Source organism: Papio anubis, chromosome X, assembly GCF_008728515.1.
Source record: "Papio anubis isolate 15944 chromosome X, Panubis1.0, whole genome shotgun sequence".
Taxonomy (NCBI): domain Eukaryota; kingdom Metazoa; phylum Chordata; class Mammalia; order Primates; family Cercopithecidae; genus Papio; species Papio anubis.
The window spans coordinates 92,447,512-92,519,600 of NC_044996.1; positions in this window are offsets into that span (position 1 = coordinate 92,447,512).

The following is a 72,089-nucleotide window of genomic DNA, read 5'->3' on the forward strand; positions in this document are numbered from 1 at the left end:
CCAGGTACTGTGATTGCTCACCTGATTTTTTGTTCTTGTGATGGTGCTTTTCTATATGTAGATAATTGTTAAAATTTGGTGTTCCAGTTGGGGTCGGGGGAAGAAATGGTCTTCCTCTGCCCTCCTAATTCAAAAAGTGTTTTTGAGAAGATAAACAAAATTGATAAACTGCCAGCTAGACTAACAAAAAAAAAGACCTAAATAAACAAAATCAGAAACAAAAAGGAGACATTACAATGGATACTACAGAAATATGAAACATCCATAGAGTCTATTATGAACAACTATATGCTAACAAACTGAAAATGCTAGAAGAAATGGATAGATATCCGGACACAAATGACCTACCAAGATTGAGTCAAGAAGAAACAACCTGAACATACCAATAATGAGCAATGAGATTACATCAGTAATAAAAAGTCTTCTAAGAAAGAAAATCCTAGGTCTGAATAGCTTCACTGCCACATTCTGCCAAACATATAAAGAAGTAATACCAGTTCTTCTCAAATGATTCTTAAAGTGTTAAACAGAATTTATTCTATGAGACTAGCATTACTCTAATTCAAAAATCAGGCATAAACACAACAAAAAAAGAAAGCTATGGGCCAATATCCATGATGAACATATAAGCAAAAATGCTCAATAATATACAAGCAAACCAAATCCAATAACACATTAAAAAGAGAATACACCATAATCAAATGGGATTTATTCCAGAGATGCAAGGATAGTTCAACATATGCAAATCAATAAATGTGATACATAACATCAATAGAATGATGGAAAAAAATATGGTCATCTTAATAGATGCAGAAAAGCATTTAATAAAATTCAACATCCCTTAATGATAAAAATTCTGAACTAATTATGCATAGAAGGAACATACCTTCATTTATGCTAAGTGAAATAAACCAGCCATGGAATGATAAATATTACATGATCGTCCTTATATGTGGAACCAAAAAATCCAACTTACAGAAGTAGAGAGTAGAATGGTGGTTATCAGGGAGTGGATGAGTGAAGGTGGAGAATGGGGAGATGTTGATCAAAGAGTATAAGGTCTCAGTTAGAAGTAATAAGTTTTCAATATCTATTGCAAAGCATAATGACTATAGTTAATATATTGTATATTCCAAAATTGCTTTAAAAATAGATTTTAAATGTTTTCACTACAAAAATGATAAATGTGCTAGGTGATAGATATGTTAATTAGCTTGATATAATCATTTCACAATGTCCATGTCCTAGTGTTCTATGGAAGTTAGAACTTGTGAGCAATGAAATTGGATATTTAGCTGATGCCATTTCTTTTCTTTTCTTTTTTTTTTTTGTTGAGACAGAATCTTGCACTGTTGCCCAGGTTGGAGTGCAGTGGCGTGATCTCGGCTCATTGCAACCTCTGCCTCCCAGGTTCAGGAGATTCTCCTGCCTCAGCCTCCCAAGTAGCTGGGATTACAGGCGTCCGCCACCATGCCTGGCTAATTGTATTTTTAGTAGAGACGGGGTTTCACTGTGTTGGCCAGGCTGGTCTCAAACGCCTGACCTCGTGATCCACCCGCTTCAGCCTCCCAAAGTGCTGGGATTACAGGTGTGAGCCACCACACCCAGCCCATTTCTTTTTTTTTTTTTTGAAATTGACAAATAAAAATGGAAATATTTATGGAGTACATCCTGATGTTTCAAAATATGTATACATTGTGAAATGGCTACACCTAGCTAATGAATAAATGCATTGCCTCACATACTTACCATTTTTGTGTGTGGTGAGGACACTTAAAATCTACGCCTTTAGTGATTTCCAAGTATAAATACATTGCTGTTAACCATAGTCATTATGTTGTACCATAGATCTTTTGAACCTATTCTTCCTGTTTAAATGAAAATTTTTATTCTTTGAGCAATATCTCCCAATGCCCAATCACCATTCCATTCTCTCTTCCATGACTAGCTGAAGTTAATTCTAAGCAGAGTGTTGAAGGAGCAACCTGTTCCTTTCGCCTGGTTATAGTCAAATGAGAGAAAAGAGAAATGATTTAAGAATGGAATTGTTAATCAAAATGGAAGCAGAACTTAAAAATTAGGAAACTTTTCAGCCTATCCATATTGAAAAGAAATGAGAAAGCCTGATTGGAGATAATAAGGGTATGGCCAGAGGCCGGGCGCGGTGGCTCAAGCCTGTAATCCCAGCACTTTGGGAGGCCGAGGCGGGTGGATCACAAGGTCAGGAGATCGAGACTATCCCTGGCTAACATGGTGAAACCCCGTCTCTACTAAAAATACAAAAAACTAGCCGGGCGCGGTAGCGGGCGCCTATAGTCCCAGCTACTTGGGAGGCTGAGGCGGGAGAATGGCGTGAACCCGGGGGGCGGAGCTTGCAGTGAGCCGAGATCGCGCCACTGCACTCCAGCCTGGGAGACACAGTGAGACTCCGTCTCAAAAAAAAAAAAAAAAAAAAAAAAAAAGGGTATGGCCAGATTACTGTTGCTTTTTTTTTTTTTGAGATGGAGTCTTGCTCTTGTCGCCCAGGCCGAGTGCAGCAGTGCTATTTTAGCTCACTGCAACCTCCACCTCCCAGGTTCAAGTGATTCTGCTGGCTCAGCCTCCCTAGAAGCTGGGATTACAGCACGCGCCAACACACCAGAGTAATTTTTGTATTTTTAGTAGAGACAGGGTTTCACCATGTTGGCCAGAGTGGTCTCGAATGTCTGGCCTCAAGTGATCCACCCACCTCAGCCTCTCAAAGTGCTGGGTTTACAGGCATAAGCCACTTACTTCACCAGGCCCGAGTTTACTGTTTGATAAGGAAATTAGTATGGCTGGCCACATCACAATGGAAACCAGGTGTTATCAATACAATGGAGTAATGACCCTAAAGGCATTTCAGGGCTCCTGGAGGCGGCCTCTCCCATCACAAGCCCAGACTGCAAGGGCCTGGGGAGCAGATCTTTTTACTGTCTCCATAGTTTTACCTTTTCCAGAATGTCATGTATTGAAACCTTTTGGGATTATTCTTTCCCGTTTGTTTATTTTGGTCTCTGTCTTTGATGTTGCAGTCTTTTCTCAAATGCTTGCCGATCAGTGGTTGTTAACTGATATTTAAGAATGCAGCAATAAAAATCTCTCTGTGCATGGGGACAGGGCTAGGCAACTGGTGTCTGTTTTTTTTTTTTTTTTTTGTAAGTGTAATTAGGGATCTGACTATTATACTGCAGACTCTCTGAATGCCAAATGCCATGGTCTTTTCTCTAACGTTGTTCAGTTTCATTAGAGAAGAACTCTACATTTTTTGCCTAATAGTTAGACACCTGGCCGCTGTAAACTGTACACAAAGGGATGAGTTGACAGTTTTATATATAGCCTTTCAATTAAAATCCCTGTTTTCAGCCCCACATCTCACTCCCACCCTTCATCATACCTGGCATTGTCAAGACCAAGACACTCCAGGCTCCTGCAGAGAAAGAGCAACTCCTTCCTCTGAAGCATCACCTCCATGCATACTCCAGGCTGTGGCTTCCTCCACCATGCTCCATCAGTCACCATTCCTCCATTTACTTCCTATCTTCCAGAAATCAGATGAAATCTCTCTTCTGCTGATGAACCTGCTCCCATTGTCTTCATCATTGTGTTTTTTTACCTTTTTAAAATTTTATTTATGGCTGGGTGCAGTGGCTTATGCCCGTAATCCCAGCACTTTGGGAGGCCGAGGTGGGCAGATCACCTGAGGTCAGGAGTTCAAGACCAGCCTGGCCAACATGGTGAAACCCCGTCTCTACTAAAAATACAAAAATTAGCTGGGCATGGAGGCTCACACCTGTAATCCCAGCTGCTCGGGAGGCTGGGGCAGCAGAATCACTTGAACTGGGAAGCGGAGGTTACAGCAAGCTGAGATCGCGCCACTGCACTCCAGTCTGGGAGACAGAGCAAGACTCTGTCTCAAAAATTTAAAAAATAAGTAAATAAAAATAAATAAAATTTATTTATGATCATTTTTAGCAGGGTCTCAGGAGGAAGTGGAGATAAACACATGGTAAATCTGTCTTCTTGACCTGGAGATCTACTAGTCTTTAACTGTTTTATTGTTTTTTTTTCTGGTAATTATCTTCATATCTCTAAATATATACAGATTTTTCTATTTATTAACTTATTTATCAATTTTAGTCATCATCTACTGACTTCCTGTTATTTACACCACCCAAATGCCCTCCTCTCATTTCCCCAATATAGCCATGTCACTAATTACATATTCTCTATTCCTTACCTTTGTGCCTTTAACTAAGACTTATATTCTCCTTTCTGTATCTTAACTTTTCCCATCTGTACTTTTACTTTTATATTAACAAGGTTAATACTTTTTTTTTTTTTTTTTTTTTGAGCCTGAGTTTTGCTCTTGTTACCCAGGCTGGAGTGCAATGGTGCGATCTCGGCTCACTGCAACCTTCCTCTCCTGGGTTCAAGCGATTTTCCTGCCTCAGCCTCCCAAGTAGCTGGGATTATAGGCGCCCGCCAGCACCGTCAGCTAATTGTTTTGTATTTTTAGTAGAGACAGGGTTTCACCACGTTGGCCAGGCTGGTCTCAAACTTCTGACCTCAGGTGATCCACTCGCCTCAGCCTCCCAAAGTGCTGGGATTACAGGCGTGAGCCACCGCACCCGCCCGAAGGTTAATAATTTATATCCTGGGCCGGGCGCGGTGGCTCAAGCCTATAATCCCAGCACTTTGGGAGGCCGAGGCGGGTGGATCACGAGGTCAGGAGATCGAGACTATCCTGGCTAACATGAGGAGTGAACCCATCTAAAAAACAACAGTGGTGAAGCCTAAATCTCAGCAGGAGGCTAATGGCGTCGAACCCAGGAGGCCAGGCACCAGGTAGGCAGAATCCTGCTCCCACAGCCTCCAGCCCTGGGGTTTCAAGGATAGTCTAAAAAAAAAAAAAAAAAAACAAAAACAAAAAACAAAAGATTTATATCCTGCCGGTAGCGGTGGCTCCGCGCCTGTAATCCCAGCACTTTGGGAGGCCAAGGCAGGTGGATCTAAGGTCAGGAGATGGGCCATCCTAGCTGGCATGGTAAGCCCTTCTCTAATAAAAATACAAACAAAAATTAGCCGGGTGTGGTGGTGGGCGCCTGTAGTCCCAGCTACTCTGGAGGCTGAGGCAGGAGAATGGCGTGAACCCGGGAGGCGGAGCTCGAAGTGAGCCGAGATCGCGCCACTGTACTCCAGCCTGGGGGACAGAACAAGACTCCGTCTCAAAAAAAAAAAAAAAAATTATATCCTGTTTGTAACCATAATTTATGTCATCCTGAGACAGGAATAATATAGGATGGTTACAGGAGAATAGAAAATTCCAGGCAGCAGTTTCATGTGAATAGCAAAAATGAAACTGTTAAAATAGCTGCATAATCTGGGACTGATAAGTATTTACCCTATTGTGATGATATAAATATTGTTCCAGAAAGATCCAATTAGCATAGTATGATTATATATTTTTTTTCCTTTTTTTTTTTTTTTTTTTTTTTGACAAGGTCTTGCTCTGTCCCCCAGGCTGGCATGCAGTCGCACGATCACAGCTCACTGCAACCTTGATCCCTGGGGCTCAGGTGAGATCTTCCTGTCTCAGCCTCCCGAGTAGCTGGGACTACCGGGGTGTGTCACCATGCCCAGCTAATTTGTTTTTTGTATTTTTTGTAGAGACAGGGTTTCTCCATATTGCCCAGGTTGGTCTCAAACTTCTGGGCTCAAGTTATCTACCTGCCTCGGCTTACCAAAATCCTGGGATTACAGGTGTGGGCCACCATGCCTGGCCTATATTTCTTTTCTTGTACAGTTTTTTTTCCCCTGGAGTTTCTAATTATCTTTCTTTTCTTCGTTGCGTTGTCTGACTTTATCACCTAAAGTTATTCCAAATTCTCAAGGAAAGTATAAAATAATTTGAATCCCCCTTTTTCCCAGATGCCTTCTTCCTGGAGTCCTCCGTCTTCCTGTTCCAATTTGGACTGATTGCTCTGTAGGCCTGCGGTGCAGCTGCCATCCTGGGACATCTCTTCATTATTCTTCTAGGTCGGACTCTGATATACTTTGGATATTTATCTTCACCCAAATGTCATGTCGAATGCTGGAGGTGGGGCCTGGTGGGAGATGTTTCAGTCGTGGAGGCCGATCTCTCATGGTTCAGTACTATCTTTGCAATAGTGAGTGAGTTACTGGGAAATCTGGTCGATGAAAAGTATGTGGCACCCCAACCCCCCATTCTCTTTTGCTCCTGCTTTCACCATGTGACACGCCTGCTTCCCCTTTGCCTTCTGCCATAATTGTAAGCTACCTTAGGCCTCCCTAGAAGCCAACCAGATGCCAGCACCATGCTTTCTATAAAACCTGCAGAACCATGACCAACTAAACCTCTTTTCTGTATGAATTACCTAGTCTCAGGTAGTTCTTGGTAGCAATGCAAGAATGGCCTAATACAAACCCAATCTTTCTTGGACCCCATATCTTCCTCTTTCTTAGTTTACTCCCTTGTAGTGGACATTGTAGTTGTTCTGCAGCATCCGTTCCACTCCTCTCCCGCTGTGTAACAACTATGGGATGTGAGTGGGATTCACCCCACCACCAGCTCTAGGTGTAGGCCTTTATTGGTATAAACTGATCTGAGTAATTTCACCCTCCTAGCCACAGTGATGACTGGTTCAGGGATGACCCAATCACAATGAGGCTTAGGACTTTTATTCAGCTTTTGAGGGAGGAGATGACCTATCTTCCCTTGGATAAGAACAAAGAAGCATGTAGCCTGGTTGCTGCTGTTAGCCATCTTGTGAACATGTGGAAGGCCTACCTGAGGATGGAGCTGAAAAATGGAGGAGGCGGAGCCAAGAGAATCACAGAAATGGAACCATATTCCGGATCATGCCATGCCTGAAGTCTCCCTGCCCGTGGACTCTTCAGTTAAGTGAGCCAATGAATTGCATTTCCTATTCAAGACGGCTTGAGTTGGGTTTTCTATTGCTTGCCCCTGAAAGCATTCTAATTTATGTTTTCGGTTTTTTCACTCTGGAAAGGGGATGGGTGCATGTTTGGTTTATATGAGGTATATTTACACTGCATTCAATGGAAACATTTTTTCAAAGTGTAAGTATGGGAGGAAGAGTATGTGTGGATGTTAGACAACCAAAGGAATGAATTCTAGTGCTCCCGAACATCCTTTCATCCTGTTTTGGGGGATTTCCCTCTAGAGTCTTGGTGAGAGGCAGGATCCCACTTCTTACTATGGAAAATGATGGTGGTCAGATACTTACTTTCCCTGACCACGAGGCAACAAGGACTGACTAATCTTTTCATGGCTTTGAATCTGGAGCCAGCAACACAAATAAACCAGAAATATTACAAAATTAACATAAGGATGATAGATTAGGAGAATATGTTTGTGATATGCAAACCTGACAAAAGAACAATAAATAGAAAAAGAAGATAGTAAATGCAATAGGAAAATGGGCATAGGATATGAAGAATAAGTTACAGAAGGGGAAACTTGAGTTTACACAAGGGGAGATTTGAATATATTAAGAGATTTTTATCCCTACTGGTAATTTGAGAAACGAAAATTAAAATAATGGTGAGAAGTCACTACAGCAATGGTAACATGTAGAAAGTCAGATGTTATCAAGGGCTGATGAGGATGTGAGGAAAAGGGCAACCGTGAGTTGGAATGTAAACTGGTACGGGAATTCCAGAGAGAGTTTGGCAGCACCCATGAAATTAAGTATGTGAATACCCTACAACCCAGCAGTCCTGCTTCTGGGCATATATGCCAGAGAAATTCTCACACAAGTCCTAAGGAAATATAGTTGAGGTTGTTCATTGCAGCACTGTTTGTGGTAGTGAGGAATTGGAAGCAATCCAGGTGTTCATCACCATGGGATGGGGTAAGTAAACTGTCGTATATTCATAGAATGGAAAATTACGAAACAATTAAAAGTAATAAGCTAGATTTACATAGAGCCACATGGATAGGTCTCCAAAACCCAGTACTGAGTGAAAAAAGTGAGAAACACTGTGATACTTGTAGCATAATTCTCTTTATGAAAATGTAAAACAACAGTGTATTTTCATGGATATACACATAAATAAACATATGAAAGGTGGGTTGAAAGTTTACATATATTAATTATACTAAGAGGCTAAGTGTAATTAAGTTGGGCAGGAGAATGAGAGTGAGGATAGGGACTGATGGGGAAGAAGAAGAATAAAACAAATAAGGTAAAAGAGCAGCCTTCAGTGAACTGGTGATAATGTGCTGTGAATTGCAGATTATGATTAACTCAACTCTGAAGTCCACAACAAATAAACCAAAACAACAGATGTCAGGACAATTAGAGCTCCTTTGCAGTGCCATGTGCTGGTAGGATAAGATTCACTGGTAGGAGTAGTGGGGGTACCAGTACCAGCAGCAGCCTTCTAACCAGGCTGTTTCTGTGGTGGGCGCTTAGCTGTGGTTCCTCCTGCCTATCTTCCTAGCTCCTACTCTGTGTTTTCAGCCTGATTCTCCAGACTTCTGTGAGCTAACTGATAACTTCATAATAAATCCCTTTCCTGCATAACTTAACTAGAGTCCGCTTCTGTTACTTGAATCCAAGAACCGTGACTGATGCATCATGCATTTTGTTGGAGAACATCCTTAAGTAACTTCTCTTCTTTTTCCTGTACATACCTACTTATGATAAAGTAACTTCTTAACCCATTTATGCCTGAGGTTGCATTTTTAAAATTTCTGCCATCAGACTTTGGCAATGAGCTTCAGCAGTACAATATAAATAATTCTCACACGCTTAGTGTTCCAAAAACGGAACACTAGGCATAAAAAAAGGTAAATTCGGGGTTCTTTGCATGTCTGGAAATGTAGTTGTTATTTGACCTTCATAAGGACAGTTTAGCTTTAGAATTCTATGTTTAAAATATTCTTTCATCTGAATTTTGAAGATAACGCTTTTAGTGTGCGTTGTCATCACTGTTGATTAGAACTCAGATGTTAATGTTATTGTTATTGTCATTCCTTTCTTGGCAACTTGTTTTCCCCACTTCTGAAAGCTTAACATTTTTCTTGACACCTAATGTTTTGAAATGTCACAATGACCTACTCAGAACTGGGATGTTTTTTCCATTATCTGTTTTGCTGAGCACTTCGTGGGTGGACTCTTTTTATCTGAAATTCGTGTCTCTACTCTGTGAAATCACTGTTTTATTTGTTTGATAATTTCCTTCCTTTTATTTACCCTGTTCTCTTTTCTAGAACTCCTATTAATGTATAATTATATACATTTAGTGTATATAATGTTTAATTATATACATTTATGTATAATTAAATTGTATAATTGTGTTTTTCCTCTTTTTTTCTCATATTTTCCATGTCTTTGTGGAGGTTTTTAAAAAATTTATTGAGATAATTGTAGATTCACATTCATAGCCAGTTGCAAGAAATAATACACTTTACCCAGTTTTCTCAATAACATTTTGCAAAACCTTAATATGATATCACTACTAGAATAGTTTTTAAATTAATAGGCTTTACTTTTTGAACAGTTTTATGTTTACAGAAAAATTAAGTGGGAGGAACGAAAGGGGCGAGTGAATACAGCACCTTCAACTGAAATGCCCAGGTTCTCCCATTGGGACTGATTAGGGAAATAACTGGACCCACGGAGAATGAAGAAAAGCAGAGTGGGGCGACAGCCCAACCGGGAGCAACACCCCCACACCCAGTCAAGGAAAGCGGTGAGTGATTGTGCGACCCTGGAAACCATGCTTCTCCCATGGATCTTTGCAACCTGTGGTTCAGAAGATCCCCTTGTGAGCCCACGCTTCCAGGGCCTTGGGTCTGACACACACAGCTGAGTCTGGGCAGAGCAGCCGCTCAGGCACGCACAGACCTAGGAGCTTTACATACTCTGGCCCAGGATCTCCAACAAACATGTCTGCAACTCAGACATGAGGCAGGAGACAAGGCCGGAGGTCCCCCACATACCCCTAGGAAGGGGGCGGAATCCAGGGAGCTGAGTGGCATCTCTCTATCTTTTTTTTTTTTTTTTTTTTTTGAGACAGAGTCTCACTCTGTTGTCCAGGCTGGAGAGCAGTGGCGGCATCTCCGCTCACTGAAACCTCTGCCTCCCGGATTCGAGCGATTCTCCGGCCTCAGCCTTCTGAATAGCTGGGATTACAGGCTCCTGCCACCACACCGGCCTCATTTTTGTATTACTAGTAGGGACAGGGTTTCGCCATGTTGGCCAGGATGGTCTCGAATTCCTGACCTCAAGTGATCCACCCACCTCCGCCTCCCAAAGTGCTGGGATTACAGGCGTGAGCCACCGCGCCCAGCCTGAGTGGCGTCTTTCTGGAGGCCCCACTTCCACTGCACCTCACAAGGTAAGACTCACTGGCTTGGAATTCCAGCCAGCTACTGGCAACAGGGTGGAGCCTACCTGAGACCAGACTGAACCTTCTTGAGGATAGGCAGGCGTCATCTCTGTTGTTTGGTCGACTCAGCTGTTCCAGCCTGTGGGCTTTGGAAAGTCCAAACGGCCCAGACAAGGAAGAGTCCCCAGAACAGAGCACCACAGCAGCGTTGCCAGATCGTGGCCAGACTGCTTCTTTATGTGGCGCCGGATCCATTCTTCTTCACTGGGTGGGACCTCCCAGCCAGGCCCTCCAACCCTCCACCGCTTTGTATTAGGGACAGAACCCTGATCTCTCCCTGGGACAGAGTGCCTGAGGAGGGAAGGCCACCACCTGTCGGCGTTTGGACCAGGCCAGCCATTTTGTTCAGCCTGCAGGCTGGAGAGTCAAATGGTCCAGGGAGGGTATCCCCAGCCAGCGCGGCACAGCAACCTTGCCAAATTGTGGCCAGACTTCCTCTTTAAGCAGGGGCCCCATCCCATTTCCTCCTCACTGAGTGGGACCTCCCAGCCAGGCCCTCCAGCCACATCCACCCGCACATATTAGGGACAGAACCCTGATCTCTCCCTGGGACAGAGTGCCTGAGGGAGGGGAAGGCCGCCACCTGTGTTGGTTGAATGACAGCCATTCCAGCCTGCAGGCTTTGGAGAGTCCAAATGGTCCAGAGGAGGAAGGGTATCCCCAGCAGCGCGGCACAGCAACCTTGCCAAATTGTGGCCAGACTTCCTCTTTAAGCAGGGCCCCATCCATTCCTCCTCACTGAGTGGGACCTCCCAGCCAGGCACTCCAGCCACACCCGTCCTCACGTGTTAGGCACAGAGCTCTGATTTCTCCCTGGGAGGGAGTGCCTGGGGGAGGGGAGGGCTGCCACCTGGGTTGGTTGGAGGAGGACTTAGCCCTTCCAGCCTGCGCGCTTTGGAGAGTCTAAGGTGACACGGGCAGAGGCAGTTCCCCACCACAACACAGCTGTTTTGTCAAGGTGTGGCCAGGCTGCTTCTTTAAGTGGGACCCTGATCCACTCCTCCTCGCAGGGCAGGTCCTCCCAGCCGGGTCCTCCTAGATGGGGCATCTGGCCACCCCCACTCACGTTCTACAGGGCCAACAGAGCTCTAATTTCTCCGTGGGATGGAGTGCCTGAGGGGCAGGGCAGGCCACCACCTTGGCCGTCTGGGCTTCTCAGCTGGTCCAGTTTGTGGGCCTTCAAGAGCTCAAACCATTTGGGGACTGAAGGGATCCCCAACACAGCACAGGTGCCTTACCAAAAAGCAGCCAGACTGCTTGTTTAAGCAAGCCCCTGATCCTGTTCCTCCTGACTAGATGAGACCTCCCAACTGGGGTCTCCTGCCACCTCCTACAGGTGTGTTCGGGCTGGCAATAGGCCAGTACACTCCTGGGACAGAGCTTCCAGAGGAAGGGACAGGGTGCCATCTTTCCTGTTTCACCAGTGATACCTTCAGGTACAGGAAAAACCAAGGCAACTAGGGTCTGGAGTGGAGCCCCAGCAAACCACAGCAGCCCTGTGGAAGAGTGGGAAGACTCTAAAAAGAAAAACAAACAGAAAACAACAACAACAAACACAAAAATCCAACCCAAAGGTCAGCAACCTCAAAGACTGAAGGTAGATAAACCCACAAAGATGAGAATCAGTGCAAAAATACTGAAAACTCAAAAGGCCAGAGTGTCCTCTTTCCTCCAAATGACTGAAACACCTCTCCAGCAAGGGCTCAGAACTGGGCTCCTATTCAAAACAGTATTGGAAGTTCTGGCCAGGGCAATGAGGCAAGAGAAAGAAATAAAGGTATTCAGATAGGAAGAGAGGAAGTCAAACTATCTGTGTTTGCAAGTAACATGATCCTATATCTAGAAAACCCCATTGTCTCAGCCCCAAAGTTTCTTAACCTGATAAGCAACTTCAGCAAAGTCTCAGGATACAAAAATCAGTGTGCAAAAATTGCTAGCATTTCTATATACCAACAACAGGCAAGCAGAGAGTCAAATCATGAACGAACTCCCATTCACAATTGCTACGAAAAGAATAAAATACCTAGGAATACAGCCAACAAGGGAAATGAAGGACCTCTACAAGGAGAACTACAAAACACTGCTTAAGGAAATCAGAAAGGACACAAACAAGTGGGAGCTGAATGATGAAATCACATGGACACATGGTGGGGAGCAAAACACACTGGGGGCTGTCAGAGGATGGGAAGTGAGAGGAAGGAGAGCATAAGGAAGAACAGCTAATGGATTATGGGCTTAATACTCAGGTGCTGGAATGATCTGTGCAGCAAACCACCATAACACACATTTACCTATGTAACAAACCTGCACATCCTGCACATGTACTCCTGAACTTAAAATAGAAGTTGGAAATAAAAGAAAAGAAAAATTGAGTGGAAAGTATAGAGAGTTCCCATATACCACCTCACTCTGCTTATTTTTCCTGTTATTAACATCTTGAGTTAGTGTGGTATATTTGTTAGAATTGATGAATCAATATGGATATATTATTATTAATTAAAATACATAATTTACATTAGGGTTGATTCCGTGTTGTACCTTCTATGGGTTATGACAAATGTAATGTGTAATGACATGTGTCCACCATTACAGTATCAAACCCTAAATATTACCTGTGTTTCACCTACTCTCTCCCTACTACCACTTCTGAATCTCTCTGAACCACTGACCTTTTTACTGTCTTCATAGTTTTGCCCTTTCTAGAATGTCATATAGTTGGAATCCCAGTATGTGGCCTTCTCAGATTGGCTTCCTTCACTTAGCAATCTGAAGTTAAGATTCATCCTTTTTTTTTATGGCTTTATAGCTCATTTCTTTTTAGTATTGAATAATATTCCCTTGTATGAATGTACCAACAGCTTGTTTATCACTATTGAAGGACATCTTGCTTGCATCCAAGTTTTGGCAATTATGAATAAAGCTGCTATAAAAAATCTCATATGAGGGTTTTTGTATGGATGGAAGTTTAGAACTCACTAGGGTAAATACCAAAGGGTGTGATTATAGCATCATATGATAAGAGTATGTTTAGTTTCATAAAAAACTGCCAAACTGTGTTCCAAAGTGGTTGTAACATTTTGCATTCCCACCAGCAATGAATGAGAGTTCCTGTTGCTTCACATCCCTAGCAGCAATTGGTGTTGTCAGTTTTTTGGATTTTAGCCCTTATAATAGGTATGTAGTGGTAATTGCAAATTAAAATAACAATCAGAAACCACTACACATGTATTAGAATTGGTCTATATGTCTGTTTTTATGTCAGTACCACACTGTTTTGATTACTGTAGCTATGCAATATGCTTGTTTTGTTTTGTTTTGTTTTCGAGACAGAGTCTGGCTCTGTCACCCAGGCTGGAGTGCAGTGGCGTGATCTTGGCTCACTGCAAGCTCCGCCTCCCGGGTTCATGCCATTCTCTTGCCTCAGCCTCCCAAGTAGCTGGGACTACAGGCACCCGCCACCATGCCTGGCTAATTTTTTTGTATTTGTAGTAGAGACGGAGTTTCACCATGTTAGCCAAAATGGTCTTGATCTCCTGACCTCGTGATCCACCTGCCTCGGCCTCCCAAAGTGCTGGGATTACAGGTGTGAGCCACCACGCCTGGCTGCTATGTAATATGCTTTGAAATCATGAAGTGGGAAAAATACAACTTTGTTCTTTTTTAAAAGATTGTTTAGGGTACTTGGGGTCCCTTGAAATATTAATTTCAGGATACATTTTTCTATTTCTGCAAAAAATACTATTGTGACTTTGATACTGATTGCAATAAATCTGTAGATCACTTTGTGTACTATTGACATTTTAACAATATTATTTTCCAATCCATGAACACAGTTCAGTCCAGTTTTCTTCAGCAACACTTTGTAGTATTTGTTTTGTTTTGTTTTTGAGACAGAGTCTCACTCTGTTGCCCAGGCTGGAGTACAGTGGCACAATCTTGGCTCACTGCAACCTCTGCCTCCCAGGTTCAAGCTATTCTCCGGCCTCAGACTCCCGAGTAGCTGGGATTACAGGTATGCCCCACCATGCCTGGCTAATTTTTGTATTTTTAGGAGGCACAGGGTTTTGCCATGTTGGCCAGGCTAGTCTCAAACTCCTGACCTCAAGTGATCTGGTCGCCTCAGCCTCCCAAAGTGCTGGGATTACAGGTGTGAGCAACTGCGCCTGGCCTTTTCTATTCTAAATAGAATTTTAAAATTAATTTCCTTTTCAAATTGTTCATTGTTAGAGAAATGAAACTGATTTTTGTGTGTTGATTTTGTATTCTGCAACTTCACTAAATTTATTTTTTAGTTCTAACAGGTGTGTGTGTGTCTCTCTGTGTGTGTCTGTGTGTGTAATCTTTATGGTTGTCTGCATATGAGATCATATCATTAGACATAACTATTTCTCCCTTTCTAATTTGGATGCCTCTTATTTCTTTTTCTTTTCTAATTGCTCTGGCTAGAACTTCCAATACAATGTTGAATAGAAGTGATGATAGTGGGAATCCTTGTTTGTTTCTCATCTTATAGGAAACGTTTTGAATCTTCCACTGTTAAGTATGATGTTAGCTGTGGGCTTTTCATATATGGCCTTTAGTATCTTGAGGTATTTTCCTGCTATTCATTCCTAGTTTATAGAGTGTTTTTATCATAAGTGGCTGTTAAATTTTGTCAAATGTTTTTCTATGTTAGTTGAGGTGATAATGTGGACTTTTTCCATTATTCTGTTAATGTGGTTTATTACATTGATTGATTTTCATATGTTGAACCAACCTTGCATTTCAGTAATAAATCCACTTGTCATGATGTATAATTCTCTTAATGTGCTGTTGAACTCTGTTTGCTATTATTTTGTTGAATATTTTTGAATCAATATTTATCAGAGATATTGGTCTATAGTTTTCTTGTAGTGCCTTTGTCTGGCTTTGGTATCAGGAGAATGCTAGTCTCATTAAATGAGTTTAGAAGTTTTCCGTCCTCTTCAATTTTTTTTTTTTTTGGAAGAGTTTCAGGGGTATCTGTGTTCTTCTTTAAATGCTTTGTAGAATCCATGAGTGAACCCATAGGGTCCTGAGGTTTTCTTTTGGGATGTTTTTGATAGCTGATTCAGTGTCCTTGCTAATTACAGATTTGTTCAGATTTTCTATTTCCGCATGATTCAGTTTTGGTGGGTTTGTTTTCTGGGAATTTGTCCCTTTCATCTAGGTTATCCAATTTGTTGACCTATAATTATTCACAGTAGTCTCTTAAGATCCTTTATATTTCTGTAAAATTGTTTTTTTTTCTTGCTATAAATTTTAAATTTTTTATTTTTGTTCTGGAAATTTTATATTTACTTAATCCTTATATGTAATAGAAACGTAATCCATTGAGCCTTTGGATAAACAAAATTTTCAGCGTTTACTCATAATATATTCTTCAAATTATCCCACACAAAACTGCTTAGAAAGAATGTGTTAAAATATATTGATAATTAAAAAACAAGCACAACAACATAAAGAATCTTCCTCTATTTCAGGAGAAATGATTTACTGTGAAGATATCCTTTTAACATCTTTGTTGTCAATTCTGGGTGAACCAAGATGGTCGCTTTCCGTCTCGTTCAATGATCCTCTTGCCCTGATCTTGTTCAGATGGTGTCTCTCCCGTGTACAGCACCATAGTCTCTATGGTGGGAGCCTTAAAAGGCCCCCCTTCTTGTTTCCCTATCTGTCGTCTGATTTCTGCAGTCTCCTTGTGCACTTTCTCATAGCAGTAGCCACAAAGGACATTTCTGTTTCAGGTGACCACATTCAGGACAAACATCTGTATTGTTCTTTTTTTTTATTTTCTTTTTGAGACAAAGTCTCGCTCTGTCGCCCAGGCTGGAGTGCAGTGGTGTGACCTCGGCTCACTGCAACCTCTGTGTCCCGGGTTCAAGCGATTCTTCTGCCTCAGCCTCCCGAGTAGCTGGGACTACAGGCGCATGCCACCATGCCCGGCTAATTTTTTGTATTTTTAGTAGAGATGGGGTTTCACGATATTGGCCAGGCTGGTCTCGATCTCCTGACATCGTGATCTGCCCACCTCGGCCTTCCAAAGTGCTGGGATTACAGGTGTGAGCCTCCGTGCCCGCCTATACTGTTCTTAACTTTAATAAGCTTCTGAGAGTTTCTTCTCCTACACAAGTTAACTTCAATGGTGCGTCTGTTTTTGGGAGCTGCAATCCAAAAGATACTGTACCAAAGGCTGGAATTCTCATTACTTCCACTGGTATCATTTGCTGGCTCTGTAAATATGGCTGGGCCCTGTACTGCTAATGCTGGTCCCCACGGAGGACTGGGAAAGCCCGGCCGGCTCTGCGGAAGCTTCTGCAGTAGTCGCTCCCAGTAGTTTCGAAGCAGTCCCTGGGCCGCAGGCCACGGTGGAACCGAAACATTGGTTTTAACGTCCACTCTTTATTTCTGATTTTAGTTATTTGGGTCTTCTCTTTTTTTTTCTTAGTTAATCTGGCTAACAATTTGTCAATTTTGTTAATCTTCTCAAAGAAGCAACTCTTGATATTCTTGATTTTCTCGATTATTTTTCTATTTACTATTTCATTTTTCTCTGCTCCATTGTTTCCTTCGTTCTTCTAGCTTTGGGTTATTTTGTTTTTATTTTTCTAGAGCCTTACAGTGTAAAGTTAGATTGTTCATTTGAGATCTTTCTTTTTTTTTAGTATAAGTGATGACAGCTATAAAGTTCCCTTTCCAGTGCAGTTGCCACATCCTACAAGTTTTGGTAAGTTGTATTTTCGTTTCTTTTCTTTTCTTTTCTTTTCTTTTTTTTTTTTTTTTTTTTTTTGAGACGAAGTCTTGCTCTGTCGTCCAGGCTGGAGTGCAGTGGCGTGATCTCACTTCACTGCCACCTTCATCTCCCGGGTTCAAGCAATTCTCCCGCCTCAGCCTCCCAAGTAGCTGGGATTACAGGTGTGTGCCACCAAACCCGGCTAATTTTTGTATTCTTTGTAGAGATGGGGTTTCACCATGTTGGCCAGGCTGCTCTTGAACTCCTGACTTCAGGTGATCCACCCACCTCAGCCTCCCAAAGTGCTGGGATTAAAGGCGAGAGCCACTGCGCCCAGCCCTTAACTTTTAAGTTCAAGGGTATGTGTGCAGGTTTGTTAGATAGGTAAACTTGTGTCACAGGTGTTTGTTGTACAGATTATTTCATCACCCAGGTATTAAGGCTAGTACCCATTAGTTATTTTTCCTGGTCCTCTCCCTCCTCCCATCCTCCACCCTTCAATAGGCCGCAGTGTCTGTTGTTCCCCTCTATGTGTTCATGTGTTCTCATTTAACTCCAACTTGTAAATGAGAACATGCAGTGTTTGGTTTTTTGTTCCTGTATTAGTTTGCTAAGGATGATGGCCTCCAGCTCCATCCATGTTCCTGCAAGGAACATGATCTTGTTCTTTGTTATGGTTGCATAGTATTCCATGGTGTATATGTACCACGTTTTCTTTATCCAGTCTACTATCATTGATGGGCATTTAAGTTGATTCCATGTCTTTGCTGTTGTGAATAGTGCTGCAATGAACATACATGTGCATGTGTCTTTATGATAGAATGATTTATATTCTTTTGGAAATATACCCAGTAATGGGATTTCTGGGTTTTGTTTTGTTTTGTTTTTTGTTTGTTTGTTTGGTTTGTTTTTGAGACAGTCTCACTCTGTCACCCAGCCTGGAGTGCAGTGGCGTGATCTTGGTTCACTGCAACCTCTGACTCCTGGGTTCAAGCAATTCTCCAACCTCAGCCTCCCGAGTAGCTGGGACTATGCACCACCATGCCTGGTTAATTTTTGTATTTTTAGTAGAGACGGGGTTTCACCATGTTGGCCAGGCTGGTCTTGAACCCCTGACCTCGTGATCCTCCCACCTCGGCCTCCCAAAGTGCTGGGATTATAGGCGTGAGCCACTGCACCCGGCCAGTAGTTCTGTTTTTAGCTCTTTGAGGAATTGCCCCACTGCTTTCTACAATGGTTGAACTACTTTATACTCCCACCAACAGAATATAAGCATTTCTTTTTCTCTACAACCTTGCCAGCACCTGTTAATTTTTGACTTTTTAATAATAGCCATTCTGACTGGTGTGAGATGGTATCTCATTGTGGTTTTGATTTGCATTTCTCTAATGATCAACGATGCTAAACTTTTTTTTCATATGCTTATTGGCCACATGTATGACTTCTTTTGAGAAGCGTCTGTTCATGTCCTTTGCCCACTTTTTAATGGGGTTGTTCTTCTTCTAGTAAATTTGTTTAAGTTCCTTATAGATGCTAGATAGTAGACCTTTGTTGGATGCATAATTTGGAAACATTTTCTCCCATTCTGTTAGGTTGTCTGTTTACTCTGTTGATAGTTTCTTTTGCTGTGCAGAAGCTTTTTAGTTTAATTAGCTCCCATTTGTAAATTTTTGCTTTTGTTGCAATTACTGTTGGTATCTTTGTCATGAAATCTTTGCCCATTTCTATGTCCAGAATATGCCACATTTTCTTGATCTACTCCATTGTTGGTGCATGCTTAGGTTGGTTTCATGACTTTACTATTGTAAATAGTGCTGCAATAAACATACAAGTTCTGGTTGTCTTTCTAATATAATGATTTATTTTCTCTGGGGGGATACCCAGTGGGTGGGATTGCTGGCTCAAATGATAATTCTATTTTCAGTTCTTTGAGATATCTCCACACTGTTTTCTACAGAAGTTGAACTAATTTACATTCCCACCAGCAGTGTATGAGTGTTCCTTTTTCTCTACATCCATGCCAACATGTGTTGGTTTTTAACTTTTTAATAAAAGTCTTTCTGGCTTATGTAAGATGGTATCTCAGTGTGGTTTTAATTTGCAATTTTCTTAAATGCTTTTTGTGCATCTGTTGGGATAATTATGTGATTTTTTAGCTTTTATTCTACTAATGTGGTGTATCGCATTAATTGATTTTCATCGTTAAAACATCTTTGATACATTGGTGTTGTATGGGAAGTAAAATTTAGAAATCCTTACATCCCAGGGATAAATCCCACTTGGACATGGTGTATAATCCTTTTAATGTGCTGTCTGATTCAGTTTTGTAGTATTTTATTGAGGATTTTTACGTCTATATTCATCAGAGATATTGGCCTGTTGTTTTCTTTTATGGTAATGTCCGGCTTTGTATCAGGGTAATGCTGGTCCCATAAAATGGGTTTTAAGCATTCCCTCTTCTTCATTTTTTGGAAGAGTTTGAGAAGAATTGGCATTAATTCTTCTTTAATTTTTATTAGGATTCGCCAGTGAAGCCATCTAGTTCTGGGCTTTTCTTTCTTGGGAGGCTTTTTTATTACTGACTGAAAGTCCTTACTAACTATAGTTCTGCTCAGATTTTCTATTTCTTCATGCTTTAGTCTTAGTAGGTTGTACATTTGTAGGAATTTATCCATTAAATTTATCCATTAAATAAACTCTTCTTCTAGTTTATCCAGTTTTCCGGCATATAATTGTTCACAGTAGTCTCTTATGATCCTTTTTATTTCTGTTGCAATATCTCTTTTTTCATTTATGATTTTATTTATTTGAGTCTTCAATCATTTTTAGTCAATTTTGCTTATCTTTAAAAAAATTTTTAGTTTTGTTGATTTTTTCTGTTGATTTTCTATTTTCCAGTTTGTTTATTTCTGCTCCAATTATTGCTATTTCTTTCCTTTTCCTAACTTTGGGCATAGTTTGTTCTTTTTTTCCCTAGCTCCTTGAATTGAAAGACAGGTTGTTTACTTGAGATATTTTTTCTTTTCTAATGTAAGCATTTCTTCCTATAAGCTTCTGTCTCAGTACTGCTTTTGCTACATTCCATTAGTTTGGATATGTTTTGTTCTCATTTTCATTTGACTTGTGGTACCTTCTCATTTTCTTTTTGATTTCTTTGACCTAATGGCTTTTCCAAAAGAGTGTTGTTTAATTTCCACATATTTGAAAATTTTCAGTGTTCCTTCTGCTATTGATTTCTAGTTTTATTTCACTATTATCAGAAAACTCATCTGGTATGATTTCAATCTTAAATTTGCTAAGAAATGTTTTTGGGCCGGGCGCGGTGGCTCACGCCTGTAATCCCAGCACTTTGGGAGGCCGAGGCGGGTGGATCACGAGGTCGGGAGATCAAGACCATCCTGGCTAACACGGTGAAACCCCGTCTCTACTAAAAATACGAAAAATTAGCCGGGCGTGGTGGCGGGCACCTGTAGTCCCAGCTACTTGGAGGCTGAGGCAGGAGAATGGCGTGAACCCGGGAGGCGGAGCTTGCAGTGAGCCGAGATCGTGCCACTGCATTCCAGCCTGGGCGACAAAGCGAGACTCCGTCTCAAAAAAAAAAAAAAAGAAAGAAAAGAAATGTTTTTGACCTAACATGTGGTCTATCTTCGAGATTCTTCCATGTGCACTTAAAAAAATGTGTATTCTACTGTTGTTGGGTGGAATATTCTGTATGTGTCTCTTAGGTCCATTTGGTCTATGGTGTTATTTAAGTCCTCTCTTTCCCTATTGATCTTCTATCTGGGTGTTTTATACATTATTGAAAGTGGGATATTGAAGTGTCCTACTATTATTGTATTGCTGTCTATTTCTTCCTGTCAATGTTTGCTTTATGAAATTAAGTGAACTGATGTTGGGTGCATATGTATTTGTAACGATGATATCTTTCTGGAAGATTAGTCTTTTTATCATTATATAATGTTCTTCTTTGTCACTTGTGACAATTTTTGACTTAAATTATTATTTGTCTGATATGAGTATTGCCACCCCTTCTTTCTTTTGTTTACCATTTGCATGAGATTTTTTTCCATGCCGTTACTGTCAGCCTCTGTGTGTCCTTAAATCTAAAGCGAGTTTCTTTTAGACAGCATGTAGTTTGCTCTTTTCTTTTTTAATATGTTCAGTTACTGTATGTCTCTTCACTGGGGAGTTTAATTCATTTGCATTTAAGGTAATTATTGATAAAGAAGAATTTACAATTGCCACTTCGTTAATTGTTTTGTGTTAGTCCCATAGTTCTTTTGTCTGTCTTTTCTTCTCTTGTTGTATTCCTTTTTGTTTGTTTTATTTTTTGTATTGATATGATTTGATTCCTTTCTCTTTCTCTTTTGTGTTTCCTGTACAGGCATTTTTGTGGTTGTCATTACCTTGGAATTTATATTAAAAATTTTATAACAGCCTATTTTAAGCTGATAACAACTTCAATTCAACTGCATACATATATGCTACATCGTAACTTTTCCACCCCATACATTTTATTGTCTTATTGTCAAGATTTTCACCTATTCACATTGTGTACATTTAAACATATTTTTAGTTATTATTTTTAATATTTTAATCTTTCAACTCATACTGGAATTAAAAGTGGTTAAGCCACCATCATTACAGTAATATAATTTTCTGTATTTGTCTATATATTTACCTTTATCAATGAGTTTCATACTTTCTTATGCTATCATGTTTATGTTTAGCATCCTTTTGTTTCAACTTGAATAACTCTCTTTAGCATTTCTTGTAAGGAAGATCTGGTACTGATGAAATTTCTCAGCTTTTATTTGTGTGAGAAAGTCTTTATTTCTCCTTCGTTTTTGAAGGATTATATTGCAAGATGTAGTATTCTTGGTTGGAAGATTTTTTGGTTTTTTTTCCAACACTTTGTGTATATTATCTCATTCCTTTCTGGGCTACATAATTTCCTTTTTATTTAAACTTTTAAATTATTAATTGAAAAATTAGAACTGTATATATTTATGAGGTACAATATTATGTTATAATATATGTATACAGTGTGAAGTAATTAGATCAAGTGAATTGACGTATCCATCACCTCAAATACTTATCAATTTTTGTAGTGAGAAAATTTGAAATTTGCTCTCTTAGCAATTTTGAAATATGCAATACATTATTATTATTAACTATACTCACCATGCTGTGCAATAGATCTCAAAAAAATTTATTCCTCCTGTCTAACTGAAATTTTGTATCTGTTGACCAACATCTCTCAATTCCTCTTAACCCCTGGCCCCTGGTAACCACTATGCTGTTCTCTGCTTCTATAAGTTTGATTAACAGGTATATTAAGCTTGATTAACAGGTATATTAAGTTTTAGATTCCAAATATAAGTGAGCTCATGCAGTACTTGACTTTCTGTACCTAGCATATTTTATGTAGCATAATATCCTCCAGGTTCATCTTTTTTGTTGCAAATGGCAGGATTTCCTTCTTTTGAAATACTAAATAGTATTTCATTGTGAATGTATACATTTTCTTAATCCATTCATTTGTTGATGGACATTTAGGGTGATTCCATATCTTGGCTATTGTGAATAATGTTGCAATAAATATGGAAGTGCAGATATCTCTTTGACATACTGATTTCAAATCCTTTGGCTGTATATCCAGTAATGGGATTTCTAGATCATATGGTAGTTATATTTTTAGTTTGTAGAACGTCCACACAATTTTCCGTGATGACTCTACTAATTTACACTCCCACCAACAGCATACAAAGGTTGCCCTTTCTCTGCATCCTTGTCAACACTTGTTATTTTTTGTCTTTTTGATACTAGCCTTCCTGACAGGTGTGAGGTGATGCCTCATTCTGGTTTTAATTAACATTTACATAATGATTAATGATTTTGTTCATTTTTTCACATATCTGTTGGCCATTTGTATGCACACACATCTCTCAAGAACACATAATGATTTTCAGCGACAGTCTAGTCCAAATCTGTTTGGGATAAAAAATAAATTAACTCAGTGGAAGCATAATATTGTTACAGTACACCCAGATTTTGTCACTACACAGAACATTTAACTTTTTTTTTTTTTTTGAGACGGAGTTTTGCTCTTGTTGCCCAGACGAGTGCAATGGCATCATCTTGGCTCACCACAACCTGCACCTCCCAGGTTCAAGCGATTCTCCTGCCTCAGCCTCCTGAGTAGCTGGGATTACAGGCATGCACCACCGCGCCCAGCTAATTTTGTATTTTTAGTAGAGACAGAGTTTCTCCATTTGGTCAGGCTGGTCTTGAACTCCCAACCTCAGGTGGGAGTTCCTTGGCCTCCCAAAGTGCTGGGATTACAGGCGTGAGCCACCACGCTCGGTCCAAAACATTTAACATTTTAATCATAGTAGGTAATATTTTCTGAGTGTTTACTCTGTATTGGGCACTAGAATTATCTTCATTTCATAATAAAAGGAAAGTAAGGCTTCCAGGTGTCATTCACTCAGGGTCACAAAGCTAATAAATGGAATAGGAAATGGCACCAGGACTGTCTAACCACAGTCAACCCACATAACTACATCACAGAGCTGTCCTGGTTTCCACCAGTCACATTTAGATTAATAGTGATAGCACAACTTTCTCTAAGATCAGTGGGGGTACCTGAGAGACCTTAGTTTAAGTAAAAAGACTATTCTGGTAAGTTTGCTTCCACGGTGAATTGACATCATTTCCTCTGAAGACAGAAAACTTCTACCAGCTTTTATTAAAAAAATTTTTTTTTCATAAAACTATAACACTTAATTTTTTTTTTTTTTTTGAGACAGAGTCTCGCTCTATCGCCCAGGCAGGAGTGCAGTGGTGCAATCTTGGCTCACTGCAATCTCCGCCTCCCAGGTTCAAGTGATTCTCCTGCCTCAGCCTCCTGAGTAGCTGGGATTACAGGTGTGTGCTACTATGCCCAGCTAATTTTTGTATTTTTAGTAGAGACGGGGTTTCACCATGTTGGTCAAGCTGGTCTCGACTCCTGACCTCGTGATCCACCACCCTTGACCTCCCAAAGTGCTGGGATTACAGGTGTGAGCCACCCTGCCCAGCCAACACTTAAATTTTAGATTTATCAAAGTAATATATGCGCATCATTAAAAGAAATAAAATGCTACTAACGGGCAATTAATAAAACCTAGCAATATCCTGTAGCACTTCTTCCCATTGCATGTCCTGCAGGAAACGACTTCCAACACTTTTAGCTGTTTCTTCAGAATTTACCATTCCCAAATCCCTTCTCCTTTCCACCTCCAATTCAGAGGCTAAACAACCAGCTGTTTGCTTTCTTAGCTTCCTTTGTAGCTAAGGATGGCTGTATTATCCAGCTGTAGCCAATGAGATGTTTGCTGGGGGACTTTTACTTCCTGAACAAAGACACTTACACAGCTAATGCCATCCCCTTCCTTATTTCTGCTTTGAATATAGTCGTGCTGTCTGGAGCTGTAACAACCATCTTGTGACCATGTAGGGATTAGCATGAGGATGAAGACAACATGTTAAGGAAGAAAGTCAGAAAGAGCCTGATTTCTTGATAACATCATTGAGCAGCTGAACCCATGCCACCCTTCCTGTTAACTGAAAAATAAATAAATAAATAAATAAATAAATAAATAGAGCCATATGTGTTTAAGACACTGTCAGTTGGGTGTTTTTTGTTTGTTTGTTTGTTTGTTTTTACTTATGGCTGAAAGGAGTTTTAAGTGATGGACCACCATGATTCTTCATAATATTATTCATAATACACTTATATTACTATTTTTATAACTTAGCAATTTGAGACATTATCTTTTGACATCTCCTTATGGTACAAAAGGATTTATCTCTTTTTTATCCCCTATTTTCCCTCCATTTACTCTTTTACTAGGTTTATATTCCAATTCCTAGTAAATCAGTAGTCACTACAAAGTCAAGACATGTGGTGTAATTACCTTTAAATTTTTGTTAATGTTTCTGGTTTTAATAATTGCTTGATTTTTTTTCACTTAAATGTGCCTAGCCTTTGTTTTTCACATTTGCTTCATCAGTTCATTTATAAACCTATGAGCATATTTTTTCATAAATGTGCAAACATATCAGCCCATTGATTTAAGAAGAACACAATAAAATGCTGACTTGGAGCTCTGTGTAAGGGGAAGGTGCTTGTCAAGTCTACTATTGGACTTCTCTTTAAGGTGACTGGATGGAGACTTGCACAATCTGCCAGAGGACCACTAAATACAGAATGTGGAGGTCATTGCTCTGGGACTGTTTGATTTCTTTGGTGAACTCTCTGATATTTTGCTGGAGCGTAGATACTTGGCTCTTGTGATTTCTACCCATGAAGTAAGGGGAAGGTGGAGGGAGATCAACTGTTCCAATTCACACTTTCAATTATCCTCTGGTTGAGCCTTTATGTCTTGCTCCCACCATCAGGATACCTTTACTGCGCCTCTCCAGGATTTGGCAGGGTAGATGAGCTCTCTCCCGGTGATCTCTTCCCACATGTGGACTCTGCTCATTCCTTCCCCTGCCCTGCTTTCTCCGTTACCACCCCTCCCACCCCTTTCTGCCTGCCAGAAAGTTATTGAAATCTCTTCACCACTGATGGGAACTCCTCCAGCTTTCTTTGGAGTTGTGAGTTTATACATTTGATTCCTTTACTCTTAATTTTTAGGATCTTGAGAGTTAGAGGAGATAAATGCATTCAATCTTCTTGAATGGAAACCCAAATCTGCCACAGGCTATTTGCATATGTCAGGTCTGTAGAGCAACATCTGTAAACCACTGACAATGGAAACAGCATGTGTTTGGGAATCTTATGGATTTGAGTTTGAATTCTTACTCTCTGACCTCTTTACTCAACTCACTTGTATCCATGGACCTTAATGTTCTCCTTTGTAAAGTGAGAATAATAATGTCTAATAATAATGTCTACTTGCTGGAGTTCTGGGAAGATTTCTGCAGATACTACATATAAAGCATTCAACAAAGGACATGGTAGATGTAGGTTTCGAAAAAACAGAAGTGATCATTTTTTAATGGAAGCAAGTGACTGGAAAGATTTAAATCAAGTTTTGTGAGGGGTGGGGGGTTTGGATGCCAGGATTTTACTATTCTTGACATTGAGGAGCCTTGGCAGACTTCTGAGCTAGAGAATGACTTGGTCCCAAATAATTTTTTGGATTTTCCCTCATCTGGTCTAAGGAGGAAGCAAGAAGCCCTTGGCCCAGCAGCTCTTGGGTTAAAGTCTTCATCTGCATCTGAGTGATTTGTAAGTGTTGTCATAGCAACCAGTTTGGCAATTGAGCCAGTGCTGCAAGCTCCTGACAGTCTGGAGTGGAGGGCAGTGAAAAAAGATGGAAGATTCAGAACTGGAGTTATCTGTAACTAGCATCTCACTTTTTTTATTTATCTGAAGCTTCCAGGTTAAGATGAGGGTGAGAGTCCTTCAGGGAACGTTATTGGATGTTAGAGACTCTCCTGTCCAATCAGGAGATTAGAGATATTTCTGATGTGAAAATAAGCTCTGAGAGGTCCAGCAGCTGACTCAAGGGCACAACAAAGTAGGAATGGAGACAGGACTAGACTTTTAAAAAAGGACTTAGGGTCACGGAACTGAAGCAAAATAAACCGGGAGGGGACCTTTGGAAATGTTTCGTCCACCTCCCCACCAACACACACACATGCCTTTTTGTGTTGTTCATATGAAGAACCCGGACCCAGAGTGGTTCAGAACAGACTCAGCTTCACACAGCAACTCTGGTGGTGACTTGGGATCAAAACCCAGAGGACTCGGGCCTCACAGACCTGGGTATTTCCTGAGGAAGTGGCAGTCTAGGAGTCATGGTCCAGAGAAGCCCCTCTCTGCTGACTGCCAAGACAGGGCCTCCCAGGGTAACATTGATTTGACTGCCTTGGCTTCTGACTGCGTTGGTCTTTGAGCTCCTCAAATCCAACATGCAAGTGTCCAGGTCACATTTCCCCTCACCCATGCACTCCTTTGTCTGCATGTATGTGTGTCCTCCTGCCTGTGGCATTGCTGTTGCCCAAATGGCAACCCAGCCCCACCCCACGCCGGACCAAGCACACCTGTCACATGCTTCCCATCCATATTGCCTACAGGGCTAGACATTTCTTGAACATTCTCTTATATAATTCATTCCTCACAATTATCATTCTCCATCTCCCAGTTTAGCAGGTGGAAACCTAAAGGACCAGAGAAAGATAGTGACTGGCCCAAAGTCACACAGTGAGTCTTAGCCCGAATCCCTCCTCCTCCTAATGATCCTCCTCATTTTATATGTTTCTGCCCATTCTATCCCACACTGATTTCTCAGTGCTCAGAGTTCCTCTGGCACTTATTTTTGTCTTAATCACCCCCTTAAACTTGTGCAATTTCCTCTGTGTTCTCTGCCTTATGTGCAGCCTAAAATCCTCCTGTTTCCTCATAGCAAATCCACCAAGTCTAGTTGACCTTCTCTGTTCTGCCTTTCAAATCCACCTTCTTTCCTCATCCTCTGCCACTATCCTGTTTCAGTCTCAAAACCCCTCAAATGAACAACCTCAAGTCCACTCTCTAGCCCCCTGCTTCCAGAGTGGCCATTCACTGCATGAATTCAGGTGCATAAATGGTTGGGTGATGAATGAAATTTGGGTTCAGCTCTGTGATTGTGCATTGTTGCTTAAGAGAGCCTGCTTGACATCACTTGTTGCCTGCTAGTTTTCCCTCTGCTCCAAGATGTGAATTCTCTAGGAGGGGGTTTGGGTCAGTTAATTCAGAGTAATGTGACCCAACAGTCCAAGTTAGATCTAGTTAGATCTTGAGCAATGAGGTGTGGTGGAAGAAAAGGCATACAGGATGGAAATTGAGAGGGCTTATGAAGTAGGTGCTATTGTTTCCTCCCGCCCTTATAGGTAAGGAAACTGAGGCCCAGGGAGACAGTTCTAAGAGGAAAGTTTATAACAGTGAACCATACATGAAGAAAAAAGAAACATCTCAAATAAACAACCTAACCTTACACCACAAGGAACTAGAAGAGCAAACTAATTCCAAGGTTAGCATAAGGAAGGAAATAACAAAGATCAGGGGATAAAGGAAATAGAGCCTAGAAAAGCAATCGAAAAAAATCAATACAACTAAGAATTAGTTTTTTGAAAATACAAATAAAATCAAATCTTTAGCTAGACGAAGAAAAAACAAAGGAGACTGGGTGTGGTGGATCACGCCTATAATCCCAGCAATTTGGAAGGCGGAGGTGGGCAGATCACCTGAGGTCAGGAGTTCGAGACCAGCCTAACCAACATGGTGAAACCCCATCTCTACTAAAAATACAAAATTTGCTGGGCATGGTGGTGCATGCTTGTAGTCCCAGCTACTTGGGAGGCTGAGGCAGGAGAATCACTTGAACTGGGCAGGTGGAGGTTGTGGTGAGCTGAGGTCGCGCCATTGTACTCCAGCCTGAGAAACAAGAGTAAAACTCCGTCTCAAAAAAAAAAAAAGAAAAAGAAAAAGAAAAAAAAGCAGAAAGAATATACATATAAAATCAGAAATGAAAGAGGAAACGTTACAACTGATACCAAAGAAATATAATGGATCATAAGAGACTTCTGTGCACAATTATATGCCAACAATTTGGATAACCTAGAAGAAACTGATAAATTTCTACAAACATACAACCTATTAAAACTGGGCTGTGAAAAAGTAGAAAATCTGAACAGACCAATAACAAGTAAGGCAATTGAATCAGTAATCAAAAATCTCCCAAAGAAGAAAAACCGCGGATCTGATTGCTTCACTGGTGAATTCTACCAAACATTTAAAGAACAATTAATACCAATTCTTCTCAAACTCTTCCAAAAAATGGAGGAGGAGGAAACACTTCCTAACCCTTTAACAAGACTAGCATTATCCTGGTACCAAAACCAGACAAAGACACCTTAAGAAAAGAAAACTGACCGGGCACAGTGGCTCACACCTGTAATCTCAGCACTTTGGGAGGCCGAGGCAGGTGAATCACCAGAAGTCAGGAGTTTGAGACCAGCCTGGCCAACATGGTGAAACCCCGTCTCTACTAAAAATACAAAAATTAGCCGGGCATGGTGGTGTGCCTGTAATCCCAACACTATGGGAGGCTGAGGCGGGCAGATTACAGGTCAGGAGATAGAGACCATCCTGGCCAACATGGCGAAATCTCGTCTCTACTAAAAAATACAAAAATTAGCTGAGCGTGGTGGTGGGTGCCTATAGTCCCAGCTATTCTGGAGGCTGAGGCAGGAAAATCACTTGAACCCAGGAGGCAGAGGTTGCAGTGAGCCGAGATCGTGCCACTGCACTCCAGCCTGGCAACAGAGTGAGACTCCAAAAAAAAAAAAAAAAGACAAATACTGCATGGTCTGATTTATATGTGTAATCTAAAAAAGATGAACTTGTAGAAAAAGAGTGCAGAAGTATAGTACCAGGGACCAGGGACCAGGAGCTAAGGGAACCAGGGAGATGTTGGTGAAAGGATGTAAACTTTCAGTTAAAGATGAATAAGTTCTGGGGACCTAATGCACACAACCTGATGACTACAGTTAATAATGATGTATCATATACTTGAAATTTTCTAGGAGAGTAAATGTTAAGTATTTTTTACCACAAAAAATAACTATGTGAGGTCATAGATATGTTATTAGCTTGATCATGATAATCGTTTCACTTTGTATATGTTCATCAAAACATCACATTGTGCATCTTTATATATATAATAAAAATTAATAAATGGATGAATGAATGAATTGACTTAAAATTTTAAGAAAAAGAAAATTTAGGGCCAGGTGCAGTGGCCCACTCCTGTAATCCCAGCAATTTGGGAGGCCAAGGCGGGCGGGTCACTTGAGGTCAGGAGTTCAAGACCAGCCTGACCAACACGGAGAAACCCCGTCTCTACCAAAAATACAAAATTAGCCAGGCATGGTGGTGCATGCCTGTAATCCCAGTTACTTGGGAGGCTAAGGCAGGAAAATTGCTTGAACCCAGGAGGTGGAGGACGCAGTGAGCTGTGATTGCACCACTGCATTCCAGCCTGGGTGATAGAATGAGACTCTGTCTCGAAAAAGAAAGAAAGAAAAAGAAAAAGAAAATTTGGGGAAAATCACATCCTATCTACCACCCAAACATGACCAGTGTTAGCACCTTGGTGTATTTAGTCTGTATTCTAGACCTTAACAAATAAACAGAACATAGTTGGGATCAGTCTGCACAGTCAATGTTATGCTGCAATTTGCATGTAAACATTTTCCCATTAGAATTCTTTATAAACATTATTTAAATGACTTCAAAAATATGTCACTGAATAGATATACTTATGGAATTCCTTCCTGTGTGGGTTTTGGCATTTCTTTCTTTCTTTCTTTTTTTTTTTTTAATTTGTTTGCCCATGTTTTAGGTTTGATTTTCTGTGTCTTATTTTGGAGGCAATGTAAAGGATTGTTGTTTGAAAGAGGTTAGGAAAAATAAGTAGGCTTTTTGGAAACAGTAGTATTTGAGGGGAACTTTGGAGTGTGTAATACATGCACAGGATAAACCCTTCAGACAACATAGGAAAGGATACAGTGAAAATTAAGTTTCTTTTTCACTGCTCACCCTCAGGTCCCCAGTTCTCCACTGGGGATCACCACTGTTACCACTTTGTATGGCCTTTGTGTGGCTACTCTAAGCCCATACAAGTATGTGTGTGTGTTTTCTTTTATATATGTATTTTGAAAATTTCAGGCTTACTCAAAATTTCTAAGAAAAGCACAAGGAACTCCTGTGTACACTTCACTCAGATTCCCTAAATGTTAACATTTTCTCACATTTGCTTTATCCTACTCCATTTATCCCTCTTTCTCATATATGTGTCTGTGTTTGTATGTTTACTTCTTTTTTCCCCTCAACAAGCTGAAAATCAGTTGCAGACATTAGTACCCCATTACCCTTAAATACTTCTGGGTGTATTTTCTAAATCAAGGGATTATCTTATGTAAACAGAGTAAATATCAAAATCAGAAAACTAAAAAATATGTAATACTATTAAATATATAATCTACAGACCTTATCAGAACTAGCCAATTTCCTCAGCAACGTTCTTTATAGCAAAAGAAATAAACAAATCATGTGCATTTAGATTTAGTTGTCATATCTCTTTAGTCTCCTACAATCTGGAAAAGATCCTTGGTCTTCTTTTTTTTTTTTTTTTTTTTTTTTTTTTCCAGATGGAGTTTTGCTCTTGTTGCCCAGTCTGGAGTGTAATGGTGCGATCTTGGCTCACTGCAACCTCTGCCTCCCTGGTTCAAGCGATTCTCCTGCTTCAGCCTCCCAAGTAGCTGGGATTACAGGCATGTGCCACCATGCCCGGCTAATTTTGTATTTTTAGTAAAGACAGGGTTTCACCATGTTGGTCAGGCTGGTCTTGAACTCCTGACCTCACGTAATCCACTCACCTTGGCCTCCCAAAGCACTGGGATTACAGGTGTGAGCCACCGCACCCGGCCTCGGTCTTTCTTTATGGTTCATAACATTGTCATTTTTGGAGTTCAGGCTTGTTATTTGTAGGCTGTCCCTTAATATAAGTTTGTCTGATGTTTCCTCATGATTACACTCAGGTTATGAATTTGTTTTTTTTGTTTTGTTTTGTTTTGAGATGGAGTCTCGCTCTGTTGCCCAGGCTGGAGTGCAGTGGCATGATCTTGGCTCACTGCAACCTCTGCCTCCCAGGTTCAAGCGATTGTCCTGCCTCAGCCTCCTCGGTAGGTGGGATTACAGGCACCCACGACCATGCCAGGCTAATTTTTGTATTTTTAGTGGAGACAGGGTTTCACCATGTTGGCCAGGCTGGTCTCGAACTCCTGACCTCAGGTGATCTGCCAGCCTTGGACTCCCAAAGTGCTGGGATTATAGGCGTGAGCCACCGCACCTGTCCAGGTTATGCAGTTTGATGGGACTATAACAGAAGTGATGCTGTGTCCTTTTCAGTGCATTGTGTCAGGAGACACATGATGTCTAATAGTCCCATTAATTTTGATCCTAACTTTGATCACTTGGGTAATATAGTGTCCACCATGTTTCTCCACTGTCAAGTTAATTAATAAGTATCTTGTGGATAGATGCATTGTGCTTATGTAAATATACTGTTTTTTTTTTTTTTTTTTTTTGAGACGGAGTCTGGCTCTGTTGCCCAGGCTGGAGTGCAGTGGCCGGATCTCAGCTCACTGCAAGCCCCGCCTCCCGGGTTCACGCCATTCTCCTGCCTCAGCCTCCTGAGTAGCTGGGACTACAGGCGCCTGCCACCTCGCCCGGCTAATTTTTTTTGTATTTTAGTAGAGACGGGGTTTCACCGTGTTAGCCAGGATGGTCTCGATCTCCTGAACTCGTGATCCGCCCGTCTCGGCCTCCCAAAGTGCTGGGATTACAGGCTTGAGCCACCGCGCCCGGCCAATATACTGTTACTCAAACTTCTACCCACCGGTTTTAACATTCACTGATGATTCTCTCTGGAAACAATTATTATGGTCATGGTTGCCAAATGGAGATTTTCTTTAAAAAAATTTTTTTTTAATTTTTGTTTTAGTTTTTTTTTTCCCACGACAAAGTCTTGCTCTTTCTCCCAGGCTGGAGTGCAGTGGTGTGATCTCGGCTCACTGCAACCTCTGCCTCCCAGGTTCAAGCAATTCTCCTGCCTCAGCCTCCTGAGTAGCTGGGATTACAGATGCGCCCACCACACCTGGCTAATTTTTGTATTTTTGGTAGAGACGGGGTTTCACCATGTTTGTCAGGCTGATCTTGAATGCCTGACCCTGTGATATGCCTGCCTCAGCCTCCCAAAGTGCTGGGATTACAGGAATGAGCCACCGCGCCCAGCCAGATATTTTCAAATGTATTCTTTTGACATGTATTAGTTAACTTTCCAGTGTAAGGGAGCACTTTCCCTTCTACATTTATGTATTTATATCCTCATGAGCTCATGGTTGTTGACTTAGTTCATTTTGTGTTGCTATAACAGAATCCCCGAGGCTGGGTAATTTATAAAGAAAAGAGGCTTACTTAGCTCCTGAATCTGCAGGCTGGAAGTTCCATGGCGTAGCCCTGGCTTCTGATGAGGGCTTTTGTGCTGTGTCATAATGTGGCAGAGAAGGTCGAAGAAGAGGTGGACATATGCAAAGAGACAAAATATGAAGGGGTGTCCTGGCTTTATAACAACCCTCTCTTGGGATAATTAATCCATTCCTGTGAGAACTCACCCAGTCTTGCCAGAGTGAGAACTCACTCACTACCTCCAAAACAGCACCAAGCAATTCATGAGGAATCTGCCCCCATTGCACAAACACCTCCCACTAGGCCTCACCTCCCAACACTGCCGCACCAGGGATCAAAATTCAACATGAGTTTTGGTAGGAACAAACAAACCATATCCAAACCACAGCAGTTGTCTATTTTACTCAATGGGTTATAACACATTAATAAATATTGTTCTTTATTCTGATGTTCAAATACCCTATATTTGACCAGTAGGAAGGCCTCCAAACTCCTGTGTCCTTTGGCATGTCTCCATCTTACTTTGAGCACCTCCTTGATTTCTGGTACCACAAGATGCTCTAGGTTGATCTTGTATTTTAACTACCACAGTCCTGGAATCAGCCATTTTTTCAAAGAGTCCTGATTCTTTTCGGTAGAGAATAGAATTTTAGAAAAAGAGCAGGAGTAGCTATACTTATTTTAGACAAAATAGATTTCAAGACAAAAACTGTAAGAAAAGACAAAAAAAGTCACTATATAATGATAAAGGGGTCAATTCAGCAGGAGAATATGACAATTTTAAGTATATATGCACCCAGAACTGGAGCATCCAGATATATAAAACAAATATTATTAGACCTAAGAGAGAGATAGGCCCTGATATAACAGCTGGAGACTTCAACACCCCATTTTCAGCATTGAACAGATCTTCCAAACAGAAAATCAACAAAGGAACATCAGACTTAATCTGCACTATAGGCTAAATGAATCTAATAGATATTTACAGAACATTTCATCCAATGGCTCCAGAACATACATTCTTTTCCTCAGCACATGGATCATTCTGAAAGATAGATCATATGTTAGGTCACAAAACAAATCTTAAAATGTTCAAAACAATTGAAATAATATCAAGTATCTTCTCTGACCACAATGGAATAAAACTAGAAATTAATAACAAGAGGATTTTTGGAACTATAAAAATACGTGGAAATTAAACAATATGCTCCTGAATGACCAGTGGGTCAATGAAGAAATTAAGAAGGAAATGAAAAAAAAGTCTTGAAACAAATGATAATAGAAACACAAGAAACCACCAAAGCCTATGGGATACAGCAAAAGTAGTACTAAGAAGAAAGTGTATAGCTATAAATGCCTACATCAAAAAAAGAGGAAAAACTTCAAATAATCTGATGATGCATCTTAAAGAACTAGAAAAACAAGAGCAAATCAAACCCCAAAACAGTAGAATAAAATAAACAATAAAGATCAGATGAGAAATAAATGAAATTGAAATGAAAAAAAAAATGCAAAAGATCAACGAAACAATGTTGATTTCTTGAAAAGTTAAACACAATCGACAAACCTTTAGCCAGACTAAGAAAAAAGAGAGAAGATACAAATTAATAAAATCAGAAATGAAAAAGGAGACATTTCAACTGATAGTGCAGCAATTCAAAGGATCATCAGTGATTACTATGAGCAACTCTATGCCAATAAATTGGAAAATCTAGAAGAAATGGGCAAATTCCTAGATACACATAACCTGTCAAGATTGAACCAGGAAAAAATCCCAAATCTGAACAGACCAAAAACAAATAACAAGATTGAAACCGTAACAAAAAGTCTCCCAGTGAAGACAAGCCCAGGACCTGATGGCTTCCCTGCTGAGCTCTACCAAACATTTAAGGAAGAAGTAATACCAGTCCTACTCAACCTATTCCAAAAATTAGAAGAGGAAAGGCTGGGTGTGGTGGCTCACACCTGTAATCCCAGCACTTTGGGAGGCCGAGGTGGGTGGATCACCTGAAGTTGGGAGTTTGAGATCAGCCTGACCAACATGAAGAAACCGCATCTCTACTAAAAATACAAAAATTAGCCGGGTGTGGTGGTGCATGCCTGTAATCCCAGCTACTCAGGAGGATGAGGCAGGAGAATCATTTGAACCTGGGAGGCGGAGGTTGCGGTGAGCCAAGAGCACACCATTGCACTCCAACCTGCGCAACAAGAGTGAAACTCCGTCTAAAAAAAAAAACAAAAAAAAAAACACAGGAAAGAATACTTTCCAAATTCATTCTACAAGTCAGTATTACCCAGATACCAAAACTAGACAAAGACACATCACAAAAAGAAAACTACAGGCCAATATCTCTGATGAATATTGATGCAAAAATCCTCAACAAAATACTAGCAGACTGAATTCAACAATACATTAGAAAGATCATTCATCATGACCAAGTGGGATTTATCCCTGGGATGCAAGGATGGTTCAACATACGCAAATCAATTAATGTGATACATAATGTCAACAGAATGAAGGATAAAAACCATATGATCATTTAAATTGATGCTGACAAAGTATTTGATAAAATTCAACATCTGTTCATGATTTTAAAAACCCTCAAAGACTGGGTATAGAAGGAATATAACTCAACATAATAAAAGCCATATATGACAGACCCACAGCTAGTATCATACTGAATGGGGAAAAACTGAAAGCTCTTCCTCCAAGATCTGGAACATGAAAAAGATGCCCACTTTCACCAGTGTTATTTAATAGTACTGGGAGTCCTAGCTAGAGGCATCAGATAAGAGAAAGATATAAAGAAAAAAGACCCAGACCACAAAAGACCCAGAACAGCCAAAGCTATCCTAGGCAAAAATAACAAAGCTGGAGGAATCACATTACCTGACTTCAATTTATACTACAGAGCTCTAGTAACCAAGACAGCATGACACTGGCATAGCAACAGACACATAAACCAGTGGAGCAGAATAGAGAGCCCAGAAACAAATCCTCACATCTACAGTGAACTCACTTTCGACAAAGGTGCTGAGAACATACACTGGGGAAAAGACAGTCTCTTAAATAAATGGTTCTGGGAAAACTGGATATCCATATGCAGAACAATGAAAGTAGACCCCTATCTCTTGCCATATAAAAAAATCAAATCAAAATGGATTAAAGACTTAAAACTAAGACCTCAAACTGTGAAACTACTACAAGAAAACATTGGGGGAAGATCTCCAGGACATTGAGCTGGGCAAAAAATTCTTGAGCACAACAACTCACAAGCACAGCCAACCAAAGCAAAAATGGGCAAATGGGATCACATCAAGTTAAAAAGCTTCTGCACAGCAAAGGATACAATCAGCAAATTTGAAGAGGCAAGTCACAGAATGAGAGAAAATATTTGCAAACTACCCATCTGACAAGGGAATAGTAACCAGAATATAGCCGGGCACGATGGTTCACACCTGTAATCCCAGCACTCTGGGAGGTTGAGGCAGGTGGATCACATGAGGTCAGGAGTGCGAGACCAGCCTGGCCAACATGGTGAGACCCCCGTCTCTACTAAAAATACAAAATTAGCCGGGCGTTGTGGTGCATGCTTATAATCCCACCTACTCAGAAGAATCGCTCGAACCTGGGAGGTGGAGGTTGCGGTGAGCTGAGATTGCACCATTGTACTCCAGCCTAGGTGACAAGAGCGAAACTCTGTCCCAAAAAATAAGAACCAGAATATATAAGGAGCTCAAAAAATGGGCAAAAGATTTGCATAGACATTTCTCAAAAGAAGATATACCAATGGCAAACAGGTATATGAAAAGGTGATCATCAGAGAAATGCAAATCAAAACTATGATAAGATATCATTTCACCCCAGTTAAAAAGGCAGGCGAAAAACAGGCAGTAACAAATGCTAGCGAGGATGTGGAGAAAAGGGAACCCTCATACACAGTTATTAGGAATGTAAATTAGTACAACTACTATGAAGAGCAGTTTAGAGTTTCCTTTAAAAACTAAAAATTGAGCTATCATATGACCCAGCAATCCTGCTCTGGGTATATATCCAAAAGAAAAGAAATCATCATATCAGAGAGATGTCTGCACTCCTGTGTTTGTTGCAGTACTGTTTAAAATAGCTAAGATTTGGAAGTGACCTAAATGTCCATCAACAGATGAGGGGATAAAGACAATGTGGTACATGTACACAATGGAATACTATTCAGCCATAAAAAAGAATGAGATTGACTGGGCATGGTAGCTCACACCTGTAATCCCAGCACTTTGGGAGGCCGAGGCAGGCGGATCACAAGGTCAGGAGTTCAAGACCATCCTGGCCAATATGGTGAAACCCCGTCTCTACTAAAAGTACAAAAATTAGACAGGTGTGGTGGCATGCACCTGTAGTTCCAGCTACTTGGGAGGCTGAGGCAGGAGAATCGCTTGAACATGGGCAGCAGAGGTTGCAGTGAGCCAAGATGGCACCACTGCACACCAGCCTGGCGACAGAGCAAGACCCCGTCTTAAAAAAAGTCTTAAAAAAAAAAAAAGAGATCCTATCATTTGCAACAACATGGATGGAACTAGAGATCATTGTTAAGTGAAATAAGCCAGGCACAGAAAGACAAACAAACATTGTACATTCTCACTTATTTGTGGGATCTAAAAATCAAAACAATTGAACTCATAGACATAGAGAGTAGGATGGTTACCAGAGGCTGGGAAGGGTAGTGACGAGGGAGGAAATGCAGGGAAGGTTAATGGGTAAAAAAAAAAATAGAAAGAATGAATAAGACCTATTTATTTGATAGCACAACAGGGTGACTATAGTCAATAATAATTGTACATTTAAAAATAACTAAAACAGTGTAATTGGATTGTTTGTGGCTCAAAGGACAAATGCCTGAGGGGATGGATACCCCATTCTCCATAATGTGCTAATTTCTCATTGCATACCTGTAACAAAACACCATGTACCTACATATACACACCTACTATGTACCCACAAAAATTAAAAAGAGGAAAGAAAAAGAAAAGCACATAGAAGAAAATGAAGATGAAGTACCAAAAATATCACCAGAAGAAATCACCATATGCATCTTTGTATGATTACATCATCTTTGTATATAGTTATAGGTATATTTTACAAATATAAATTATGATTTTTGTAACCTGTGTTGTCACTATTAAAACTTTCACAAATGTTAAAAAATAGGGAATTCTGCAAATAAATTAGATTGTACCCACATAATGGAGGAATACTATGCAGTCATTCAAATGCATGCTAAAGGCAGACAAATAAATTTGAATTGGGTTATGGTCTAAAAGAACCTTAGCCTAACCTTAAAACTTTAAAAAATTTTAAGGAGAGGCCAGGCGTGGTGACTCATGCCTGTAATCCCAGCACTTTGGGAGGCCAAGGCAGGAGGATCACAAGGTCAAGAGAACGAGACCATCCTGGCCAATGTGGTGAAATTCCATCTCTACTAAAAATACAAAAAATTATCTGGGCATGGCATGCGCCTGTAGTCCCAGCTACTCGGGAGGCTGAGGCAGGAGACTAGCTTGAACCTGGGAGGCAGAGGCTGCAGTTAGCCGAGATCGCACCACTGCACTCCAGCCTGGGTGACAGAGCAAGACTCCATCTCAAAAAAAAAAAAAATTTAAGGAGAGGCTAGTTCTATATTACTTGCATAATTAAAAATTATTTAAAAATAAAAATAAGGATAAAGGAATAAGAAAATTACACATCTACAGGCAGAGCACAGTGGCTCACGCCTGTAATCCCAGCACTTTGGGAGGCCAAGGTGGGCGGATCATGAGATCAGGAGTTCGAGGCCAGACTGGCCAACATGGTGAAACCCTGTCTCTACTAAAAATGCAAAAATTAGCTGGGCGTGGTGGCAGGAAACTGTAATCCCAGCTACACGGGAGGCTGAGGCAGGAGAATCATTTGAACCCGGGAGGCAGAGGTTACAGTGAACAAAGATCATGCCATTGCACTCCAGCCTGGGCAACAAGGCAAGACTCCATCTCAAAAAAAAAAAAACAAGAAAAGAAAATTACACATCTACATATCTTTGAAAGATATCAAGGTATAGTATTAAGTGCAAAAGGAAATTGCAAAACAATAGCTATCGTGTGATCCTATTTTTGATAAAAATGTATTTCCTATTAGTGGGATATAAAGAAAAATATATACCAAATATATAGTTATGTATATAGTATATGTAATATATGTAATACATATAACTATGTAAGTATATAGTTATATATATAAATATATACCAGATGTATATCAAATATATAGTTATCTTGGAAGTGTGGGATTATGAGGGATTTTTCACTGTCTACATTGAATATTTATGTAATGTTCTCTTTTTTTTTTTTTTTTTTTTTTTGAGACAGAGTCTCACTCTGTCACCCAGGCTGGAATGCAGTGGTGTGATCTTGGCTCACTGCAAATTTTGCCTTATGACTTCAAGCGATTTTCCTGCCTCAGCCTCCTGAGTAGCTGGCATTACAGGTGCTCACCACCATGCCTGGCTAATTTTTGTATTTTTAGTAGACACGGGGTTTCGCCATGTTGGCCAGGCTGGTCTCGAACTCCTGACCTCATGATCTGCCCACCCTGGCCTCCCAAAGTGCTGGGATTACAGGCGTGAGCCACTGCGCCCGGCCATGTTCAAATTTTTATAGCATGTATGTTTCACTTTTGTAAGCAGAAAAAAATTGAAGATATATATCTTTAAATATTCTCACCCCCATATCCTTTGCTAGTCAGAGTTCTTGAATGAAAGCAACAGCAGTGACTCTGGTTAACTGTAGCAGAAAATACAATTCTTAAAAGATGTGGTAGAGTCAATTACTGTTTGCTGAATTTCCCAGTCCTCTTAGAGGAAGATGAGGCCATGTCACTAGCTTTGGCCAATGAGCCAGAGAACTGGTGCTCAACCCTCCTGCACTCTCTTCCTCTGCTATGACATCCATAAAGGCCTCGGGTACTAGATGAGATAGGCACAAGATGATGGAGCTTCCATCAGCCTGAATACCTTAGTTACATCTTGGAAGCGAGCTGTTCAGACCTGCAGTACATTTTGAGTAAGCAAGAAATAAACTTGTGTGTGTCAAGTCATTGAGATTTGGGCTTTTAAACTTATTGGCCAGGCACAGCGGCTTATGTTTGTAATCCCAGCACTTTCGGAGGCCAAGATGGGCAGATGGCCCAGAAGTTCAAGACCAGCCTGGGCAACATGGCAAAACCCTGTCTCTACAAAAAATAAAAAAAATTAGCTGGGTGTGTTGGTGTGCACCTGCAGTCCCAGCTACTTACTTGGGAGGTTGAGGTGAAAGGATCACCTGAACCTGGGGAGGTCAAGGCTGCACTGAGTCATCATCACACCACTGCACTCCAGCCTGGGAGACAGCATGACACCCTGTCTCAAAAAAGTAAAATAAGATAAAATATTATTTTTCAAAGCATAAGCCAGCCTATCCTGACTAAGAGAAAGGGGTGTCAGGTAATCCAGGGGATCCATGAGAGGCCTGGAGAACCAGGCAGGGTCAGGAACCAAGGATGACATGATGTAACACAGCTAAGATTTCCATCACAGCCCCAACAGCAGATGAAAATACCTTCCATCTTCTCTATGTCAATCCTGGGCCCATAAATTGCTCTGTTGGGAGCCACTAAAAACTCACATTCCCCAACTTCTACCGGGCCCTCTATGCTCTCTGGCAATCTTCTTTCCCAGTCAGTTCTCCAAATCTTCACGGGTGCTCTGCCAAACTCCCATCCTCCTCAGCGTTCCCACAATTCTACTTTACCTTCACCCTGAGCAGATGACCTCATCGCCTACCGAATTGAAAAGAGAAGACTTCAGACAACAATGTCTTCTACTCCTTGACATGGAGTACATACAAACTCCTGAGCATCCCTACTTGACTACTCTTTGCTCTTTCCCTCCTATCCCAAGGGAAGAGGTGCTCCTTTTCTTGTTGACTAATCCTTCCACCTGAGTTCTGTGCCCCATTCCCTTCTACTTTCCCAGGAAACTTGATCTCTGAGTTCCCTCTCTCCCTCCCTTCTGTATCTTCAGCCTTTTCCTTTCCCTGACATGGCCTTCAAACATGTTCAAGTCTCTTGAATCTTTTCTTTCTTTTTTTTTAGACAAAGTCTCGCTCTGTTGCCCAGGCTGGAGTGCAGTGGTGGGATCTCAGCTCACTGCAACCTCCACCTCCTGGGTTCAAGCAATTCTCTGCCTCAGCCTCCCTAGCAGCTGAGATTACAGGTGCCTGCCACCATGCCTGGCTAATTTTTTTTGTATTTTTAGTAGAGATGGGGTTTCACTATCTTGGCCAGGTTGGTCTTGAACTCCTGACCTCGTGATCCATCCTCCTCGGCCTCCCAAAGTGCTGGGATTACAGGATTGAACCACCGCACGTGATCCACCCTCCTCGGCCCCCCAAAGTGTTGGGATTACAGGATTGAGCCACCGCACCCAGCCTAAGTCTCTTGAAACTTAAAAAAAAAAATCCCTTGCCATTGTTTCTTAAAAAGTCAAAATTAAATTTACCATGTGACCCAGCAAGAGAAATGGAAATATATGTCCACACAAAGACTTGTACTTGGGTGGTTATAACAACATTATTTATGATATCCAAAAAGTGGAAACAACCCAAATGTCATTCAACCAGTGAGTGCAGTTAAGCAAAATATGGTATATTTATTAAATAAAATACTATTCAACAATTAAAAACAGTAAAGTACTGATATATGATACACCATGACTAAACCTCAACCTCAAAAACATTATGCTTGGTGAAAGAAACAAAGCATAAAAGAACACATATTGTATGATGTCATTTATATGAAATTCTCCTATCTAAAAGGCAAATCCACAGACAGAAAGTAGTTTAATGGCTGTCTGGTGTGATAGAGAGGGACTACAAGGGATGTTTTGGGGGCGGTAGAGATGTTCCAAAAGAGGATTGTAGTGATGATTGTACGACTCTGTAAGCCTGCTAAAATTAATTTAATTGTATACTTAAAGTAGGTGAATTTTATGCATTGCAATTATACCTCAATAAAGATATTTAAAAATAAAAGCACTGACTCAATTCCTCATCATTCTTTAGCTTCTGCCCTATTTATCTCCTCCCTGTCAAGGGCAAATACAGATGTTCCTTGACTTTGATGGAGTCACGTCCTAATAAACCCATTTGTAAGTTGAAAATATCATGTCAAAATGCATTTAATGCATCAAACCTACCAAACGTCATAGTTTAGCCTAGCATACCTTAAATGTGTTCAGAACACTTATATTAGCATACAGTCAGGCAAAATCATCCAACACAAAGCCTAGTTTATAGTAAAGTGTTGAACATCTCACATAGGAGTGTTGTACCTTCTATCACTAGCCCAGGAAAAAATAAAATTCAGAATATAGTTTCTATTGAATGCATATCATTTTTGCACATCTTAGTCAAAAAATCATAAGTCAAACCATGGTAAGCCAGGAACTGTCTGTAGCTTAAGAATATTGTTTGCAGCCGGGTATGGTGGCTCATGCCTGTAATCCCAGCACTTTGGGAGGCCAAGGCAGGTGGATCACCTGAGGTAAGGAGTTCAAGACCAGCCTGACCAACATGGTGAAACCCCATCTCTACTAAATGCAAAAAATTAGCCAGGCGTGGTGGTGCATGCCTGTAATCCCAGCAACTTGGGAGGCTGAGGCAGGAGAATCACTTGAACCTGGAGGCAGAGGTTGCAGTGAGCCAAGATCGCACCATTGCACTCCAGCTTGGGCAACAAAAGCGAAACTCCGTATCAAAAATAATAATTTAAAAAAAGAATGTTGTTTGCACTATTGTCCATAATTCCTCACCTCTGGATCGGTTTTTAATCCTTTTTTCGTCTGTCACCTCTTAACCCATTGTATTTTGCCTTCCACTTTTTCCTTCTTAAGCCACTGTCGTTTGCCATCCACTCCCACTACTCCATGGAAAGTGCTCATCACCAGTGTTCTTGTTGCTAAATCTAGTGGATTTAAATCAGACCTTGTCTGAGTAACATTTGGCACTGTTGAGCTCTCCCCTCCATTTGGAAGGAGATTTGCCCTTGGTTTCTGTGACACCGCACTCTCCTGGCTTTACTTTTTACTCTTTGGCCACTACTTCTCAGTTCCTTTTGTGGGCCCCTCTTTCTCGGCCCTTTTGGTAAATGTTTTTGTTTGATAAGGTTATGTCCAGCCCTTTTCTCTTCTCATTCTGCATGGTCTTGGTAGATGACCTCACCCATTCCTATAGCTTTAATAATTATCTGCATGTTGATGGTTCCCAACTCTATCACTCCAGCCTACATTTCTTTCCTGCACTTCATAGCCATATGTCCAACTGTAGCAGGACGAGCCGCAGACAGAACCCCTCAGGCACTGAGTTAAAGAAGGAAGAGCTTTATTTGGCTGGGAGCATCAGCAAGACTCACGTCTCAAAAACCGAGCTCCCCGAGTGAGCAATTCCTGTCCCTTTTAAGGGCTTACAACTCTAAGGGGGTCTGCATGAGAGGGTAGTGATTGATTGAGCAAGCAGGGGGTATGTGACTGGGGGCTGCATGCACCGGTAATTAGAATGGAACGGAACAGGACAGGGATTTTCACAGTGCTTTTCCATACAATGTCTGTAATCTATAGATAACATAACCGGTTTAGGTCAAGGGTCAATCTTTAACCAGGCCCAGGGCAGGGCGCAGGGCTGGTGCTGGGCTGTCTGACTGTGGATTTCATTTCTGGCTTTTAGTTTTTACTTATTCTTTCTTTGGAGGCAGAAATTGGGCATAAGACAATATGAGGGGTGGTCTCCTCCCTTACAACTGCCTCCTGGAAATCTCCCCTTGGACATTCCAGACACTTAAAATTTGGCAGGTCCAAAACTGAATTCAGTATTTTCCCTAGAAACCTGTTCCCCTTTGAGTGTTCTCTGTCTCAGTGAATGGTTCCATCATCCACTCAGCTACCTCAGCCATTAAACCCAGACTTCCTTTCCGACCCACTCTATCAGCCATCACATACAATCCATCACTAATCATGTTGATTTTTATCTCCTAATATTCTATAAGTCAGAGATTTGACACATAGGCTCATGGATCCTGGAGGATTCCAGAGCATCCATGAACGTGCTGAATTGTAGACAAAATTTGGTATGATGATGTCTAGTGGCATTTTTCTGGGGAGAGTGTGCAGGCCATCACTTTCATCACATTCTCAGACAGGTCTGTGACTGAACAAAAGGTTTAGAACCACTTCTCTAAATGCACCCATTCCTCCTCATCCATCCTCCCACCCTGACCAGATGTAGTCACTACAGAGGACTGTGTCTCCCCATAACAGCCTCTTTGCTCTCTTACAGCTGCAAATGGGGGGATCTTGCTGTGGCCATGGACAGAGGCCAGCAGTGCTGGATGCTCTGGGCCCCAGGTGTGCCAATGTGGCCTGCTCCCCTCCCCACATGCCCACAGATCACTTACTCTTTTTTCCTTTCCCCCCCATCTCTTTCTTCATCTTCTTTTCTCGTTCACTCATTCTCTTTCCCTTCCCCAGCTTGTCTCTTGCTTCATTAACACACTGATTGTAGGGCACTGGGATCTTTGACACACATAGCTTGAAGCCTCTTCAAACCAAGACTAGAGGCAGCATTCACCCTGCTCATTGGCTCCCACTGGCAGAGTCCTCAACACCCCTCCATAGAAGAGGAAAGGGAAGTGGGAGGGGGGCTGAGCTTGGAGGTGTGGGGCCAGTAATTAGGGAGACCTCAGCCCAAGAATAGCTGTAGTGTTAGGAGGAATATGGAGGGCAGCTCAAAGAATCATAGACCCGAAAATTCTTGATTAAAACTTAAAGTTGGGAAGACATTTTACATTCTCTAACCTGATCTTTCCCCCATCTCTTACAGATGGTCCTCGATTCCTTTTTTTTCCTCAATTCATATTTACAACAAGAAGTTCTGTTGGCTTTACCTCAAAATATATTCCACTCTGTTCTATTGATCTCTGTGTGCATTCTTTCTTTAACACTGCGGTGATTATTATAAAATGTGTATTTGGACTGGGCGCGTTGGCTCACGCCTGTAATCCCAGCACTTTGGGAGGCCGAGGCGGGCGAATCACAAAGTCAGGAGATCAAGACCACGGTGAAACCCCGTATCTACTAAAAAAATACAAAAAATTAGCCGGGCACGGTGGCAGGCGCCTGTAGCACCAGCTACTCAGGAGGCTGAGGCAGGAGAATGGCCTGAACCCAGGAGGCGGAGCTTGTAGTGAGCCACTGCACTCCAGCCTGGGGGACAGAGGGAGACTCCGTCTTAAAAAAAAAAAAAAAAAAGTATATTTAGTCTCCCCATTTCCTGATATACAACTCCTAAAATCCTTAAAATCTCCAAAGTTATGGCTTTTTATATGTTAATGAGTTGGCTGAGGGCCAACAGCCCCTAGATAGCTTCAGGATTGGGGATTGGTCCCCAAAAAGACCAAGGCAGGATTAGAGAGTTGGGACTTTCTGCCCCATTTCCCCACCTCGGGGGAGGGGGGAGGGGCCCAGAAGGTTCAGCTGATCACAATGTCAATGATTTAATCAATCATGCCTGCATAATAAAGCCTCCATAACAACCCAAAAGGCCAGAGCTTGGGGAGATTCCGGACAGCAAAACACGTGGAGGCTCCTGGAGGGTGGCATACTCGAAGAAGGCGTGAAGCACTGTGCCCCTTCCCACAGGCCTTGCCCCATGCATCTTTTCATCTATATTCCTTGTAATATTCCTTATAATAATCCAATACCCTTTTGCTGCCTGATTGCTGCCATCATGGGTCGCATGCATGCTCCCGGTGGCTGACGTTGACTTCCGATGACGTAAAGGAGCAGATTGACAAACTGGCCAAGGGCCTGACTCCCTCACGAATCAGATAAGGATGCTAAATGCTATCTGATTCTGATAGCCGGATTCATCATTTGGCCCGATATTATAACACTAAGCGAGTCCTCCCTCTTGATTGGAAATATGAGTCATCCACAGCCTCTGCTCTGGTCGCATAAATTGCCTATGTGCTCAAGCAATAAAATGATTGTTTAACTAAAAAAAAAAAAAAAAATTCTAATCAATAAGTGTTTCCTTGAATTCTGTGAGCTACTCTAACAAATTCATGGAACTCAGTGAGGGGGTTGTGGAAACCCATATAGCCAGTTTGTCAAAAACACTGATACAATAACCTGGAGCTTCCGAGTCACATCTGAAGGCGGAGGTGGGGATCGGGGAGGGGATGTGACAGTCTTGGAGACAGCTCTCAACCTGTCAGATCTGACGCCATCTCCGGGTAGTTAGTATCAAAATTACATAAAATTAGAGGACATTCATCTGGTGTCCACTAGAAAACTGATTGCTCATTTAGTGTGTGTACTCCCACACATCTGGTCACAGAAACCTTTGTTGATTGTTCTGTGAGAGCAGAGCAAAAACAGTTTGTATTTTTCCACTTCAATCACACTGCCTTCTGTACTGTAACTTTATAGTGCTGTGGGGTCTTGACATTAGATAGTGCGAATCCTCCAACTTTGTTTCTCAGTATTGTTTTGGTTTTGCTGGGTCTTTTGCTTTTCCATAAAAACTTGAGAATCATTTCGTCTATGTCTACAATATAGCTTGCTGAGATTTTGACTGAAATGATATGGAATGTATACATTAAGTTGGAAAGAATTGACATCCTAAAAGCATTGAGTCCTCTTTGTCATGAACATGGAATGGCTCTCCCTTTATTTAGATTTCTTTAATCTGTGTTCTGTAGTTTTCTAGATTTCGGTCCAGTGTATATTTTGTTATATTTATTCCTAAGTATTTCATTGTTTTGCTGCTGTTGAAAATAGTATTGCTTTCCTAAAAATATGAAATTCTAATTGTTCATTGCTGGTATATAGGAAAGCAATTGATTTTTTGTATATCGACCTTGTACCCTGTGACCTTGCTATATGTATTTTCATTAGTTCTAGGAGCGGTGCCCACTCCCATAGATTATTTGGGATTTTCTATTATCCCACAAATTTTAATAAATTGCGGTTTTATTTTCATTTAATTTGAAATATTTAAAAATTTATCTTGAAACTTCTTCAACCTATATGTTATTTAGAAATTTGTGATTTAATTTCCAGATATTTGGGGATTTTCCAGCCGTCTTTCTGTTACTGGTTTCTATTTTATTTCTGTTGTGGTCTGAGAGCATACTTTGTATGATTTCTATTCTTTTAAATTTGTGGGCTTTTTTTTTTTTTTTTTGGGACAGGGTCTCAATCTGTCACTCATGCTGGAATGAAGTAACACAGTCATAGCTCACTACAACCTCAAAATCTTGGGCTAAAGGGATCCTCCTCCCTCAGCCTCCTGAGTAGCTGGGACTACAAGTGTGCACCACCATGCCCACCTAATTTTTTATTTTTAATTTTTTTGTTGAGACAGGGTCTTACTATATTTCCCAGGCTAGTCTTGAACTCCTGGCCTCAAGCGATCCTCCTACCTCAGCCTCCCCAAAGTGCTGAGATTACCAGTGTGACCACCACATTCAGCCTTTTGAATTTGTTAAGGTGTGTTATATGGCCCAGAATACAGTCTATCTTGGTGCATGTTCCATGTCAGCTTAAGAAGAATGTGTATTCTGCTGTTATTGGATGGAGTATCTGTAAATTTCAATGGGATCAAGTTGATTGATAGTGCTGCCCAGGTAAAAATCTATTCCAAATCTGTCCACGTATCTTTCTCCACAATCACTATCCTAGCCCAAGCTATCATGGTCTCTTGCCTGGACTGTCTAACTGGTCTCATAACTAGCTTCCTAGATGGCCTTCTTGTTTCCAGTTTTGCACCTACTAAAACCCATTCTCCATACATCAGACAGAGTAAGCTTTAAAAGACAAAATTCAGATCACGTCACTCCCAGCTCAAAACCCTCCAGTGGCTTTTCATTTTACCTAGAATAAAAGCTAAATGCCTTCCATGGCTGTCATGGCCCTACACCATCTTACTCCAGAACTTCTTTCCTACCTTATCTAGTACCAGTCTTTCCTCTTGCTGTCTCCAGTTGGACTTCTTTCTGAATTCCCTTGAATACACCAAGCTCATCTCTCAGCCTGGGATCCCACACCTCTGGGTCCTCATGAAATGACTGATGACTTCTTGTCATTCAAGCTCACCTCAACTCTCACCTCCATGGAGAATCCTTCCCCTGACTAACCTATTTCATCTTGTTCTCCATCCTCACCCCATTACACTACCTTTATCCTTTTTAAAAAAAATTGTTTTCAAAGTATTTTTGACTTTGTGAAATGATTTTGTTCATGTATTTATTTGGTTGTTTGTGTCTGTCATCCTTTCTCTAAAATGTGAGATCTAGGAGAGCAGGGACCTTCTTCACCACTCAGTAGCCAGCACCTAGAACAGTGCCTGACACCTCACTCTCCTGATTTAAGGACTGAACATAGGTGAGGCAGGGAGAATGAGAGCAAGTCTAGTTCCAGGCAAGTAGAAAGTGGCCAGATCAGGGAAGAAAGAATAGCAGAGGAAATGGGAACACACTCTCATTCATGTTTTTGCCACCATTATCAGCCTATAGGCCATTACTATAATGAATGAACTCCCACAATTTTCAGTCTTTCCTTCAGTATATTATTAATTAAATTCCAAGCAATTCTAGATTATACCTACCATTTTGCTAGGGCTGGACAGATCCACTAAAGCAGTTCTCCACCTATTTTTCATTATTGCCCCCTGAAATGTTAATATCACAGGCATATTATATATTTAATAACTGTTTGCATATTTGCACTTTATACCTAGAAAGAGTAAGTATAAAAGTTACTCTTTTTGTTCGATACAGGGTTAAGAATAACCAAATAAAAGTTTTAATTAATTTAGAAATATAAAAAACTATTAACATTTAATTTTATAACTGTATCTGCCAAGCAACTTTAAATATACTTTATTTACCTATATAGATTTTAATGTGTCAAATTATATATGTATATTAGCAACTTGTATAACTACATAATAACAATAACATTATAACTTAAATTTTAAAAATTATCCCTAGTTTAATTTTTCCAGAAAATGTGTAATAATTTTAAAATGTATTTCTTAAAAATTATTGTTAGTAAAAGTAACTTTTAACTTTTGCTTGTTAGAAAAAATAACTTTTAAATAAGGCCTACTATTTGATAGTATAGCAGGGTGACTATAGTCAATAATAACTTAATTGTACATTTAAAAATAACTAGAAGAATGTAATTGGATTGCTTGTAACTCAAAGGATAAATGCTTGAGGGGATTGTTTCCCCATTCTCCCTGATGTGCCTGTTTCACATTGCGCGCCTGTGTCAAAATATCTCCCGTATCCCATAAATATATACACCTACTATGTACCCACAAAAATTAAAAATTAAAAAGTTTCTAAAAACAAAATAACTTTTAATATAGCTAGCTGCAGATAGTCATTCACGTATTGTTGACATTCTTTCTGTTCAGTACTTAACATAATTAGTGATGAACTGAATGATTTTTGTGCAATTAAATTTACTCTATATTTCATTCTCAAAACTTGAGTAACAGATAAAAACACTGAGGATCAAACATAAATTAGGTAATGGCAGACAATAGGCAGTAGGTCAACTCTTGCAATAGGACTTTAAGAATGAGTAATTCAAAGAAAGTCCTCCAATCAGAATCATTTATTCAACATGGCTCTATATCAGTGATCTTTCATACATTTAGCATATCTTCAATAAGTTCAATATCAGTGCTGTTCATGTGATACCCAGAAAAACCCAGCAAGACAAACTATATACTAAGGAATAAGATTTTGCCAAGTAAGGCTGAGCTTTAGAGGGCCACAATCCATTCCAATAGCAAAGATTTTTTTCTCATGAAGGACAAACTTTCACTTGCTTGGGATGATATCACCTACGTTGAAAATGAATGCCCTAGAGTAGTATTTTGCCTTGACTGAATAAAACAAGATAGAATATGAATAATGGGTAGCCAGAAAACCAAAAGGAAAGAAAACAAGAAGTACTTAGTAGGGACCAGCCCTTTATGAGGGCAAAATAGATAACAAACTTTTCCCTAAATTAACACTTCCAAAAGTGCCTTGTTCCAACATAATGCTACTAAAGTGTATGTAATCACTATTCACTCCTTCTTGAAAGGATATTATCTCAAATCTTATCCTCTATTATCTCTGGTTTTAAGTCCAAGAATTTGGGTGATATCCTTTCCTCTTCTAGTCACCTTGCGATCTCTTCTAGATATGCTGCAAGCTATAAACTAAGTTGTATGTTGTACCACTACTCACACACTATATTCTACAATATATAGTGTGAAGATGAAGAAAGAGAATGGAAGTAAATGTATGTATATGCATACACACACACACACACACACACGCACAGAGCAAAGAAGGAAATAAGGAAACTGCTTGTAGTCCTCATTACATCTTGTCCAGAGACCAGAGCTAGTGTTTCTGACTTCCCTTTCTCTCTATTGAATCCATGTGTTCCCCTTCCTTTAACAAGTACCTTAGCTGGTCATGGTTATTTTCTTGGTAAGGTGAGGCTCTTTGTGGTCCTGTATGTGTATGGTTACTGTATTCTTTGGCTAACCTTTATCACTGGATGTGGTGGGAATGAAACCCCCCGGGTGATTTCCCGGGACTCATAAAAGGTACATTGAGCCCTTCTCCACAGGCCCAGTAATCTTGAACACGCCTTGTTCAAGTTGTGTATTATGCTCCTAAGGGACCCTAGACGTTGTCTCCACAATGATTATGTGGAATCTGAGCTTTCAGAAGTCCCACCTTTATTGAGTCATTAAAATCTGTGTGAACTTTTGCCATTGGACATGGCAGAACTAGGATCACACAGTGAATCTCCTAGGTCCCAGAAAATGTTCTCCCCAATACTGTTGTATTGCACACTCCCCATTCCCCCTTGATAATTAAGATCACTCATCCCAGCCAACACGGGAAACTTACTCTCCCCATTTTTGCCCATTGATTCCATGGCATTAGGAGCTCCAGGTGGCCAGATGGAAGTCTTAACTTCCTATGAAACAAAAGTTTTGCAAGTTTTACTAACCGAACTGGTGTCAGGTGTTACTCCCATTTCTATTCTTTGGTTTCTAGACGTACAATATTCTGTTTATGGGAGAAAAAGCAGCATATATGGGTTGTTAATCCAGAGAACATACTGAATTCTATAGAATGGCATTTAGATCTCACAAACTATTTCCTAATTGTCACCATAACCATATAGTCCATAGGCAATTCCACCTTTCTGTAAGAGCAATTGTTTATAGGTGATTGTCTATGTCATATGAACAGAGAACTTCTTAGTCATGAGACCATTATCTTATCTCTTTCACTGTGAAATGTGTTCCTTGATCAGAAAAAAATATTGCATGGGATAGTTCAATGGTATATAAGCTGTATAAAGTAATTAGAAAATTGAAGGATGATGGCGCTGATAGATGCACTGTAGGAATGGAAGGCAAATACATTCCAGAATATGTGACTATTTCAGTGAGGATAAATTAATGCCAGTTCGGTGATGGAGGGGATCCGATGTAATGCCCCTGTCATTCAAAGACTTGTTGGTCTCTCTAGGCAATGGTGACATATTGGGGTTTCTGCTGTTGAGAGATTGGGCACTCAGCAGTGTTGGGAGCCAAGGCAACCTAAGTGAAGGTAAATCAATGTTGATAATGATAATGATACTACTATGATAATTTTGTTCATTGGCTCTTTGAACAAGCACCGGGTGTCTGGAGAAGATGTTGACAGATCTCCACGGGCTGCGTAATCATGCTCCTTTTGGTGAGCACTCACATGGGACACAGATACCCCCACACAACCCATCCTGAGAGATCTGTCCACTTGCTCCTCAAATATACGCAGGCAAAGCAATTAGAACTGTGCCTTGCACATAATGAGTACTCTAAGTAGTTTATTACATGGTCATTATTGCTATCAGTTCTCCAATCTTGTTCCTTCCCAGTTTCTGACTATCTGGCCAGACGCAATCTGTATTGATCAGTGCCCCTGGCCAGGTCACTTTCTGGACAGAGATCAACCACACAGCACGCGTGGCTGTTTTGACTCTGAAGAGGATTTCCCTTCCTTACTTCCCATCAGGGTCACACTTGCTTATTATGCGTGTCATTCGCAAACCATGCTCCTGGGCTTTTTTCCTTCTTTGGGAAGCTGCTTGTTGGGAACTCCACACAAGGCCCTCGGTGTGAGCGGAGGGAGGGCAAGCCATGCGGCAGGAGAAGGTGTTATGGGGAGGGTGAGCCTCCCGTAACTCACTTGTGCCTGCAGGACCTGCTCCGGTCTGATCTCCTGTGACCACTGCCCTTTGGTGACAAGCATTGTCATTGCCTGCCCGACTTTATGATTTGGTGGATAAGATGGCACAGGCCCAGGGTGGGCAGCTCAGGTTGCATGGTCACTTGGGGTCCCGTGGTTAAGTGCTCACACTCTACCAGGAGCCAGTAGTTCGACCTTGTTGTATTAATCATCAGGTGCCAAGTGCCGCTTCTCAAAAAGTGAGCGGTTATTTGATGAAGAGAGCATGGCTTTTGCTCCAAAATGCTAGAAGCTTGTGCTTCGATTCTCCAGATGGGGCTTGTCACAGGCTCCACACAGCATCCCAGTCTGTCAGATACTCAACGCATTCAGACATTTATTTGTTCCTTCAACTGTCATGTATAGTGACTGCAGGGTTCCACGTAGTGAGCACCCTGTGCTGGGTGCTGGGGTGTTCCTGTTCTCAAGACACGGCCAGTCCAGTGAGGGAAACACTGGCAGCACCGAGGGGAACCATAAAGGGCTGTGGGAGGCCAGAGGAACCGGTGATTCACTCCTCTGTGGTTAGGTGTGTTGTTAACCGCTGATGGCATGTGTTAGGAACATCTGCACAGGTGCATAGGTCCAGGCACACACTTCTGTATGCGGATATAGGCGTTTCATACATACATTTTATTATGGACATGAGTCAGCAGTCAGCGTGCTCTGGTGGAAGGAGCCCTTGACTGGGAGGTAGGAGCCGTAGGGTAAACTCCCCCAGCTCCCTTACATGGTCCCTTGTGCCCTCGCACATGTCCCTGCCCCTCTCTGGCCTCATATCCAAAGAGCATTGGCTCACCCGGCCTGCTCTCTGGGGGCCACACTTTAGATAGTGGGTGGGGAGCACCCAGTCCGCGGCCTGATACACAGCAGGTGCTGCACAAGTGAGAGCTACCTCGACGGGGAGGTGCTTTGTAAACTGGGCCTGGTGCTCTGTGATGAACATGAAGGTGGCACCGGCTGTATGCATGCACACACACGCTTGTGTGCAGGGACGTATGCCCTGTGGAGACGGCCACATGTCCATCTGGACTCCGAGCTGTGTGGGCAAGGCTGGGCTGGCTCCAACCAAGATGGCCCTGGCTGTAGGGGCTGCCATGGGCCAGGGTCACGCCTCCAGCGACCTCTGACTCTGCTCTGAGGAGTGGGCCATGGGGGAGTCACAGGTCAGAGTCTACCTAGAGAGGAGGCTGTCAGTCTGGAGGTAACAGAAAGGGAGCCACTAGGACAGGGCCATCGGAGCAGCTCCTTGCCCGGGGCACCACCACCTCTCCAGTAGGGGAGCTGAGGGCAGGCGGGTAGGCCCAGCTTTCAGTCTGGGATTTGTTTTGTCCCGACCACCTGCCCTGGGGCTGCTTTCTGCTTCCTCATCCATAAACCGGTGGCAGGAATGTCCACCCCATGGAGCTGTGGTGAAGATGAAATGAGCCACACATGCGGAAGCAGATGGCACCATGACTGTGCATAGGTGTCCAATAAATGACAATTGTGACAACAACTGTCCTTCCTGCACTTCATTTCCCACCTGTCCCACCCCCAAGCAGTCCTGCCAACAGGAACAATATCTGTGCTAACAAGCTGAGGCACAAGGCCAAATGCTGTAGTAATGGATCCCTTTATTCAGCCAGCAATCAGAACGTGTAGGTCACTGTGCTGGGCTGGGGAGAAGAGACTCGGGCCAAGAGAGTCACACATGGGCCAGAACTGGGAGAGCTGGAACCCAGGTCACGGCAACCTGCCTGGGAGGGAGGAGAGGATGGGGAGGGCTTCCTGGACCACACCATGGAGTGGGTGCTGGGCCTTGGAAGGAAGTTGGGGGACAGGCAGGAAGGACACAGTCACGGATAGGGACAGGGGCTGCCAGTGTGACACCTGTGTTGGGGTGAGGTGGAGAGGGCAGTATCTGCCCTGTGTTGGGGAGAAGAAGAGTGATTCAAGGGTGGGTGTCTCAGGGCAGCTGTCTGTGTGACCAGTATTGGTCACCCACTGACAGATGGAAGAGAGGAGGGCCATCTAGGTGGGGAAACTGTACCAGCAAGGGCACAGAGTTGTGAGAAAGATGAGGGGACCAGTCAGGCAGGACCAAGCGGGTCACTGTCAAGGAGCAGCTGGCTTTGGGCAGGCCTTGGGTGCCAGGGCCAAACTCTTAGACCTGCAGAGCAGGTGGCATTGGGAGCCATTCGGCAGCTGAGGCAAGACTGAGTGGCTGATGGGTGGAAAAGCAGGAGTGACGAAATCTGCTTCTACCGCATCCCTGGGTGGCCCACCTCAGGACCCAGAATGTGGCCACCCCTACACCTCCAGCCCATCTGGGACAGGCCAGCCAACCCATCTGGGTGTGTGTGGCCCTCCCTACCTGCTTGCCTCCAATGCGGCCTCTGAGGTTGAGTTTGCTCTCACCATGCTGGTATAGGTAGATGGAGTGGGGCGTGATGGGATGTTCATGAGGTAGTAGACTGTGTGGCTCGGGATGTGATCCTGCCCTTGGTTACCACGTAGCATGTGCCCACATTGAAGATCTTGAAGTGGGACAGGTGGTTGGGCCAGACCCAAACAGGAGCAAGGGCAGCTCAGGGGCTAATGGTGGGGGGCTTTCTTTGTTACTCCCCACTTGCTCCTCTAAATCCACTCCCCATATATGCCTGTCCCACTCTGTGCTTCAGGAGACTGACCCTTGCTGATTGCATCATCTGGGCTCCTTGTCCTGCAAGTGAGAGACAATGGCACCCGATGTGCGGAGGTCAGAGCAAGAGCTTTCGGGTATTTATCCCTATGCCTCCCTACCTGCTGGTTTGTGCTTTAGCTGTCGCGAGGCTCCCCTAACTCAGGCCATCAGCTCCCATGGGCAGCTCCTCTTCCATGGCTATGACTCTTGCCACTTTCTTTTAACTGCCATTGCAGCTTGACCCTTCAGGGCTTTTGGCAGATACAGTTCCTCAGTCTCTGCCCATCCCTTGTGGGTCCTCTAATGCCACCCACCTCTGTAAATTATGTCCTCATGAGTTCACCGTCAGTTTGCCCATGGAGTTTGCCATGCGTTTCGGGACAGCAATCTGCCTGACACAGAGAGTGAATGTGAGTGTAAAAAAGAATGAATAAATGTGAGTGAAGGAAAGAGTGGGTGAAAGTAATGCCAGTAAATGCATGAATGAATGAGAAAACAAGTGTGAATCAGGAATTTTTGTGCGAAACTTTCCCTGTTTATTCTGCTGAGATTGTAGAAGCCACACCGGCCAAATCGTGCTTTTCCCTGGATCCCCAATGAGAATGGCAGGACAGTGAGCGCACAGCAACTGCAGGCTCTTTGGAGGACACCGTCTCACACCCTGGAGGGAAGAGAAGCGTCCTGCCTCACAGACTTGCTTCAAATTTCACCCAGAGGTTTTGGAAGGCCAGACTGGCTACATCAGAATCACGACATGGGCTGCTAGAAATGCAGACTTCTGGAGCCCAACCTTCAGGATCTGGTTCAGTAGCATGGGGGTGGGGCCCAGGAAGCTGTGTCTTTAACCAGTCTCAGGCGACCTTGATGTCCATCCAGGTTGGAGAATCATGAAGCAGGCCTGCTCACCTCATCTGAGAGATGAGAGGACAGACGCAGAGAAATCCCTGGCTCATGTGGCCGCCCCTCCAAAGCTGTTTAGCATGGGAGGTCCCAACTCATTCAACCCTGCTGACACAGAGGTACACAGACACACAGACTGGATCCAAATCCCAGTGTTGACACTCCCTTGATGTGGGACCATCAAAGCCAGTCACTCCACTGCTCGACTTCACTTTTCCCATCTGTAAAATGGACGAGATGCCATCTACAGCCCAGGACCATTGTGAGACTTTGAGAGATTCCTCCCTCCCAGTTACGTGGTGAAGAGAAGATTGCATGATCATTGTACCCGTTAGGACTAGGTGGCACTCACTGAGATGCAGGTATGGCTCCAAACGCTTTACATGAATGGCCTCATTTATTTCCAACAGCACTGCCTATGAAGTAGGAGCTGTGGTCATGCCTGCGCTGTAGATGAGGAGCCAGAAGCTTAGAGAGATTGAGTCGCTTGTCCAGGGACACACAGCAGCAGCGGGGAGCTAGGCCCACAGGCCATTTGAGTTCCTGCAGCCCGCACTCTTCAGCCCTAAGCTATAAATGGCAGGTCCCTCCCCCATTCTCCTTAAAGGTTAAAACAGAGGGTAGAACCAATCCTGTGGGGGAGAAAACAGAACAAAGAGCTCTGAGAGGAAGGAAGCCAAGGGAATGTATGTGAGCAGGCGCCTCAGAAAGTATGGGGCTCAGTGTGCCCCTGAGCTTCCTGACAGCTGTAGCAGGAAGGAGGCGGGGGCAGAATTCCCAAGTTTCCATTTTCTGGGAAAAAAAAAAAAAAAAAAAGGAGAGACATTTCTTTTTGTTTTTTTTTCTTTTTTTTTTTTTTCTTATTTTTTGAGAGAGAGTCTCGCTTTTTCGCCAAGGCTGGAGTGCAGTGGCGTGATATTGGCTCACTGCAACCTCTGCCTCCCAGGTTCAAGAGATTCTCCTGTCTCAGCCTCCCAAGTAGCTGCGACTACAGGTGTGTGCCACCATGCCTGGCTAAGTTTTGTATTTTTAGTAGAGATGGGGTTTCACTATGTTGGCCAGGCTGGTCTCCAACTCCTGACTTTACATGATCTGCCCACCTCAGCCTTCCAAAGTGCTGGGATTACAGGCGTGAGCCACCATGCCCAGCCAGGAGACATTTCTAAGTAGAAATTTGCCTTGGAATAAAATTCCAGGGGAGTTTATCTTGTGGCCAGCTCAACAAACATCTAGGACCAGAAATTCATTTGTGGTTTCATGAGACATTAAAAGAGGTACTCACACACATAATTCTGAGCATCTCCCTTTGAAGGCAGAGAAAATATGAAACTCTAGCCCAAATCTCCGCAGCAGTTTTGCCAAATCCCCATTCTCTTCAGCCTTCCCACACCTCTACCTCACCCTCACACTCACTGTCATCTCACCTTCTCTGCGTTGAAAATAGAAGACAACAGACAAGAATGTCCTCAACTCCTTGCAACAAACTACTTACAAACTTGACCATCCCTACCTGTCCTGTACTCGCTCCTTCCCCCTGACACAGTGGAAGAGGTGCTCTTTTTCACGTCTGCTACTTCTTCTACCAGTGTTATGTGTCCTATTTATTCCCCACTACCTCATCTGGAATCTTGATAAATCAGTTACTTCTCTCCCTTCTCTATCTCCGACCTCTCCCTTTCTCCTGACTCAGCCTTTAAACATGTTCAATTATCTTACATTATTTTTAAAAAAATATGGAAAAGATGTGAAGTCCACTTCTAGGACAGTATAATGAGCTCCATGGACCCACACCCTAGCATACAAGCAAAACTGATGAAAATGATGGAAAGAACAGCCATTTTAAATGTCTAAAAATTGAGCAAATGAAGAAACATTCATTCAAGAAAATTCACTCAAACTTGATAAGAACAGTAAGAGTCTGTGGCTTTTGAGTTACAACCCACTCACTCCCTCCTTCCTCATTTTCCCACTCGACTTGATGGACGCTCCACTCCAGGTGCGTGTGGCCAAGAAAGATGGGCTCTGTCTCTTCTCAGCACCCAACCAACAATTACCATATCTGACCTGGAGGGACAAGCCACTAGAATTTCTCATCCCTTCCAACTCTGAGTTGAAGAGGCTAAATTCCTGGCGAGTACAGTCAAAAGGCATAGGGGCTCCCTTCCCCCACTTAGCTCCTGCTCATAGGGCAGAGGCTCTACCCCAGGGATGAAAGTCCAGGAATACAGGTGGCCCAATCAAGTTCACTCCAGTTCAATCATGGAACAGAGGTTCCACTCTGGAAGAGGCAAGCCGAGAAGACAAGGGTCTACTGCCTTGCTCAGTGCCCCAATAGGGGCTCAGAGATTTTTTTCCTAGGGGGAAAGGAAATGTATAAGAAAAGGAGCTCCTGGCTCATGCCTGTAACCCCAGTACTTTGGGAGGCTGAGGCAGGCAGATCACCTGAGGTCAGGAGTTCAAGACCAGCCTGGCTAACATGGCAAAATCCCGTCTCTACTAAAAAATACAAAAATTAGCCATGTGTGGTAGTGTGCGCCCGTAATCCCAGCTACTCAGGAGGCTGAGACAGGAGAATTACTTGAACCCGGGAGGCAAAGATTGCAGTGAGCCAAGATCGAGCCACTACACTCCAGCCTGGGCAACAGAGCGAGACTCCGTCTGAAAAAAAAATAAAAAATAAAAAGAAAAGGAGCTGCAAAGCACTCCCAAAAGAATTGACTTTGTCTGTAATAAAGTGTGAGGAAGTCGAAAACTAGAAACACTTGAAAACAATAGCTCCTCTTCATTAAGAGCAACAAGCAAAATCATAGGCCAGCTAGTTCACCTGACAGAAACAGGGAACTATACAGCTATGAAGAACCCTGCTGGGATTATAACAAACTTCATAGCCTGGCCTTAAAAACTACCCCTGCCTGAAACTCACTGAATCAGACTGTGGAGCAAATTATGCCCCAGAGCATTGTCAAATATAACAGAGCAATCCACCAGGAAGTAGTGGAGACTGACAGCTGTGTGTGATACCAAGTGAAGTAGATACTTTGACAGAGAGATCAGGGAAAGAGACTGTCAAAATGAGCCCTGCTAAAAGCACTGTCATCTCATGGCGACTGTGCACATGCCCAAGTCAGAACCCTGAGGAGCAGCACCAGAGGTTTCATACTGTGGGGAGATAGCTTTCAATAGTCTAGTTAAGCTACCAAAAGATACGCAGAAAACAATGACAACAACAACAACAACAAAACAAGCAACTACATAAACAAACATTGGACAGAGGGGAGGCAAATCAGTATCTAGAGTTGCTACAATATATTACCAAAGAAACAGGAAAGTGTGACCAACAATGGAAAAAAAAAAAAAAAATTCAGGCAACAGAAGCTGCCTAGAGAGGGGCCAGATATTGGATTTAACACAACAGGCAGGCTGATCTCTAGGCTCAGAATAAGCCTAATTGGTAAGGATGGCCTCAGCAGAGGGCCAGTCTGCAAAGATTAGGACAGGTGGTTGATCTCTTTCTCTTTCTCTCTCTTTGGATTTTTTTGTTTGTTTGTTTCTCTGTTTCTATCCCTGGAATTCAGAGGAATTTTTATCAAAATATTAGCTGAACACAAGCTAAAGGAACATAGATTATAGTGAGCACGTGTGACAAGAAATAGTCTTTGAAAAATAGTTTGGAAAGATCTAAAAGCAAACAGACTCCTACAGCCTTCAATTAAAAAAAAAACAAAAAACAAAAAACAGAAAACCCTAGGGAAATGGGAGAATTTGATTTCCAGAGTTATTACATTATAATAATAAATGCTCAATTTTGAACAAAAAAAAATCACAAGGAATACAAAGAAACAGGAAAACATGGTTCATTCAGATTAAGAAAATGAATTGACAGAAACCGTCCCCTTGTCATTTTTTTCAGAAATAGGAACACTTATCCAAAAAGTCATATGGCTTTTAAGAGATCCCAAATACTCAAAACAACCTTGAAAAAGATCAGCATTGGAAGATTCACACTTCCTGATTTTGAAACTTACCACAAAGCTACAGTAATCAAAACAGTGTAGTACTGGCATAAAAACAGACATATAGACAAATGGAATGGACTTGAAAGCCCTGATATGAACCCTCATACATAAGGTCAAATGATTTTTGAGAAGGATACTGAGACTAGTCAATGGGAAAATCTTTTCAACAGTTCGCGCTGGGAAAACTGGATATTCGTATGCCAAAGAATGAAGATGGATCCTTATCCTCCACCATGTACAAAAGTAAAATAAAAATGGATCAAAGACTTAAACATAGGAGCTACACTTGATCTTAGCCAAAAGACTGAGAGGTGATAAACATGGGAGCTAAAACTGCAAATCTCTTAGAAGAAAATAGGAGGAAATCTTCATGACATTGGATTTGGCAATGATTTCTTGGATATGACACCAAAAGCACAGGCAAAAAGATAAAAAATAAATAAATTGGGCTTAACTTTTATGCATGAAAGGACACTATCAAGAAAATGAAAATTGCCTGTAATCCCAGCTACTTGGGAGGCTGAGGCAGGAGAATTGCTTGAACCCAGGAGACGGAGGTTGCAGTGAGCCGAGATGACACCACTGCACTCCAGCCTGGGTGACAGAGTGAGACTCTGTATCAAACAAAAAAAAAAGAGAGAGAGAGAGAGAGAGAATGAAAAGTAACCCATAGACTGGGAGAAAACATTGTATCTGTTAAGGAATTGTTATGGGCTGAATTGTGTCCCCTCAATGTAACTGCATTTGGAGATAGGGTCTTAAAAGAGTTAATTAAGGTTAAATGAGGTCATTAGGGTGGGTTGTAACCCAATTTGACTGGTGACCTTATAAGAAGAGGAAATTAAGAGACAGATAAACACAGAGGAAAGACCATGTGAAGACAGGAGAAAATGGCCATCTACAAGCCAAGGAAAGAAGCCTCAAAATGAAACCACCCTTGATCTTGGATTTCTAGACTCCAGAATAATGAGAAAATAAATTTATGTTATTTATGCCACCTAGTCTGTAGTTTGTTATGGCATCCCTAGCAAACTAATACAGGGAATACTATCCATAATATGTAAGGAACTCCTACAATTCAACAACAAAAAATAATCCAATTAAAAACTGGGCAAAGAACTTTACACATTTCTCCAAATAAGGTATACTCGTGGCCAATAAGCACATGAAAAGATCTTCGACATCCCTAATCATTAGACAAATGCAAACCAAAACAAACATACTGAAAAAAGAAACAGAAAATGACAAGTATTGGTGAAGATTTAGAGAAATTGGAACCCTTGTGCATTATGGTGGGAATGGAAAATGGTACAGCCACTGTGGAAGATAGTATGGTGGTTCCTCATAAGATTGAGCATAGAGGCCGGGCACGGTGGCTCAAGCCTGTAATCCCAGCACTTTGGGAGGCCGAGACGGGTGGATCACGAGGTCAGGAGATCGAGACCATCCTGGCTAACACGGTGAAACCCCGTCTCTACTAAAAAATACAAAAAAACTAGCCAGGCGAGGTGGCGGGCGCCTGTAGTCCCAGCTACTCAGGAGGCTGAGGCAGGAGAATGGTGTAAACCCGGGAGGCGGAGCTTGCAGTGAGCTGAGATCCGGCCACTGCACTCCAGCCTGGGCGACAGTGCGAGACTCCGTCTCAAAAAAAAAAAAAAAAAAAAAAGATTGAGCATAGAATTACCATATTATCAAGCAATTCCACTTCTAAGTACATACCCAGAATATTTCAAAGCAGAAACTAGAACAGATATTTGTAACTAATATTCATAGCAGCATTGTTCACAATAGCCGAAAGGTGGAACCAACCCAAATGTCCAGCAAAAAATGAATGGATAAACAAAATGTGGTATATACATACAATGGAATATTATTCAGCCTCAAAAAGGAAGAAATTCTGATAGACTTTGCAACATGGATGAACCTTGAAAATATTATGCTCAGGGAAATAAGCCAGACAAAAAAGGACATATGTTGTATAATTTCACTTATATGAGATACCTAGATTAGTCAAATTCGCAGAAACAGAAGGTAGGTTAATGGAAACTAGGAGGGAGGGAAGAATAGGAATTTATTGTTTAATAACTATAGAATTTCAGTTTGAGATGACAAAATAGGCCTGGAGTCAGATATGGTGATAGTTGCACAACAGTGTAAATGTACTTAATGCCACTGAATTGTACACTCTAAAATGATTGAAAAGGTAAATTTTAGTTTATGTGTATTTTACCAAAATAAAAAAATTAGCAAAGTATCTGAATACATATGTATCCAGGCAAGATATACAAATGGTCAATAACCACATGAAAAGGTGCTACACATCATTAGTCATTAGGGGAATACAATGAAAACCACGATGAAATACCATTTCACACCCATTAAGATGACCATAATTTTTTTTTTTTTGAGATGGAGTCTCACTCTGTCGCCCAGGCTGGGGTGCAGTGGCACGATCTCAGCTCACTGCAACCTCCGTCTCCCAGGTTCAAGAGATTCTCCTGCCTCAGCCTCCTGAGAGGCTGGGACTACAGGCATGTGCCACCACACCCAGCTAATTTTTGTATTTTTAGTAGAGACAGGGTTTCACCATGTTGACCAGGAGGTCTCGAACTCCTGACCTCATGATACACCCGCCTCGGCCTCCCAAAGTGCTGGGAGTACAGGCTATAATTATTTTTAATGGAATATAAGGTGTTGTTGAAGATGTGGAGAAATTGGAAGCTTTGTACCTTGCTGGTGAGAAAGCAAACTAGTGCAGCCATTGTTGCAAAAGTTGGGTGGTTCTTCAAAAAGTTAAACATAGAATTACTGTATAATCCAGCAAATTCCACTCTTAGGTATACGTCCCCCAAAACTGAAAGCAGGGACTCAACTATTTGTATACTCATGTTCATAGCAGCATTATTCACAATAGTCAAAAGGTGGAAACAATCTAAATATCCGCTAACAGATAAACAAAAGGTGGTATATACATACAATGGAATATTATTGAGCAGCAAAACAGAATGAAATTTTGACATATGCTATGACATGGGTGAACGTCAAAGACATTGTGCTAAGTAAAACAATCCAATCCCAAAAGGACAGATATTGTGAATGTAGTTAATGCTATGGAATTATAAACTTGAAAATGGTTAAAATGGATTATTCTAATTTGCTCATTACACGTTGCATGTATCGAAATATCACATGTACCCCATAAATATGTACAATTATTTTGAATCAATAAAAATGCTAAAATGGCAAATTTTATGTTATGCATATTTTATCACAATAAAAAAGTAAATAAAAATAAAATAAAAAGAATAAGGTAACAATCAGTGAAATCCAAATTGTGGGAAAATCTATAGTGCAAACAACCTGATTTCTTCAAAGGATAAATTTCAAAGAAAAAAAAATAGGTGGAGGGCAAACCTACAGAGTTAAAGGAATGTGAGAGATATATCAACTAATTACAATGTTCAGGCTTTATTTATATCCTGACTCAAGAAAGCAAACTATAAAACAAAATATGGCATATATGAGACAGTTGGAAGTTGGAATACTGATTGGGTATTTGATGATATTAAAAACTTGACTATTTCATAATGTTTTAAACTTGTTCATTTTTAGGCATGAAATGGATACTGTAGTTACTTTTATAACAAATGAGTCATCTTTAGAGATTAATACTGAAATATTTACAAATTATGGAAAAAAGGAGGTTGAAATAAAGACATTTTCAGTCAAACATAAGTGAATTTGCCATGAATAAACCCTGATGAAAGGACATCTTTTTTAAAAAAAAAAGAAAGAAAGAAAGGACATCTTTTAAAGAATGTATTTCAGGAAGAAGGAAAGTGATCCCAGATGGAAAGACTGAAGATGAAAAAGGAATGAAGAATGAATGTGGTAAACATTAATGTCTTCAGGAGTTAAAAACAAACAAGATAAACTAAAATATAAGACAACATGGCACCCCTTAAAAGTATAAAAGGTAGGTTTTTAATTTTTATGAAGTCCAATTTATACATATTTTTTCTTTTGTGATCCTTGCTTAGTGTCATATTTAAGAAACCATTGCCTAATTCAAGACCATGAAGATTTATTTTTGTATTTTCTTCTAGAGTTTTATAGGTTTAGTTTTTGCATTAGGTCTAAAATCCATTTTGAGTTAACGTTTGAATATGATGAGATGTGGATATATAGTTGTTCCAGTACCATTTGTTGAAAAGGTTATTGTTTTCCTCTGAATTGTCTTGGCATCCTTGTCAAAAAATCAGTTGGCCATAAATGTAAGGGTTTATTTCTGAATTATCAATTCTCTTCCATTGGTCTATATAGCTATCTTTTTGCCAGTAGCACACAGTCTTGATTACTGTAATTTTGTAGTAAGTTTTGAAATAGGGAAGTGCAAGCCCAAATTTGTTCTTAATTTGCCAAATTGTTTTGGCTATAATTGTGTATATTTAAGGCATACAATATGATGTTTCAAGATATATATATATATGTGTGTGTATATATATATATATTACAATGGCCACCATAGTGGAACAAATTAACATGTCCATTATATCACATTGTTATTCACATTTCTCCCCTGTGGCAAGAGCAGCTATAATCTACTCATTCAGCAAAAATTCTGAGTACAGTGGACTATTACTAACTATAGTCTTCATATTGAAAGTTAGATATTTTGACTTGTTCATCCTAAATATCTGCTACTTTGTGTTTTTTGACCTACGTCTCATTTCCTCCCTCACCACTCCCCTGCTAGTAACGACTATTTTATTCTCTATGGCCTTTTTAAAAAAGATTCTACATATAAGTGAGATCATGCACTATTTTTCTTCCCTTATCTGGCTTATTTCACTTAGCATAATGTTCTCCAGGTTCATTCATGTTCTGGTAAATAGCAAGATCTTCTCCTTTTTAAGACTGAATAATATTCTGTGGTATAGAGATGTATATATGTATACACGCCCCCAACATGTATATACGTGTGTGTGTGTATACACACACACATACACACACCCGTTTCTTTTTTCGTTCATCCATTGATGGACACCTAGGTTGTTTCCTTATTTTAGCTATTGTAAATAATACTGCAATGAACATGTGAGTGCAGATTTCTTCACAAGATGGGGATTTCCTTTCCTTCAGTTATGTACACTGAAAAGGAATTGCTGGTTCATATGGTATTTCTGTTTTTAATTTCTTTTCTTATTTTTTTTTTTTGAGATGGAGTTTCGGTCTTGTCACCCAGGCTGGAGTGCAATGGCGTGATCTCGATTCACTGCAAACTTTACCTCCTGGGTTCAAGCAATTCTTCTGCCTCAGCCTCTCGAGTAGCTGGGATTACAGGTGCCCACCACCACACCTGGTTAATTTTATATTTTTAGTAGAGATGGGGTTTCACCACGTTGGTCAGGCTGGTCTTGAACTCCTGACCTCAGGTGATCCACCTCCCTCAACCTCCCAAAGTACTGGGATTAAAGGTGTGAGCCACCACACCTGGTGAAAGCAATACACATTCAGTAGAAACCATAGTTTTTTTCTTGAGGAAAACTACAAAATAGTGGTGAAATAAATTGAAGAGGACACAAACAAATGGAAAGACATCCCATGCCCATGCATCAGAATTAACATTGTTAAAATAACCATACAACCCAAAGCAATTTACAGATTCCATGCAATTCCTATCAAAATACAAAGATTATTTTTTACGGAAATAGGAAAAACAACTCTAAAATTTATATGGGAACATAAAAGAGCCTGAATAGTCAAAGCAATCTTGAGCAAAAGGAACAAAGCTGAATGCATCACACTGCCTGACTTCAAAATATATTATGAAGTTATTGTAACCAAAACAGTATAGTATTGGTATAAAAACAGATACATAGACCAATGGAACAGAATAGAGAGCCCAGAAATATACCCACCTATTTACAGCTAACTGATTTTTGATAAATGTGCTAAGAACATACACTGGGGAAAGAACACTATCCTCTTCAATAAGGGTGCTGGGAAAATTGGATATCCATATGCAGAAAAATGAAACTGCACTCCATTCACCATATACAAAAATCAACTTCAGAAGGATTAAAGACTTCAACGTAAGACCTGAAACTATAAAACTACTAAAGAAAACATAGGTGAACACTTCAGAACTTTATCTAGGCAAAGATTTTTGTGGCTAAGACCTCAAAAGCACAAGCAACAAAAATAAAACTAGACAAAGGAGACTATATTAAACTAAAAAACTTCTGCATAGCAAAGGAAACAATCAACAGAGTGAAAAGCCAACCTGCTGAATGGGAGAAAATATTTGCAAACTATTCATCCAACAAGGGACTAATATCCAGACAATACAAGGAACTCAAGCAACTCAACAGTAAAACAAGCAAACAATCCCATTAAAACGTGGCCAAAGGACATAAATAGATATTTCTCCATAGGAAACATACAAATGGCCAACAGGTATATGAAATAATGCTCGATGTCACTAATCAGGGAAATGCAAATCAAAACCACAATGAGATATCATCTTATCCTGGTTAGAATGGCTATTATCAAAAAGACAAAAAAAAATAACAGATGATGGTGAGGATGCAGAAGAAAGGGAACTTTTATACATTGTTGGTGGGGATGTAAATTAGTACAGCCAGCATGCAAAACAGTATGGCGATTTCTCAAATAACTAAAAATAGAACTACCGTATGATTCAGCAATCCCACCACTGAGTATTTAGTCTAAGTAAAGATATCAATATGTCAAAAAGATACCTGCACCTCCATGTTTATTGTAGCACTATTCACAAGAGCAAAGATACAGAATCAACCTAAGTGTCCATTAATGGACAAACGAATAAATAAAAATGTGATATATATACATAATGGAATACTATTCAGGCTTAAACAAGAGTGAAATCATGCCATTTGCAGCAACATGGATGGAACTACAGGTCATTATGTTAAGTGAAATCAGCCAGGCACAGAAAAACAAATATTGCATGTTCACACTTACACGTGGGAGTTAGAAAAGTTGATCTCATGGAGATAGAGTAGAATGATAGCTCTACAGCCATACCACCCTGAATGCACCTGATTTCATCTGATCTCAAGGGTAGAATGACAAATATCACAACCTGGGAAGGGTGTGTGGGTAGGGTGGGGGAAGATGAAAATTTGGTTAATGAGGCTGGCTGCGGTGGCTCACGCCTGTAATCCCAGCACTTTGGGAGGCCGAGGTGGGTGGATCACGAGGTCAGGAGTTCGAGACCAGCCTGGCCAACATAGTGAAACCCCGTCTCTACTAAAAATACAAAAATTAGCCAGGCATGGTGACGCGTGCCTGTAGTCCTAGCCTCTTGGGAGGCTGAGGCAGGAGAATCGTTTGAACCCGGGAGGCGGAGGTTGTGGTGAGCCGAGATCAAGCCACTGCACTCCAGTCTGGGCAACAGAGCCAGACTCTGTCAAAAAAAAAAAAAAAGTTGGTTAATGGGTACAAACATACACCTAGACAGAATAAATAAGTTTTAATGTTCAATAGCAGTATAGAGTGACTATAGGTAGGAATAATGTATTGTATATTTCAAAGAGCTGGAAGAGAGCACTTGAAATGTTCCCAACACACAGAAATGATAAACTCTTCGGGTGATGGATGCCCTAAATACCCTGATTAATCATTACACATTCTACGCACGTCACAAAATATCACATGTACTTTATAATATGTACAAATATTAGATATCAAGAAAAAGTTCAAAAAAAACTAGAATGAAGTAGGAAGGTGACCTTTTTACCATATAGCCAAGATTTATTTTAAAGCTATGGTGATTAAAACAGTGTGAGTCTGGTGCAGGAATAGTCAAATGGATTACTGGAAGAGAATAGAAAACCCAGAAACAGGTTCATGGAACTTAGAATACTATAGAAGTGGCATTTCAAACACTAGGGAAAGGAAAGAATATTCAATAAGTGGTATTGCAACAACATATTTTTACATGGAAAAAATAAAATTAGATCACTACCTTATATCTTACACAGAAATAAATTCTAAATATATTAAACCTCTAAATGTGAAAAGCAACATTTTAAACCTGTTAAAAGAAAATATATGAGAATTTATGACCTTGGAGCGGGAACAATTTTCTTATCCAAATTATAAAAAGCCCAAACCATAAAGGAAGAGAATCGGTTTGACTTTATTAAAATTAATATTGCTGTAAAATAAAAGCACCATAAGTAGATTAATAAGACAAGTGACAGTCTGGGAAAAGATACTCGCAACACATATCTTAGACAAAAAAAAAAAAAAAAAAAAAAACCTCCAGAATTTATTAAGAATTCCCTTAACTCAATAAGAAAAGACAAACGAAACTCAACAGAGAAAGAAGCCAAGTAAATGAAAAGACTATTACAGAAAAGGAAAACCAAATGAAAAGGTACTAATACTCACTGAATATCAAGAAATGTACATTCAAATAATGAAATATCATTTCACATTTATTGCATTGGCAAAAATTTAAGTCTTTTGACACAGAATATGTAACAACAGAAACCCTCACACACTGCTAGTGGATGTGTAAATTGAGACAATCACTTTAGAGGACAATTTGAAACTATTTAATAATATAAAAAGTATATTTACCATATTACCCCGTAATTTTACTCCCAGTTATTTTCCCTACGAACCTCTCCAACATGTGAACCAGGAGAGTGTACTAAGATATTCATTCGGGAATTGTAATAGTATAATATTGGATAATGTGGCTGGGCGTGGTGGCTCACGTCTGTAACCCCACCACCTTGGGAGGCCAGGCAGGGGGCGGATCACGAGGTCAGGACATCAAGACTATCCTGGCTAACATGGTGAAACCCCGTCTCTACTAAAACACAAAAAATTAGCCGGGCATGGTGGCATGCACCTGTAGTCCCAGCTACTCGGGAGGCTGAAGCAGGGGAATCGCTTGAACCCAGGAGGCAGAGATGACAGTGAGCTGAAATGGCACCACTGCACTCCAGCCTGGTGACAGAGCAAGAATCCATCTCAAAAAAAAAAAATTGGATAATGTGTAAATGTTCTGAATATGTAAATAGATAAATAAAATGTGGTACACTTCTACAATCAAATACTACATAGCAGTTAAAAGAGATGAACTGGATCTATATATTATCAACATTTGAGTGGAAAAGCAAGTTGCACAACAATGTATATTATGTATATGTATAGTCTGAAAGTATTTTTGTAAAATTAAAAAGTACATAATGCAATACTTTATTGCTTACAGAGACATAAATGTGTACAAATAGTATTAAAATATGAAAACCAAATTCACAATAGTATTTGCCTTCAGATGTGAAGAGGGAAGTAGGATGCTTCAACTTAATTGCTTAATTGTTTTTATCACTTATAATAATGCAGATTTGAAAGTGTTATGAATGTGCGTAAATGTGATAAAAGGTTAACAATTGAGAACCCTGGATAGTTTCTATTGGTGTTTCTTATATTATTTTTTGCATTTTTCTGCATTTTTTTGCATTTTTTAAGTTATAAAATAAAGTATGCCATACAAGGCAATATTAGAGGCTCTTCTCAAATGATGCTGACAGAGGGTCACATTTTAGAGCCAATTCCAAGATGTTTGTGCTGAGTAGCAACCAAAAGTGTAAAAGGAACAAAAGGAAAAGAAGATCATATGCATAATCACCACACTGTTCCCATGGACACGCTACTCAAGTATTCTTGTCTATTTGCAAATCATATTAGTCCTCCCAAAGCTTAAAATGATATGATGAGATGACTCATACACCATTAATATTCCTATGTGTTCTATGAGGAGAAGCTTATAAGGCTTTGGGCAGCAACTCTATAAAATGTCAAATTTTATAGGAACATAAAATATAGATGTACAAAATTATTGAAAACCTTGCATATTAAAACAAGATTTCTAAAGGGGGGACTTGGTAGAGTAGAAGTCCTCTTATCTGATGCAGCTAATGGAAAAAGTCAGTAAAGGAGGGAGTAATATGATATATTAATACATTAAAATGTTAAGTTAAAATATATAGATGTGCATTATTCACCTTTCTTTTTTTTTTTTTTTTTTTGAGACAGAGTCTCTCTCTGTCACCCAGGCTGGAGTGCAGTGGCATGATCTTGGCTCACTGCAACCTCCACCTCCTGGGTTCAAGTGATTCTTCTGACTCAGCCTCCCGAGTAGCTGGGATCACAGGTGCGCACAACCATGCCCGGCCAATTTTTTGTATTTTTAGTAGAGATGGGGTTTCACCATGCTGGCCAGGCTGGTCTTGAACCCCTGACCTCGTGATCCACCCGCGTTGGCCTCCCAAAGTACTGGGATTACAGGCGTGAGCCACCACGCCCAGCCTTATTCACCAATCTTTAAGATCAAGGCATTTTCTTTGTGTGTACTTCCACTGGTTGGCCTTTGGTCTCATTTTTCCGACATAAACCATACTCACAGTGCATTATCTATGAGATACAGTTTCGGTCTTTAAAGTGGAGCAAGAATTTAAAGAAGATTCTGAAGCAATCTGAGAGCAGGATCCTTTCAGAATTTTAAGTTCTGTAAGTGTAATGATATTGAATGTCTTTTCATATGCTTATGTGTCATACATATATCCCCTTCCATAGAATGTCTCTTCATATCTTTTACCTATTTTCCAATTGGGTTGTCTATTTTTCACTATTTAATTTTGAAATTTCTTTATAAATTCTGCATTTGTGTCAATCGTATTTAATGACTCAATTTTAAAAAATGGATTTGCTTTTATCAGGTCTTCCCAAAGCACTCAATTTAGTTTTTAAAGAAACTACAACTCTCATTTTTTCCGCATTTTTATTTTATCAGTTTATGTACTATTTAACCAAATTATGTTATTACCATTCCAAATGCAATGGCATCAATAGGTTTGAGAATAATAGAACTGATTCTTAGTAATCATACAATCCATCTTGTGAAAGCGAAGTGTGGGCATACTCGAGAGGAGCCTACTGGCTGTTAGAATTCTTTGTATTAGGTGCATCAATTAGTACGCTTTTATGGAAGGGCTGTAGAGATCTAATGGTAATTAAGACAGCTTCCTTTGTAAATGACAAATGAAGTATGACAAGCCAGTTGGGGAGGGAATGGGGTTTTCAACAAACGGTACTGAAAATGTTGCCTAAGTATTTGCAGGAAAATAATAAAATTCACTTGTTTCCTCTCTACCTGGAAAATATAATCAAGAAACAAATAGGTCTGAAAAGAGCCCAAGCAGACTTTCTAGAAATTAAAAATTTAATAACGGAAATTAAAATGTATTGGCTAAAAAATGTATAACCTGAATATAGTTATGAAAACACATTAGACAATCCCAGAATGAGAGACGTTCTACAAAATATCTGGCTTGTACTCTTCAAAAATGTCAATGTCATTTTTTTCCTATAAATGACATTATTGGGTGGTAAAATTTGAGTGAGATCTGTTGATTAAATGATAGTGCTGTATCAATATTAATTCTTAATTTTGATAACTGCACTATGGTTATGGACACTTTGGATGCTCTTGTTTAAAGGAAATACACTGAAATATTTATGGATAAAGGGGCACTAGGCCTGTAGTTTACTCTCAAACATCTCAGGAAAAAAAATATATATATATATATCTCTCTCTCTCTAAAATCACACATGTATATATATAAAATCACACATGTATATACAGGAGTCCCGAACTCCTGACCTCGGGATCCATCCTCCTCGGCCTTCCAAATGTTGAGTTTACAGGCGTGAGCCGCTGTGCCTGGCTGACTGATGGTGTTTTTAGCACA